Genomic DNA, 72,089 nt, shown 5'->3' with positions numbered 1-72,089 from the left:
GGTTGCTGTTGTTGCTATTCCTATTTCCGCATCTTACGGGAAAATCCACCGCGAAAAAAAGTTGTGTCGGCAGTCAGTCTGGCTGCGGTTTGTGTGTCTTCAGAGTTAGTTTAAAAAAAATACTCCAACGCGGCGCATAGGGTGGTGGGAGTAACTGTGGTCACTTCTTCCGAGAAGAAGTTTCACTTTGAGGGTGGATTCCTTGAACCGAGAAGCCAGAAGCTGCAAATCTGCTGCGCGCTGGAGGAGCGACGATCGTGAACGGTCAAGCGTGGAGGAATTCTAAGGATGTGTTTCAAAGTGCGTACATACAAACCACCGTGTCGATTGAGTCACCACGCGTCTCGTTACGAGCGTCATTTGATCATCTTCCATCTGGTATCGATTAAAATAAATAATGCCCCCCCCCATCCGTCCCCCCAACCCCCGTATAGCCTTCACAGACTGTTCGGGGCAATTTCTGTTATAGTGAGCACCTTTGATGGAGGGGGACGGTAAAGCCACAAGGAGAATGGGTGGGTGGGTGGCCTGCAATCACGCTCTGCCGCCATTGTCTCCCCAAAATTGTTATGTTTGCATGTATAGCACCGGGTAATTATATGAGGCTGAGTCGACCCTACGGGAGATCCAGGACCGACTCAAGACTTCGCCGTCACTGGCGTCGGCGGGCCGTCCGCTCGCCCCACGAGCGGAGTAAGCACGCGCGCGTGCACACTGCAGCGCGCGCGTGCTCTCTGCGTGTGCACACTGCAGTACGCACGTGCACACTGCAAGGCGAGCGTGCACACTGCAAGGCGCGCGTGCACACTCTGCGCGTGCACACTGCAGTGCGCACGTGCACACTGCAGTGCGCACGTGCACACTGCAAGGCGCGCGTGCACACTGCAAGGCGCGCGTGCACACTCTGCGCGTGCACACTGCAGTGCGCACGTGCACACTGCAAGGCGCGCGTGCACACTGCAAGGCGCGCGTGCACACTCTGCGCGTGCACACTGCAGTGCGCACGTGCACACTGCAGTACGCACGTGCACACTGCAAGGCGAGCGTGCTCTCTGCGCGTGCACTTTGCGCGCGCACTATTCAGCGCGCGCGTGCACTCTCTGCGCGTGCACACTGCAAGTCGCGCGTGCACTCTGCAGGGCGCGCGTGTACTGCATGCACTGTCGTGGCGGATTGCAGTGGGATATACCAGCAAGCAGAAACTCGTGCTCGCCGATCACATGTCTTCAATTCGGTAGCTGTTACGGAAGGCGACGGGTAGCGGCCAGGGCGAAACGCGTGTGCGTGTTTTGCAAACGATGCACCGGTCCGTGTCCTCCCATTACATTGGACAACCGTTCTGATTGGTCTATGCGGCCACGGTTTTCAAGAGGGCAAAAGGGTCCCTAAGATCAATTGCGCAACTCTACGCGACATTTCGCTCGGTTTGGCTCCACGTGTGCATGAGTCACCCGCTGTCCTCTTCATGACCGGCGGATGGCCGGACAGAGCTGATGTGCGTGCACGCGTTTAAGCACATGCAGTTGTAATGAAACACAGACGGGCGCTATCTCGCCACGTACTGACGCAACGTGTAGCATACTCAACTAAAAAACTAAAGTCTTTTGTTTTAGGGGCCGTCCATAAATGACGTCACGCGATTTTGGCCGATTTTGACCCCCCCCGCCCCCCCCCGTCATCACACGGCGTCACAAAAAGTCAGACCCCCCCCCCCTCAAATATGACGTCACAAAGATTTGCCCCCCCCCCCCCAAACCATATTTTGAACATAAAACATGCTTAAAATCGCGTTAAACTATTGTCATTATAGTGCGTATTTAATATGGCGCTGCACTCTGATGTTGTAGGAGAAACATTTATTAAAACGTCTATTTAATTAAGTAGAACGTGTTGTCTATATTTATTTAAAGTTTCGCATTTTTATGTGACGTCACATTTCTCAAACCCCCCACCCCCTCGTCACACATCGTCACAAATGTCTGACCACCCCCCTCCCCCCTAGGTGCGTGACGTCATTTATGGACGGCCCCTTACCAGGTAAGGTCCACTGAGCTGTCCGGCTCTTTTTCAGATGCGACCTGTCCATCACAAGCGATAGCTGAACGAAGTGGCTTAGCACGTGGACATTTATAGCAGCCAAACGTGGAGGGAGAAACCGGAGGCCCCGCAGAAAAATCCACGCGATCACGGGGAGCGAGAGACACGCAAACTCCGAATACACAGTAGGCGCCAGGGTCGAGCTCTTTCCCACGACCTGCTGTAAACCAGGCGAGGTAGTTAACATCTCCTCGCCACCGTGACGCCCACCTGTTTGACCTTTACCCCATAAGGCCCCACTCCTTCATCCCCCGCTCCCCCCGCCCCTCCACTAACCACCCACGCCCCATCATCCACGTCCCTCCAGTCAAGTTTCAACTTTGCTCTTCACGCGACGCGTCACGCGCGCGGCGACATTGGCTGCCGTGGACTTGAGGCCCAAGTGCCTCGGAGTGCTTTATCTTCTTTTGCTTCGACTGCGTAGAGGGACACCTTCCGAGTGGAAGGACGCGAAAGCCATAATTGGAACTTGCACAGACACATAGACATATACATACTCTTAGTTTTTTCGGTAAAGTCACGTGAGGCCTCACTTGATACAGCAAATCTGGCTGTGACGGTCCCACCTGATGACGGAGACTTGTGTTGCCTCCGAAACGTCGTGATTTTTATTATTTTATTTTTATTAATTTTAATTTCAGTTTTTTACCTACGTGACTTTACCGAAAAAACTAAGAGTATGAATCCTTGCAGTCACGAAAGCTTCAAATCTAGAAGACATATACATGTCAACCCCTTGTCAGTGCCTACCGTATTACAGACCAATTCAGACCTTATTGGTCACCCCGTGCCCCTTATGAATCTCAACGTTCATCCTACAAAGTCCCATCACGAGGGAGAAACACAAACAAATAGACAAACACAAATGTTTGCCCCTATTGAAACGGCTGTACAACGTATGGACCTGAAAACTCAATTTCCCCGTACAAGAATACATGGTAAACCGTATGGGTTGACAGCTATGCATAGAGACCCCACCCCATACAATCGAATCAAGATGCAAAGGCCATGCTTCGGGATACGCAATGATAGAGCAGATGCGTCTGTAAAGCGAAAACGGACTTCCGTTTCGTCTCGTTCAGAGTAAACGTTGCACGTGAAAGGAAATCCGCCCGTTGACGTCAATTGACGAAAGCTCCGATGCGGGTTGAGGGTTTAGAGATCGGGTTACGAACGCGGCCCGAATTGACATCAGTTCCTTCTCTCTCTCTCGTCAGACTGAATAATGAACACACACAAAAAAATGCAGATATGCCCCTCCTGGACATCTGTGAAAAATTGCTTCATAGCTCATCGGAATTCCTCCTGCAGTTTAAATAAATGTTCTGATTCTTTGAAATTTAAATTGTCTGAAGAAAAAGAGTCTTGAGGCGTAGTGAGGCTATTCTGAGTAAATAAATGGCATTTTACTTATATTTCCTTTTTGTTTTATATTATAGATATACCCAGGAAAGACAGACTGAGTCTCAAGAATTCTAGATTTGAAGCTTTCGTGACTGCAAGGATTCATACTTTTAGGTTGTTTCGGTAAAGTCACGTAGGTAAAAAAATAATAAAATAAAATAATAATACGTGAAAATAAATCAATTTAATTGATTTATTTTCACTTATTATTATTTTATTATTATAAAAAATGAAAATAAATCAATTTAATTGATTTCTTTTCACTTATTTTTTTTTACCTACGTGACTTTACCGAAAAAACCTGAGAGTATGAGTCTCAAGACTCTTTTTCAGGAGCGTCCTACGGTGGGATGTTTGGTCAATAACAAACGACGTTGCATGTGTTTAGCTATGTCAGTTAACCGCATGGATAATCCGGAGGAAACTCATGCAGACCAGCGGGAGAAACGCACACACTCCACACAGAAAGGTGCCTAAGTCGGGAATTGAACCTAGGCTTTTCTTGCTGGGAGGCACAAGTGTTCACTATCATCGCCATCATCAATCGCAACAGCAACCCCATCAGAACCATCACTGCCACAGCAATACCATTACCATCACAACAGTATAATCACATTGCCACCTGTACACCTGCACCAACACCACCATCATCATCACCACCCATACACCCGCACCACCACCATTTTAATTATCATAATCATCACACCATCACCATCTTAATTATCATCATCACACCATCACACTATCAAAGGGAGTGCTCGCATCGTTCATCAAAATATTCCCACTTAGTAAAGCAATTGCGCGATACAGTTCGAAAGCGCACTGCGCCACGAACCCAGCCTACCTGAGTTGGATTCCCAGCCAGGGCTATCATCAGAGGCGATTGACGTCTGAAAGCTGTCTCCATCCTGCACTAAGCAGCGATGACGAAGCATGATGGTCAAAGGACACTCCTGACCAAGGTGCGTGTGGGGAGGAGGCCTTCAACCAGCAGTGGATCAGCAACGGGGCTGTAATCTTTATTTACCACTATTATTATCCTTCCTTGAGCGCACGTGTTTGCATTTCTATCGGAGGCATCTTGCGTCAATCGGGGGGTGACTGGTATCGGACCGGTTTGGAACCTCTTGTAAGAATGAAGAATGAAGTCACCTTTAAAGGCCACATTCTTGACATCATTACGGCGGCATTCCACGCATCGACCTCAATATTAGAACACACAATCCTGCAGTCGCTGCTAGAGCGGTGCAGACTATAGTATGTGCACGTAACAGGAATCCCAGCATGCTTTGCAAGTCAACGTGACATCACATGTCTCGGGGCACATTTTTGTAACTGCCACTTGGCACAAGGCTTGAGTATCTCTTGGTGTGGAGTTGTCTCCAACCAGCAGCGCTGGGGGGGAGACAAAGGCGGCCGGGCGTTGTATTAACCAAAACCACAACCTTCGTGTACTTTGCCGGCCGTCGTAGGCGCTCGCTAACAGCATTTGTTCATCAACTCCCTGTGTATGGCGCCACGGTGGCGAGATGTTAACTACCTCGCCTGGTATACAGGAGGTCGTGGACTTGATCCCGAGCCTGCCGCCTGTATATTTGGAGTTTGCGTGTCTCTCTACCCATGGTCGTGTCGATTTTCCTCCGGATCCTCCGGCGTTTTCGTCCACATTTAGAATCAACGTCAAGCGTTTACCGTGTTTGGCTGCAACACATTTCCACGTGATGAAGCCACTTCATTGAGCTATCATTTGTGATAGCCAGGCCGCTTCTGAAGAAGAGCTGCATATATCTGAGCGGGCCTTACCTGGTAAAAATAAAAGTGTAGTTTTTAGTTAAATGCGCTTCACGAGGGGGCGTTTGCCTTTTGATTCGTACAGACGAGACGGTTCCACCTCTCTCTTGATTCTCATCTCAACTCCGAGATGACTGAGAGCTATATCATGCGTGCGTTGTCTTTGTACTATTCACCTTAGGGACTCGTAGACAGTTGGCTCATGCAGAGACCAGTAGACTTACATAGACACCTAGAGACCCAGCGATCTACATGCGAATTTTTTCACCGGCACATCTCAGCTAAGTCAGCGCGGGGCCATCCATGATACGGGTGGTTTTCCCATGGTAATTTGGCAAGCCGAGCCGGGACACAACCCGTGCTATTGCTTGCCTTACAAGACACGTGCATGTGGCCAAGCAGGGCCAGGCAGTTAGGGGGGGAGCGGAGCTAGTGTACGCATTGACTGGATGAGAACCGAGCGTCATAACGTCATCTACGGCGCGGCGCGGACTCGCTCGTCGCGTGTGACGTCGGTGGCACGGCTCGGCTTCTGCGGTGGAAAAAAAAATCAAACCAACCTGGAGCCTCCTGGGCTCCGTTCAGCATGGGGCCTCTGTGCGGCTCGGTGCACCGTTCATTGTGAGAGTTGCAAGCGAACAATTTCTTCTCACGAGATGACGCCAAAACAGTTGGGAAATATCTTGGGCAGAAGCATTGGTGGTGGTGGTGGGTGAGATTTATTTTTAAACTTACGATGTTGTTGCGACTACTAATGCTACTGCTGTTGTTCATGATGATGATGAGCCACCTCTTCATTCCACCTCCCTTCCCTTTGAGATCTCCGCAGCATCCCACCTTCATCAAAAGCCACCGACGCATTCGCCAACGGTGACACAACAACAACAACAGCAATACAAAAACGACGCGACTCCAAACAACCGAGCGTGTTGCCACGGCTCAATGCCGAAATCCGATCGTGGTCGTTTTGTGATGGGGGGTGAGGGGCTATTCAGGACGGGGCTCTCAGAGCGACGCACAAAGGCTGAGAGAGAGGATAGCAACACAGACGACGCTCCACTGCGAACGGAAACAGCGCGCTGTCACCACCCGGGGCACCTCCGACACAGCAAGGCAGCCTCTGGCTCAACACTTTGGCAAACACGCCGTACCCTCTCCCAACCAACCAATCAACAGCAGGCTCAAGCCATCACGATGTCGAGTACGTCCAGGGAGCTATTGATTATTCGGCTTGTTGAGCCCAGGAAAAGCCTCATGGGTGAGTCACAAGACTCGTTTGCAAGAGAGTGCTACTGTGTGTACTCACAAAGGAGTTCGTTTGCAGGGTTTCGTGGGGGGTTTTTTCAGCGTTGTCATGTTTGGCTTAAGTATCGGTTTACATTTTGTTTGCACTCGTTAATTATTATTCTTTTTACCGATGGGAGGAGAACGGAGAGCCAGGAGGAACCCTCCCTAGAGAACACACAAACTCCAGCACAGGAAGACGCCCAAGTCGAGGAATAGAACCCAGGCCACTTCTCTGTTGCGAGAAACGAGCGTTAACCATTGCACTGCCATCCTACCGCCCCAAACACAGCTAAGTAGAACCCCCTCCTAACGACGCTAATTGGTTCATCAAAACCGGTCGTTAATTGATTTTGGTCATTAAGCGAGTGTAGGAAATACACGTTAAAGGCTTAATTCGTTCCGGATACGTCAAAAGTTACCCTTTTTCACCTAAAAACGTACTTTGTAATATGTAAACAGTGGATATTAATAGATAAAGATACTAACAACATTATAAACACATAATATTAAAGTTAAACAATGCATTCATTAATATTTACTGTACCTAAAATAGCCCGTCATTAACAGGGGAATGGTCGGTAAGCGAACACATTGGGCTCTATGGAGGCACTGCACTATACACTACACTATACACTACACTATACACTACACTATACACTACTCTCTACACTATACACTACACTACTATACACTACACTACTATACTCTACACTATACACTACACTACACTCTACACTACACTCTACACTATACACTACACTCTACACTACATTATACACTACTATACACTACGCTCTACACTATACACTACACTATACACTACACTACATATTTGGCTCTATGGAGGCACTACACTACTCCACACTATACACTACCCTATACACTACGCTCTACACTATTCACTACACTGCACACTACTATACACTACACTATACACTACACTATACACTACACTATACATTACACTATACTCTACACTACACTATACACTACACTATACTCTACACTACTATACACTACACTATACACTACACTATACACTACCCTATACACTACGCTCTACACTATTCACTACACTACACTATACACTACTATACACTACGCTATACACTACACTATACACTACACTACACTCTACACTACTATACACTACACTATACACTACACTATACACTACACTATACACTACATTATACACTATACACTACTATACACTACACTATACACTACACTATACACTACACTACACTCTACACTACTATACACTACACTATACACTACACTATACACTACACTATACACTACACTATACACTATACACTACTATACACTACACTATACACTACACATTGGGCTCTATGGAGGCCCGTGGTTAACCGATTAGTTGTTAACAGGGGTGGTCGTTAAGAGGGGTTCTACCCCACTGCATTATTCTCGTGTGCGTGGCTGGAAGCGCCTGTTTACTGTTTTTATTCACCGTTGTCGATGTTTAATTCAGACTTGTCGTTTGTAGCGCTCGGTAGCTTGACGTGGCTGGCATGTGCCATGGTGGAAGCAATTAAATGACCACCCCGCCCGCCTGCCCCCCGCTGTCTAATTTCTCCAATCCCCCCCCCCCCCCGCTGCCCCTATTTGTATCCCAGAGCCTCTTCCCGTACATGAGTCCCGGTTGCATTTGCACCGCCTGTGCACTCGACAAACGGTGCACCCGTTGAATTATTCATTTAAAACGTGTTGCTCTCTAGAACCTGTTTGCCGTGACGCTGTATTTATTTCGAGCCTAGGCGTTCCGCGAAAACAGATATTTCTGGTATCGGCGGGAGTGGGGGGGGGGAGGCCCATCTGTTCGTGAATAAAACGAAATTAATGCCATAAAAAGAACACCGCGAGGCAAGCACTCGTGGGGTTTTTAGGAGAAGGTGGTGCAATACCCGGCGTTATTGAGCACCGCAGCCACTCCCTGGGCATGCAGCAATTACAATAATAAATGTGACAATTTAAATAATAGATCTGACGGTGAGATCAAGAACGTGAATTAAGGCCGTTGGTATTTGGCCTAAATATTTATCACTGGGGTTCGGTTACCGGAAGGACAAGGAGGGCCATTTTTGTTCTAATTTTGTAAAATAAAAAACTCTATTTCAAGAGCCGCAATGCACTGTGGGTGTCAGTTTCAGTTTCATTTATTTGGTATAACCCAGTGAGCCATTCAGGTCTTGAGTCGGATGCAACCGCAACAAAAAAAACCTAAAACATGAACAAGAAAACATCTTAAAGTGACTATGCGCAAACAGAAAAATCCAGGAAAAAACTGCAAAGTCTTCCAGAAAAAAGCACCGTACACCAACGCTGTGTGCAAAAATCCCAGTGGGATGCAAGTCAAACAAGAACAACAACTACAAGACAACTTAAATTAAAGCCATCATTCTAACTCCGTACTACAACAAACAAACATGGCCAAACCAAAAAAGCTTTTCGAAATCACCAAAATAAAGCCATAAGCAATGTAACACTGATCATAGGAACTGTGACCGACATTCACAATAATCAACATGTACCACCAAAGCTTGTAGCCATAGCTGGCTGCATGAGTCACTCCACAACAGCAGGAGCATCGGGGTGAACACGCGAGACGGTGGTAACTTAAAACAACGTCACGAAGCAACCCTTAGAGCCGCATGCAGCTCTAGATGAGCTGGTTGCCGACCTCCGACCTACCACAATGATACGGGAATTAATCCACAATAAATTAACCCGTAAAAACAAAGTTTTTCACTATAAATCCTCTATATGCGTGTTCAATGGGCCACAACCCAGCCCACATTGGTCTTTGAAACGGGCGGCTAGAGTCCTCTCGTCCTCTGGCTTGAGATGGCTGCCACCTATGGGTCAGATGATTGCCTGCCACCATTAAGCAATTGGTAATTAAATATAATAAAACATTTTTACCTAAAGAGTGTACAATTTTGGAAAAAAAAATTCACAAAAAGAAATTGTCACACACAACGAGTCTGTGTGCAAAATGTCAGCTCGATTGGATCACGGGAAGTGGGTTAAAAAACGACCGAAAGATTTGCACGGTCGTAAGCGCGCAAGCAAGCAAGTGAACTTAATATAAAGGATTTAAAAATGGCAACAGCCACAGCGGCAATTATTTATCAACTTTCAGTTCAGGGAGACCCTTTTCTGTTTGCCCTTCAGAAGGTCAAAGTGTGAAAGTGTCCCGTTGTGTATTAATCGTCTCTAAGGCAGCGGTGGAGATTCCACATTCCTATGGGAGGAGCAAAATAAAAATGACAATCATTCAATTACAAGTTGTGTGACAAGTCTCAAGCGATTCGAGGAATTGCCACGCTTTGAGGAGCTGCGATTCGAAGCATTTTTTTTCGTCTCTGTTGAAGTTGTTTTGTTCGTAGAGCTGCAATTCGAGTGTGCGGATCCGTGATTGGTCTAGACCAGGGGTCGGCAACCTACGGCTCCGGAGCCGCATGCGGCTCTTTACGGGCTGCTTCTTGACGATGAGTACGTATGTACTCAGATGCATTGCGGCTCTTGAAATACTGAATTTTGTACCGAATTGGAAAGAAATGGCTCTTCTTGTTATTTTGGTTGCCGACCCCTGGTCTAGACCGTTGGCCACGGCGCCTTCCGTTGGCTTCGACATCTGTGGAAAACTACTGGACATCTGTGAAGAGGAGTAGTATCGCTCATCGGTTTCCTCCAGTTTTAAATACTTATGCCGATTCGGATGCTCTCCTTCACAGTTTTAATGACGCCGTCAATCTGCGTAAACCGTCAACGTTTCCCCCTCTCTGTCTCAGTGGCAAAATAATGAATAAATATAATAATAGGCTTTACCCTGTCTGGCAATAAAATATATTCAAATCCAACATAGAAATCTTTATCAATGAGTCAAATTCGCATTAACCACACACGGTACTTGTGGTGAACATGCAAACAAACACACTCCGATAATATATGCATGGTCTTTGAAACTGATTGGCCAACGTCAGTTGAGCGTGGACAATTAGACCCAAGGCAGAATATAACATATAAAAAATAATGTTTAAAAATAATGTTTTTTATATATTTTTTATAGAATATAGTATTGTCATCAGAATTACATAAGTATCCTAAGTTTGCAGTCGACACCACATTGTGAAGTGGGTTAAAATTGAGTTACAATATTTGAGGATACGACAACAACAACAGACAGAGTGAGTTAAATAAAAGCGTATAAAGTTTTTTAAAATATATATTTTGGATTTTTTTATGATAGACTATAGTATTGTCATCAGTATGACATAAGTATACCAAGTTTGCAGTCGATACTACATTGGGAAGTGGGTTAAAATTGCGTTACAAGATTTGAGAATACAACAACAACAACAACAGACAGAGTGAGTTAAATAAAAGCGTGTAATAAAAAAGGCATTCTCTCTGTCTGTCATTGTAATTCCGAGCTCGCATCTCTCTCTGCGTGTTTCTTTGCACACTTTTCAAGGGCGGGAGAGTTAAGAAGCTCGTTCACAAACCGCACTTCGTAGCGGATTTGATGCGCGCTCGTTTTTTTTTTTAATACGCGATGATTGCAGCCGTATCGCATCGCGTTCCGCGGTGCCATGCTGTGTGCACAGTTCTCCGCGCGATGGAAAGTATGCGCAAGCCTCAGAGCTCAACGGAAACAAACTAAGAAGAGGGATCAAAAAAAAGAATGTCCCTGTTTACGCAAGCCATCCCTCGTTCGGGTTTTTTTTGTTGTTAAATAGTTTTCTTAACACTTCAACTTAAACTCACAAGCACAAGTACACCACACACACAGGCGCGCGCGCGCGCATACCTGAGCTGACTCATTCAAATTACAAAGACAAATACAAAGGTACCCCCGGATAGCCTTCGCCAAATTGTTGGTGCAAGTGGTGTCAGCGGAGCACCTACGAAGGCCGGCGCAGCACACGAGGGCTTGATTAGGCCCAACACCAAGCCAGGGACGCCTTTGTCTCTCCGCAGTACTGGCGTTTCACACCCCGCAACCAGGTACTCATTTAAGGCTGAGTCGACCTCGCGGAGTCGACCCAGGATAGATTCATTAATTTGCCACGATTATTCGTCGTGAGCGAGAATCGAACTCCGTGCGAGGCCTCTGTGCGTTATGACCCACTTGGGTATCCACGGTCGGTGAACTCGGGCACTCCTCATTTTCTGCTCGTACAAGACTCGATGTCAATTGTGTCCATGAGTTCCTTGGGCTCGGCAGAGCAGAAACTATTGCGCCATGGCAGGACACGTCACGTGACACGGAGCGAAAGAAGTTCAACATGCACACATAAACACATAAACACATGCACACATACATATTATAAACATCCCCCGTATAGCCTTAACAGACTGTAGGGGCAAGTGCTATAAAGGCCGAAACGGTACACGAGGGGGTGGGTGGCCAGCACCACGCCCGACCGCCTTTGTCTCCCCAGTCGCGATGTTTACACACCGCACCAGGTACTCATTTCAGGCTGAGTCGACCTAGGGGAAGCCCAGGACCGGTTCAGATAATCGTCACTGGTGTTGGCCGTGAGCAGGAATCGAACTCGGGTCGCCAGGTTCGTAGCGCAGCGTGCTAACCGCTACACTACCGCACCCCACACATAAACACATACACACATACACACCTGCACACACACATACATCCCTCACTCCTAGGGCGCCACGGTGGCGAGATGTTAACTCCCTCGCCTGGTAGACATGTGTTCGTGGGTTCGATCCCGACCCTGACGCCCGCTGTATATTTGGAGTTTGCACGTATCTCTCTCCGTGGTCGCTGGGATTTTTTTCCCGGGACCTCCGGGTTTTCCCTCCACATTTTAGAATCAAAGTGCGTTTAGAGCATTTGGCTGCTATACATTTCCCCACGATGATAAGCCACTTCGTTGAGCCATCGTTTGCGGTATCCAGGTCGCTTCTGAAAAAGAGCAATACAGCTCAGTGGACCTTACCTCGTAAAATAAAAACAAAATACTTAAATCGTTGATAGATACATAACAACAACCAACAACCGCCATTCGCCACTGTGTGGCGGTGACGTTACCACGACGCTTGTGCCAAGCCATGTGCACCTTGAGGCCACGTGAAGCGTCGAACGCCCACTGGCAGGAGGTCACGGGGGGGCAGACCCAGCAGGTGCCACAGGTCGACTGACTGAGATGACTGGCTGATGCACCACACACAAACAAACAGCCCTGTAGGCGTGTGAGCGATTGTGTTCAAGTTTCGATGCTTCCGTCTCGGTTTCCCTGCGGCTCGCTGCTCGTTGTGAATTGGGTGCGGTGGCGTCACACTTCAGTGATCCGGCGCCATGGCAGGTGATTGTGGGTGGTGGATCACACGGGAGGATTGCGATAGAGTGCCCTCTAAAAAAAACCCAGCCGAGGTGCAAAGTGGCTTCGGAAATTGCAGTACACGAAGTGGGTTTCGGTGACTTTCGTCGGTGCGATGCCTTTTTGCGTTTATCCTCCGGGCGCTCTCGTTTTTACGCTCGTACGAGACTCGGCGTCAACGTTGTCGAGAAGCGCCTCGCGCTCGGCGGAGCAGAACTCTTGCGCCATGACAGGATACGGCACGTGGCACGGAGCATCGTTACAATGTGAAACAACAACAACAAAATATGTGACAGTTCCGGTAGCCGCGAGGTATCTACGGAATTCTTCCACTAAAAAAAGAATACCCAACAGCTTAATACGAGGTCAAAGGTCAGATAAAGGTGCAGGGCTGTAATTGCTCGCTCACGCCACTGTTGGTGGATGGGGGCTCCATCTCCGTGGTGGTCGCTTGCTCGATTTGGCATTCTAAACTAAAAAAAAAAATTGCTTTTATTTTTCATTTTCATTTATTTGAATTTTAATTATATTTTACTTTTATTTTCTCTCTACGTGACTTTACCGAAAGAACCAAGAATATAAATTCCTGCAGTCACGAAAGTTTTAGGTCAATTTTTCTTTTTCTTTTACCAAGTAAGGCCCACAGAGTTGCATCGCTCTTTGTCAGAAGCGACCTCGCCACAACCGATAGCTCAACGAAGTAGCTCAACACGTGGAAATCCGTAGCAGCCAAATACTCCAAACGCATGTTTCTAAATGCGGATGAGAAAACCGGAGGACCCGAATCAAAATCCACGCGAGCACACAGCAGGAGTCTGAATCGAATTCGCGACCTCCTGTATTCGAGGCGAGGGAGTTAACATCACGCCACCAGTGTCGTACAATCGGCCATCCTCCATTCTAGCCACGACACGTCCTGCCGAAGCCGGCTCACAGTCCTTCACAGTCCTGTAACCTGCACGTGTTCCTCTTTCAGACTCTCAACGCGATTCCAAGATTTGCACAACATTGGCCGTTCTTGAGCCCTCGAGCAATCGATATGCACGTTGAACTTGTGTGGCACCGTACGTAGCCAACCGCGCTAATCGGAGGTGCGAGCGAAGGACAACAAACTAAACACAAACGCGGTTCTGAAGAAACGAGTTTTCAATCTCGATTCAAAAGTGCCGAGCGGCTTCATAATCTCGGAAGGAAGTGCGTTCCAGACAGCCGCAGAAGCGAATCTGAAAGTGCGCGATCCGGTCATCCTCTAATAGCACACAGCGTTGGTGTATGGTGCTTTTTAAATCCTTTATATTAAGTTCACTTGCTTGCTTCCTTGCACACTTACGACCGTGCAAATCTTTCGGTCGTTTTTTAACCCACTTCCCGTGATCCAAGCGAGCTGACATTTTGCACACAGACTCGTTGTGCGTGACAATTTATTTTCGTGAAAAAAAATTCCAAAATTTTACACTTTTTAGAAAAAAAGAAATTTCATATTTTATTTAAAATATTAACGTGATAAAAATGAAACTCTTACTCAAGAAAAACAGAAATGAATAATAAAATAAAACCGATGCCACTCATATAAAGGATTTATAGTGAAAAACTTTGTTTTTACGGGTTAATTTTTCTGCAATATTTTGCTGTCTTTTCTTGGATTTTCTGTTTGCACATAGTCACTTTAAAATGTTTTCTTGTTCACGTTTTTGTTTTTTATTTGTTGCGGTTGCACCCGATTCAAGAGCCGAATGGCTCACAGGGTTATACCTTATGGGGACCTCATTTGCCAGTAAAAATATGATAATTGGTTCTTTACCCTTCTATCTGGCAACAAAAAAGGCGTCAGTTTTGTTGCCAGATAGAAGGGTAAAGAACCAATTATCAGGGTTATACCTAATAAACGCCTCCACCGAGAGGATGACCGCCGGAGTTGGCGAGATGGTTCACGCTTCTTGACGAGATCAACGAGGTATCGTGGTTCATTTGTGGCAAGCACTTTGTCGTATGTAATGAGTGCGACGCTTACGACGGTGAGTTCGTTCGGCAGCCGGCAGCCAATGCAGCTCGGCGAACACCGGACAGACACGGGTCGGAAAGAAAGAAGGGGGGAGCATGGGACAATCTCCCCCCCCCCCCACCCCCCATCTATCACCCAGCCTCTTAAACCTGTCCACGGTGGGATCATCTTCGCGAGGCGTGCAAACGACGGCCTCGCGACGGGCCCGCACGTGACGCCTCCGTCGCCGCTCGCGTGCGTTCATTCACCCTGCACCTCCCCTCCCCCACCCACCCAGTCGCACCACCTCGCTCCTGTTCCGCCCTCTCTCTTTCTCTCAATGCCACGGCGCAATAACAACAACAGCAACAGCAGCAACAACAACAACACAAAGACGCCGCGTCTCTCCCGTCTGATGGCAGCGCGAGAGCCAAAGATTGACTCGAGCGTCGAGGACAAGGGCGACGTTCAACGTCGTCCACGAAATCGAGAGCGAAGAGCCACACGCAGAACGGGGAAGTAACCCCCCCACACGCAGAACAAGGAGAGAGAGGGGGGGCGTACAAACTCCGCCGCAGGAATGCGCCCGGGTTGGGGAATAAAACCCGGGGCCTTCTTTCTGTCGGGCACGAACGATACAACTGCGCTGCGTCACCCTTGTATTTGTGTGCGCGCGTGTGTGTGTGTGTTGAACTTCTTTAACAACTTACGTAGCCAACCGGGAAGAGGGGCGCGGTAGTGTAGCGGTCAGCGCGCTGCACTACGAACCTTTGCGAGCCGCGTTCGATTCCCGCTGACTGCAAACACCCGGTGATGATTATCTCCCCTAGGTCTACTCAGCCTCAAATGAGTACGTGGGTTTAAACATCGCCACTCGGGAGACAAAGGCAGCCCGGGCGTGGTGCTGGCCCACCCACCCCTCGTGTGCCGTGCTGGCCTTCACAAAATGTTCGTTAGCGGCACTTGCCCCAACAGTCTGTTCAGGCTATACGGGGCATCTTTGTCTAGTCTGACATTGGAATGTGAGGTTGCGTCTTGAAGCCTCCCCTCTTTAAACTGCCCTTCACCCCCCCATCGTTCCGGCCGTTTAACCTCGCCGTGTTCATCTCATGGCTTTACTACGCAGGGTGCATTAGGGGAATCTGTCGGATGAAATGCGCCGCTTTTACGAATGTAAATTCTTAGTATTATTGCTATCGTTATTGCTGTGCATGTTACGCTTCATGGCCACGGTGATTCACACAGCTAAACAAAACACAAGTGAAACAAGAACTGCAAGGGGGCCACATGCAAAGCATGGGGGGGGGGGGTGACGGCAGTTTTGTGGAGGGCTTCATCCAGCAGTGGATTGATTATCAGTGGGTGACAATGTTGGTGGCGATGATGATCATTGATGCACATTCGTGTGGCTGGTGCTGAGGTGCATGCTTCAACCATCAGCAAACAGGACGCGTTATTCCTTGCTCTTATCTAAACCAAACAGTTTTTTAAATCCTTTATATTAAGTTCGCTTGCTTGCGTGCTTGCTTGCTTAGGACCGTGCAAATCTTTCGGTCGTTTTTTAACCCACTTCCCGTGATCCAATCGAGCTGACATTTTGCACACAGACTCGTTGTGCGAGACAATTAATGTTCGTGAAATTTTTTTTCAAAAATGTTACACTGTTTAGGGAAAACAAATTAAATATTTAATTACCAATTGCTTAATACTGGCAGACAATCATTTGACCCATAGGTGACAGCCATCTCAAGCCAGAGAACGAGATGACTCTAGTCGCCACGCATATAAAGGATTTATAGTGAAAAATTTAGTTTTTACGGGTTATACTTATTTATTTAACCAGATAAAGCCCACGGAGCTAAATAGCTCTTTGTTCAGAAACGACCTGGCCACAAATCATAGCTCAACCAAGCGGCTTACCGTGTTGAAATTTATATTGCGGCCAAATATTCTAAACGCGTGATGTTGATTCTAAATGTGGAGGGAAAAACCGGAAGACCCGGAAAAAAATACCACGCGACCACGGGGAAAACACGCAAACTCCGAATATACAGCAGCAGGCGTCATGGTCGGGATCGAACCCACGACCTCGTGTATACCAGGCGAGGTAGTTATCTAAACGGGCCACATGACACTTTGTTCATCCGCTTCCAAAGATGTTTCCGATTCTGATGTTCGATTCCTCTAGCCATTGAAACTCGTGACCATGGCTGGAAAACATTGTTTACAAACAAACACACGAAGACAAAGATCCCCACCCCCCTTCTGTATAGCCTTTAAACAGACTATCGAGGCATGTGCTGTCAGCGAGTAGCAACCAACCTAAAAAGGTCGCACGGCACACGCGAACGCACCCCACTCCACGCACTGTAAAAACGTTGGATTTTCCCCCCTCTTCCCCAGGTGCTCTTTTATTGCAGCTTGGGGCTGAGTCACGTCTTGTGCAATCCCTAGAAACGTCCTCCACTCTCGCGATACAACAGAACAAACACTCTCCACACACACACACTCACCGACTCTCCAGGTCAACTGCCGCCAGTTGCCCAGAGGCTGCCTGCCGATCTCCATGGGGGGTATCGGTGCAGCATCAACCACCTTCAGCACTTCTTTCGGAGTAGAGGGGGGGGGGGGAATAAAACTTTTTTTATAGAGCACCAAAAAAATATATATAGAACACCAAAAGGTGCTTAACATCGTTTAAAAGCGGTGAGAAGAATCGAGTGATTCAGATGGGCAAGGGGCGCAGTCGCAAAGGCCGAGGAATGAGTGACCGTGACAGAGGGCACACGGAGGTCACGAAAGGGCAGCAGAGGAGGGACGGGTCGGAGGGGCGAGGGGAGGGAAGAGGATGGGAACGGGCGATGGAGAAGAAGGTGGTGAGGTATTCTTAGGTTTTTTCGGTAAAGTCACGTAGGTAAAAAATTTAAATTCATTAACATTTTTTACCTACGTGACTTTACCGAAAAAATTAAAATTAATTTAAATTTTTTATCTACGTGACTTTACCGAAAAAACCTAAGAATATGAATCCTTGCAGTCACGAATGTCCTCTCGGGCGCGTTCTATTCTTCAAAGAGAACTAACGTGTATCAATTTGTAAATGCTAAACATTTTTTTCATAACCGTTTAAACCGGTCCATTTCAGTGAATTTCAGAAGTGGCTTGGAACGCATCGAAAACACGAGTTGCCTCGTGGCACCGACAACCACGAGATGCGACATTTCAGCTTCTCTCGTTGGTCGATTCAACGAAGCACTGACATTGAGCCAGAGAAAAAGATTTGGCCCAATTCCTTTCGTAAAATTAGATGCGTAAAAATAATATATTACGACAATGTGACCAGGATACGTAGAATGAATTATGACGCTTTTTCACAGATGTCCAGTAAGGGCCGGTCACTCTGAGCGGCTGTCACATCAGTGGCACCCAGGCCACCGCGAGATGACACCGCGAGATGGCGTGACCCCGGGTCAAAGTTGTCCCCACCGCCGATCGATAGGAACCCCCCCCCCCCTCTAGGGTGCGGCACTCAACCCTCAATTAGCAGCCACCGCGCCACAGCAGAGCAACGCGTTTTCGTTTTGAAGACATCGATGTTGCGCAAGAGTGAAACCGTGGGCGACAGACCAAGCGGGTGTCGAGTCGAACCGGCGATATTTTTAGATGGGGTGTTGTTGTTTTTTTTGGTTTTGTTTGTTGTGGAACCGGTAGGGCGCTGCAATGCCGCGGCACAGATGAAAAAGAGGGCCCATTTGCGTTTGCGGTTTAAATGTCAGGTCCTCAAACCACGTCATTGCGTGCCGCACGTCTTTGCGCACACGTACGCGCGCACACGCGGCACGCGCACTCGCGCACGCACGACACGCGCATGTCTGTATGTTGAACTTCTTTCGCACCATACGTAGCCGACCGCGCAAATCGGAGGTGCGGGGGAAGGTCAACAAACTAAACACAAAAAGGACTTCTAAAGAAATGAGTTTTCAATCGAGATTATTTAAAAGTGCATATCTCCAATGGCTGCATAACTCACGCACAACACAGATACACACCCCTTGCACGCACGTGCGCTCGCTCGCTCGCACGCGCGCGCGCGAGCGAGCGGGGTGCGTCTGTGTGGGCGGCTGCTTCGCGTCGCCGGTGCGCCGGCAGGTGCAGAGGTGTGTGCGTTACGCCCTGTCTGGAGCGATTTTCCTGGGCGACGGGCGGAGGGGTTGTCGATGACACGGGGGATGAGCTCAGGCGCGTGGGAACGAATGTTGAAGTTGCCTCTCGAGCCGGAGGGAAGTGTGGGGGGGACAGTGACGAACTGGGACTTAACATCGGCCCAGGCATGTGTAAACAGACCGGTCGAAAAATCGAGAAATGGGCACTTTTTTTATTTAAATGTTTAATTAGTTGTGCGACAAGCTGTATGCGAGCAGCAAGATTTTGCCACGTGACGTATGAGGGTGATTTTAGCCGTGCGATCTCATTGGCCCATTTGGACTGGGTCCAAAAAAAATGGTCCGATGAGAAAGAATCTTTGGGGCTGCCTAAAGCGACGAAGCGTACACATTAGAGTTAATTAAATACTTTAATCGAAAAAATTACTCTGACCACATTTGAAATTTCCTCCACACAAACCGGCCCACTGGCCCTCGGAACGGACCGGCCCACCAGGCAATTGCCTGGACTGCTGCCCTAAGGTCAGCCCGGGCCTGGTGGGGGGGAGGGGGGTCAATGTTAGGTATCGATGCCGGGGGGCGCTGCACGTGGTCTGGAATCCAACGCTGTGGAGGTAGCAGCGAGCGTTGGTGGATCACCGCACACAAATTTCGTGCCACTCCCTACCAGTGGGCGTCGAGGAGGCGCCTTCACCTGACATCGGGAGAAGACGGCGGCATGGGGGGGGGGGGAACGTGAATTCCAACCTGTTCCATCTGTATGGGATACAGTGTTGCCCCCTTGCACGCGTCTATTTTCTCCAGGCACTACGATTTGAATGGCTGATTTTACCTTAAAATGTAGAGGACCGCAGAGCTTGGGAAATTGTTGGCGCCTGGCTGCTGCGACGAGTTACGAGTATAAATCATTATTTTTATTATATTTTTACTGTACAAACCCATCAATCAATACATCGATATGTGTAACAGCACACAGACAGCGCGAGATGGCGTTCGTGACGTGCGCCTCAGAGGTGCACCTGGCCTGGCACAGGCGCCGTGGTGTGACGTCACCGCCACTTAGTGGCGAACGGCGGATGCTGGAGCACAGTCGTGAGTAATGTCCGCAGAAGCGGCGGCCCCCATTACCTGCCCGACCGCACGTGACGTCAGCCGCAGCAGTGGCTTTGAGGACAAGGGCCCTTTGACGTGACGCGAGAGGATGGCGGTTGTCTGGCTATGTGTGTGTGTGGTTGTGTGTGGTTGTGTGTGTGTATGTCAAGACTGTCTGGGGAGCGGTAGTGTAGCGGTTAGCACGCTGCGCTACGAACCCGCTCACGGCCAACACCACTGACGATTATCTGAACCAGTCCCGGGCCTCCCCTAGGTCGACTCAGCCTCAAAGGAGTACCCGGTTTGGTGTGTAAACATTGCCACCAGGGAGACAAAGGCGGTCGGGCGTTGTGCTGGCCACCCACCCCCTCGTGTACCGTTCTGGCCTTCATAGGTGCTCGCTAACAGCACTTGCCCCGACAGTCTGTTAAGGCTATATGGGGGATCTTTATCTTTGTGTCAAGGCTGTAGCCATGGAGTCAACATTGGGGGGGACCAAATTTTCCAGGGTGTCTGGGGGTCCCAACTCATAAAAATATCTAAATTTGAAAACTAATTTCCTGCCTAAAATACTAAAAAATTCCCTAACGCAAGGGATGGACTTTTTATTTATTTTTTACAATAATGTCTAAGAGTGTATTGTATTACATTGCTCTGTTTTTACTTTTTTTTTACCATTTCTTGTTTCATTGTCTGTAATGGCAGAGATTAGGGATTCAATAAAGTGGATTATTATTCGTGCTTTCGGAGGCCCTGACCCTCTGCTCACGCTCATTAAGGACCTTCATGATGGTGGTAACTACGTCGCCGGGAGTCGGAGCCATTCTCTGTTCACCTTGGAGTGCGACAGGGATGTCCTCTGCGTCCCACATTATTTAACATATTTTTCCACCACGTAGTTCGTAAAGCATTCGATGGCTGTACTGGAGGAATTTCCATCTGGTACAGATCAGAGGTGTGGACTCGAATCATGTGACTTGGACTCGAGTCAGACTCGGGTCATGAATTTGATGACTTCAGACTCGACTTGGACTTGCATAACAATGACTTTGTCCCACCTCTGAGGTGTGGACTCGAGTCATGTGACTTGGACTCGAGTCAGACTCGAGTCATGAATTTGATGACTTCAGACTCGACTTGGACTTGCATAACAATGACTTTGTCCCACCTCTGAGGTGTGGACTCGAGTCATGTGACTTGGACTCGAGTCAGACTCGAGTCATGAATTTGATGACTTCAGACTCGACTTGGACTTGCATAACAATGACTTTGTCCCACCTCTGGTACAGATACAATGGGAGGCTGATCGATGCTCGGGTGCGGTCAACGATATTATGTATGCCGATGATCTGGAAATTGCTGCTCACTCAGAGGAGGAGTTGGAGGCGCTACTGCTGAACCTGGAGCTTGCCACTAAGAGGTGGGGCCTTACCATCAACCCCACCAAAACTAAGCACCTGCCTGGGTATTTTGTACCATCGGACACTCCACCCCCACAACTCCCAATTGGTGATCGGGCAGTTGTGGAGAGAGTGGATAGTTTTCCATACCTGGGCAGTGTGCTCATGACCGGCTCCGGTTTAACAGCAAAGGTCTCACTCCAAATCAGTCGACATGAATAATTTTTTCATCAGTTGCGTAACGCTGTGTGGAAGCTACCTGGTCTGTCGCTCCGCACGAAGCTTCACGTCTCCTCGTCCACGGTCATTCCCTCCCTTCTCTATGCTTGCGAAACGTGGACCCCCCTAATGGAACATCTTCGCCGGTTAGAAACATTTAGGCCGGTCTGACTACGATCCATCCTGGGTTTAACCAGGCTGGAGTGTGTGAGGAGCTCATAAATACTTGAAAGATCTTGACAAAGTCCCATCGGTGAGCTCCTCCGGCAGGCAAGGCTGCGTTGGCTGGGTCATGTAGCCAGTATGCCCAACCACCGCATGCCTAAACAGCTTTTGTTCGGACGGATAGAGGGGGCTAAACGGGCGCGGCACGGGCTAGAGAAGAGATGGAGTGATGTGGTACAGGAGTACGTGGAGCTGAGTGGACTTGCCGATGACCGGTACCATGCGGTTTCAAGATCAGCCTCTGTGGAGGAGGCTCGTGAAGGACGCTACTGAGCAATTGGAAGCAGTCGCCCTCCAACAACAACGGAGGGCGGAGGAGCAACGCTTACAACAACTCGCGGAGCGCCGGGTGGCTAAAGCACAGCAAGTTGGCACAGTAGGGGGCACAGGTGGTGCATCAACCAGTCATCTCAGTCAGTCGACCCGTGGCACCTGGGTCTGTCCCGTGACCTCCTGCCAGCGGTTATTCGACACTTCACGTGGCCTCAACGTGCACGTATCCTGGCACAAGTGTCGTTGTAACGTCTGCGCCACTTAGTAGCGAATGGCGGTTGTGGGGAGCGGTAGTGTAGCGGTTAGCCTGCTGCACTACGAACCCGTGGACCCGAGTTCGATTCCCACTCACAGCCAACACTCGTGACGATTATTTGAACCCATCCTGGACCTCTCCAAGGTCGACGCAGCCTCAAATGAGTACCTGGTGCAATATGTAAACATCGCCACTAGGGAGACAAAAGCGGCCGGGCGTGGTGCTGGCCACCCCTACCCCTCTTGTGCCTTTATTTGTGCTCGCTAACAACGCTTGCCCATACAGTCTATTAAAGCTATACGGAGGATTTTGTCTGGCTGTTTCTGGGTGTTTTTGTGTGTTTGGCTGTGTATATCTGTCTGGCTGTGTGTGTGTCAATTTGCATACGTGTGTACGTGTAGGGCTGATTGCATACCTGTCTATGTGTGTTTCTATCTGGCTGTGTGTGTGTGTCGACGTGCATAACTGTATGTGTGTATCTGCTTGAATACCTATCTGCGACCAGGCTGTGTATTTTGTACGTATGTGAATCTACCAACCTCATATCTGTGTGTTCCTTTCTTCCTACTACATACCTATGTGAGTGTGTCTACTTACCTGCATGTGTCGTTGTGCCTAAATGCCTGCCTCTGTGTGTGGGTTTGTGTTTCTGTCTGTCTGTTTTTGGCTGCCCACCTGCGTGCCGATCCGCCAGTCCATCCGCCTGCATCTACCAGTCTCTCACTCTCTGGCTATCGTCTCCCATCAAATTATTACCGCACGTCATTCAGATTTTGTTTTTTTGTTACTGCTTTTGCTGTCATGGCCAGTGTGACGGAGACAAATGAACACGAGCAGTCCCGCTGAAGCACCCGGCGTTGACTCAGCAAGAATGTGGACTCTGGTGGTGAGACGCTCTCTGCTTCAGCCTGATCTTAAAGGTGCATTGAAAAATGTAATACTCCGACTGATGCTCCTGATATTGTAGAGGCACTCATGCAGCCAGCTATGGCTGCAGGGTTTGGTGGTACATGTTGTTAATGTTTACCAGTATTGCTTACTTTTATGCTTATTATCAGCTAACACCGGCCACAATCATGAGCCGATGTGCACTATTGTTCTCTTTTAGCCCCGCTCCCAAGGACCATCAGGCCATCCCCTGGCTACCACATTCAGACAAGCCCCCCCCCCTTCCCCCCTTAACTTGTATTTAAGGGCTTGTCTCTTGCATTTTTCCTCACTTGATACAGTAAATTCAGCGGCGACGGTCCCACCTGATGACAGAGACTTGTGTTGCCTCCGAAACGTCGTGATTTATTATTTTATTTTTAAAAAAAAATTTTTATTTACTTATTTTAAAAAAATTCCCCTACGTGACTTTACCGAAAAAACCTAAGAGTATAGTTGTTTATGTCGTTTATTGTTAAATTCGGTCACAGTTCTTCTGATCACTGTTACATTGCTTTTATGGCTTTATTTTGGTGATTTCTAAAAGTTTTTTGGTTTGGCCATGTTTGTTTGTTGTAATACGGATTTAGACTGATGGCCTTAATCTAAGTTGTCTTGTGGTTGTTGTTTGACTTGCATCCTACTGGGATTTTTGCACACAGCGTTGGTGTACGGTGCTTTTTTCTGGAATTTTTGCTGGTTTTTTTCTGGATTTTCAGTTTGCACATAGTCACATAGTCACTTTAAGATGTTTTTTGTTCATGTTTTTGTTTTTTGTTTGTTGCGGTTGCACCCGTTTCACGAGCCAAATGGCTCACAGGGCTGTACCTAATAAATGAAACTTAAAAATTGGAAACTTGGTACTCAGGAAGGGGGTGGTAGGTTCGATCCCAGGCCCACTGACGATGATACTTGGAGTCCGCGCGTTCTCGCTCTCTCTCCCCCCGTGGTACTCGCGTGGATTTCTTTATTTCTCTGGACACCTCCGGTTTTGCCCCCCAAACGCCCCCCCCCCCTTCCAACACATAGAAGCAACGCGCGTTTAGATTATCTGTCTGCTGATGCTGCTATACATTTGCACGTGTGGTGATGATCATGATGATATCAGCCACTTCGATGATGGGCTATCATCACGCGTGGCCAGATCGCCTCTGAGTAACAGCTCATAGCTCGGTTTTATCTGATGTAAAAAAGAAATTCAAAACTATTCTAACCAGCTCTTATTTTTCTAAGAAATAATCAGCACTGGGGGTCACTCTGGCAATAACACCACCCCATCGTGCGATGTGCCAACTTGAATAGGCGCTCGCTAACAACATTTACCCCGGCTGTCTGAAATGCTTCTAACACAGCTGGCCTTTATGAAATTATGGCCGTGCAATAATGAATCTGTGACAGCCTAGAGCAGTGAGTGTGGCGGAGCGGGGTGGGAGTCTTCTCCCTGACTCTGGTCCCAATTGGAATATTCAAATTCCTCTGGTAGGTGGCCACGCATCGCCACGCACGCCTCAGTCTGCGAAAAGCCCTCGTGATGACAGAAGTGGCTGAGCGTGGCACAAAATAGAGACGATCCTGTTGCCAGATTATTTTACAACGAAAAAAAATAATCCTCTCTCTCTCTCTCTTGCTGTAATGGTCACCACCGAAGGTATAACAACACCGACGGCATGACAACTGAACTCCGCTGTGGTGAGATGTTAACTCCCTCGCCTGGTGTGCAGGAGGTCGCGGGTTTGATCCCGACCCTGACGCCTGTAAATTTCGAGTTTGTGCATTCTCTCCGTGGTCGCTTGGATTTTTCTCCGGGTCCTTCGGTTTTTTTTCCATCCACATTTAGAATCAGCGTCACGCGTTCAGAGTATTTGGCTGCTGTACATGTCCACGTGATGATGAGCCACTTCGTTGAGCGATCATTTGTGGCCACCGGGTCTCTTCTGAAAAACAACTATGTAGCTCAGTGGGCCCTACCTGATCAAATAAATAAATAAAAAACACGTTTAGTTTCGTATCCGTATCCACTCATTTGATAACCCCACTGATTTCAATTGGACACGTACAAAAAAATTGAAACCACTGAAGTAAAACATCTACTCTGGGCCCATGGGCTCCAGGACCCCATGAGTGCTCCAGTCACAGGTGGCATTGATGTGTGTGGGTAGAGAGTGCATGGCTCAGTATCTTCACTCCAGTGCAGCGTCGCAGATTTGCATGAAGCTTCCTAGGGTGCCTTGCCACGGAGGGATATGCGATCGGAAAGATTTGGCGATATACCTTGAGGTGAGTAAACGTGTTTGACAAGAATCCTCACCCAAATGGTATCAACGCTCTCTCTATATAAGACAAAAGCAAAGATGTCCCATATAGCCTCTAGCAGACTGTGAGGGCAAGTGCTGTTAGTGAGCACATAGGAAGACCGGAAGGGCGCACGAGAGAGCGGGTGGCCAGCACCACGCCCGACCGCCTTTGTCTCCCTCGTGGCGATGTTTACACACCGCACCGGGTACTCATTTGGAGTCGACCCAGGTAAGGCCCGGCACCGGTTGGGATAATCGTCACGAGTGTAGGTTTGGCCGCCGAGAGCGGGAATCGAACTCGGTTCGCCGTGTTGCTAGTGCGACAGGCTAACCGATGCACCACATAAAGAGAGATGGAGCGACCGAGACGATTCTGGAACAACGTTTCGCTGGTAGTTGCGACCGACGAAATGCGGCGGAGAGGTTATACGACAAACAATGTTAGGAGTCGTAATATTGATCGCAAAAGCCTGGCGCGTTAACACAACTTTATTTTGGATAATCATCGATGACCATCATGAAAGCAGCGGCTCTCCAAAGAACATTCACTGTTGCACGGTTTAATAAATAATGGTTACGGATCAAGCACAAGCGACTGGTGGCTTAGCAACATTCATTTATTGACACGTCTGTCAATTCACAATCGCTCTTGGCTGGCGAGATGAATGCGTTCCTCCCGCTAGGACATACTGTCACGGGATACAAGACGAATATCTAAACTAAAATTTTACTATAAACAATGTTTACTTTACTAGATAAGGCCCACTGAACTATGTGGCTCCTTTTACTGGTAGGAACCTCCTGGTTACACCAGCCCACAGGGGATTATTGTGTCCATCCGTCGTGCAGGGAGGGGCTGGGTGGGGAGGGGAGGGTGGGGAGGGGCTGGGTGGGGAGGGTGGGTGGGGCTGGGTGGGGAGTGGAGGGTGGGGAGGGGCTGGGTGGGGAGGGTGGGGAGGGGCTGGATGGGGATGGTGGGGCTGGGTGTGGGGTGGGAGGGGTGGGGCTGGGTGGGGAGGGGCTGCTCACCCCGTGGTGCCCTTATAAAACTCAACGTTTAACCTACTCACGCCGGCTTGTGCCCGCCCTCACAGTCGGGCATATTTGCGGAATACACCACGCCGCCGTTGACCCTGGCCATTGACCGAGCAACCCAACGTTCCTACCAGCTCCCTCCGCAGGAATGTGTTCAGAAGCGAGCTGGCCACAAATGATTGCGCAACGGCGTAGCTTGTCACGTGGGAATGTTTAGCAGCCAAATACCGTAAAAGGCGTGATGTAGATTCGTAATGTGTTTGGGAAAATCGGGGGACTCGAAGACAAATCCTCGCGATTACGGGGAGAAGGACATGCAAACGCCAAATATACAGCAGCAGGCATCAGGGTCGGGATCGAACTCACAACCTCCTGCATACCAGGCGAGGTAGTTAACATCTCGCCAAAGAGAGTGGGGGGGGGGGATCTACGTGTGAATTCATGGTCTTGAGCGAGTTGTTCGTCGTATAGTGTTGCAACAACAACCGCCATTCGCCGGTGACCTGTGTACGTTGACTTTCTTTCGCACCATACGTAGGCAACCGTGCTAATCGGATATGCGGGGAGGGGGGGAGGACGGCAGACTAAATACGGCGTCACAACGGCGCTTGAGCCAGACTATGTGCACTTTGGCGGCCACGTGAAATGTCGAAGGCTCGGTGCAGGTCACGCGGGACAGACGCCGATGGTGGCACCCACTGCTCATGCAAAGCCGCGGTGTCACGGAGACAAACATCAGGCGAGACGGATGCATGCCGGGTGTCAAAATAAATTCCTGAAACAGCGGTGGTCCGGACTGTTCCGGCTGAAATCAGGCACTGTCGATGGCCTGGTGGTGTTCGTGGTGGTGGTGGTCGTGGTGGTGGTGGTCGTGGCGGTGGTGGTGGTGGTGGTCGTGGTGGTGGTCGTGGTGGTCGTGGTGGTGGTGGTTGTGGTGGTGGTCGTGGTGGTCGTGGTGGTGGTGGTCGTGGTGGTCGTGGTGGTGGTGGTCGTGGTGGTGGTCGTGGCGGTGGTGGTGATGGTTGTGGTCGCGGTGGTGGTCGTGGTGGTCGTGGTGGTGGTGGTCGTGGTGGTTGTGGTGGTGGTGGTCGTGGCGGTGGTGGTGGTGTGGGGTAGAGGCGGTGCAGTGGTTAGCGCACTGCGCTTCTGAAACCGGACGACCCGAGTTCGATTCACGGCCACGACCACTGGCAGTGTGGGATATTGGAAACGATACTGGGCCTCCTCTAGGTCGACCCGGTGTGGTGTGTAAACATCAGCACTGGGGGAGACAAAGGCGGACGGGCGTGGTGCTGGCCACCCACCCCTCGTGTGCCGTGCCAGCCTTCATAGGTGCTCACTCACAGAACTTTCCACAACAGTCTGTTTAAGGTTGGGGGGAGTGGATCTGTGTTTTTGGCTTTGGCAGTGGTGGTTGTGGCCGGGTGTTTGTTGTAGTTTAGGTCGATGGCATCAATGTCCCATTGATGCCATGATCCACGTGTTTAACTCGCACAGCATTGCTTGGGGTGAGCGAGTCATGTGGCCGGTAGCAGAGTGAGCGAGGGGTGAAGTTAGCGAGACGCTATTCACGTTCATCGCCCGACGTCCAGGAATTCAGAGATTAAGAAAAATGTACAAACCCGGGGCATTTAAATTTACTCATGCGTAAAAGTCGCCTACCCCGGCATGATGGTTCGGCCACATTTGCATACTTCGCACGATGTCTATATTTATCCAAAACTCGTCGTCGTCTTCTTTAGTATATCTTTACACACACACACAAAATAAAACCTTCAAACCGCAATGATCTAAGGCTACGTTTCGGGAAGTGGGACTTCTTCATAGCACACACAATAGCACAGGTGCGGAGAAGAAGGGCTATTGTCCGAAACTTCGCCTCTGATTTATTATCCTTCGAATGCAGTTGACTCGTAACCTGTACTGCAGCATTGCACCCATTTAGGTCTCAATCGTAAAACAAATGTACACTGTTAATAAGGGGCCGTCCATAAATGACGTCACGCACCTATTGGGGGGGGGGGGGTCAGACATTTGTGACGATGCGTGACGAGGGGGGGGGGGGGTTGAGAAATGTGACGTCACATAAAAATGCGCAACTTTCAATAAATATAGACAACACGTTCTACTTAATTAAATAGACTTTTAATTAAATGTTTTCTCCTACAACATCGGAGTGCAGCGCCACATTAAATACGCACTACAATGACAATAGTTTAAAGCGATTTGAAGCATGGTTTTATTTTTTTTTGGGGGGGGCAGAGCTTTGTGACATCATATTTGAAGGGGGGGTCTGACTTTTTGTGAAGCCGTGTGACGAAGGGGGGGGGGGTCAAAAATCGTCCAACATCGCGTGACGTCATTTATGGACGGCCCCTAAATACATCGGTTTGTTTTGATGAAACAAAGTCGTAACTTACGTGCCAGCGCTTAATTTGTGTTTTCGATTATTTTACATTCGACAAAAAAAAAGATCTGGTCATTTCTCGCACCCCCCATAGAAAGGGCATCTTGCACCCCCAGGGTTCAGAGGAAACCACTGCTTCGATGCCACACCGCTCTGTTGGTTGTTTGACTTGCATCCCACTGGGATTTTTGCACACAGCGTTGGTGTACGGTGTTTTTTCTGCAATATTTTGCTGTCTTTTCTTGGATTTTCAGTTTGCACTCAGTTACATATTCACTTTAAGATGTTTTTGTTCATGTTTTTTGTTTGTTGCGGTTGCACCCGATTCAAGAGCCGAATGGCTCACAGGGCTATACCTAATACATGAACTTGAACTTGATGTGAGTAAGGAGGAACTCCCACAGACTTCGCCTTACGACGGGGTGGACGTTGTCAGCTGTGACCAAGGCAGCAACATCACTGTTGCGATGCGCCATGCCCCAGCGTCGTGAAGCAACGAAGGGGACCGAGCTATTCGACCACGAGTCTCTCCTGCGCCCGATGCAGCAGTAGCAGTCGTAGTAGATGCAGCAGTCGTAGTAGATGCAGCAGTCGTAGTAGATGCAGCAGTAGCAGTCGTAGTAGATGCAGCAGTAGCAGTCGTAGTAGATGCAGCAGTAGTAGCAGTCGTAGCAGATGCAGCAGTAGTAGCAGATGCAGCAGCAGTAGCAGTCGTAGTAGATGCAGCAGTCGTAGTAGATGCAGCAGTAGCAGTCGTAGTAGATGCAGCAGTAGCAGTAGTAGCAGTCGTAGCAGATGCAGCAGCAGCAGTCGTAGCAGATGCAGTAGCAGCAGTAGCAGTCGTAGTAGATGCAGCAGTAGTAGTAGATGCAGCAGTAGCAGTCGTAGTAGATGCAGCAGTAGCAGTCGTAGCAGTCGTAGCAGATGCAGCAGAAATCGTAGTAGATGCAGCAGTAGCAGTCGTAGTAGATGCAGCAGTAGCAGTAGTAGCAGATGCAGCAGCAGTAGCAGTCGTAGCAGATGCAGCAGTAGCAGTAGCAGTCGTAGCAGATGCAGCAGCAGCAGCAGTCGTAGTAGATGCAGCAGTAGCAGTCGTAGCAGATGCAGCAGTAGCAGTCGTAGCAGATGCAGCAGTAGCAGTAGTAGCAGTCGTAGCAGATGCAGCAGCAGTCGTAGCAGATGCAGCAGTAGCAGTAGTAGCAGATGCAGCAGCAGCAGTAGCAGTCGTAGCAGATGCAGCAGTAGCAGTCGTAGTAGATGCAGATGCAGCAGTAGCAGTAGTAGCAGATGCATATGCAGTAGCAGTCGTAGTAGATGCAGTAGCAGCAGTAGCAGTCGTAATAGATGCAGCAGTAGCAGTCGTAGTAGATGCAGCAGTAGCAGTGGTAGCAGATACAGCGACAGCAGTAGCAGTCGTAGCAGATGCAGCAGTAGCAGTAGTAGCAGATGCAGGGGCAGCAGAAGCAGTCCGATATTCGGCAGCAGTGGCAGCTTCCGATATTCGGAAGCCACTGGAGTTATGCACTTTTACATCTCTATTGAAAACGAATTTCTTTAAAAATGCTTTTTGTATTTCGTTTGTTGTCCTTCCCCCGCACCTCAGATTAGCACGGTTGGCTTACGTAGGGTGCGAAAGAAGTTCCACATCAATACAATGTCAACCCGACCGTGTCTCGTGAGGATATGTGCTGTGGAGAGAAATGGGTAGGCGATTGGTTTTATACTGGCGGCTAGAGTCTTCTCGTCCTCTGGCTTGAGATGGCTGCCACCTATGGGTCAGATGATTGCCTGCCACCATTAAGCAATTGGTAATTAAATATTTTTTAAAAAATGTCCTTAAAAGTGTAAAGTTATGGGGAAAAAATTCACGAAAATAAATTGTCACGCGCAACGAGTCTGTGTGCAAAATGTCAGCTCGATTGGATCACGGGAAGTGGGTTAAAAAACGACCGAAAGATTTGCACGGTCGTAAGCGCACAAGCAAGCAAGTGAACTTAATATAAAGGATTTTTAAATAAGTATAACCCGTAAAAACTAAGTTTTTCACTAAAAATCCTTTATATGCGTGGCGGCTAGAGTCCTCTCGTCCTCTGGCTTGAGATGGCTGCCACCTATGGGTCAGATGATTGTCTGCCAGTATTAAGCAATCGGTAATTAAATATTTAATTTGTTTTCCTTAAACAGTGTAAAATTTTGGGAAAAAAAATTCACGAACATTAATTGTCTCGCACAACGAGTCTGTGTCTAAAATGTCAGCTCGATTGGATCACGGGAAGTGGGTTAAAAAACGACCGAAAGATTTGCACGGTCGTAAGCGCGCAAGCAAGCAAGCAAGTGAACTTAATATAAAGGATTTTTAAAAAAGCCATACTTCTATCGTTCATGTGGAGAAACGGAGATATATCTATAATATATGTGCAGATATGAAAGTTACGCATTGTCTGCTCGTATCTTGTTACTCGCATTCTCCACAATTTTAATCGGCACTGCCCGTCACGTGTTTAGCAATCATCCGGCGCGTGCCGCGTGTAACGACTTGATTTAGCGTTTGGATGGGGGGAGGTGTAAATTAGTAAATCTTGGAAAAGACGGAGTATCTTCTTGGTTCTTTCGGTAAAGTCACGTAGAATGGAAATAATAAATTAATAAAAATAAAACAAGAAAAATAATTCTCACGACGTTTCGGCCACAACGCAAGCAGCCGTCCTCAGGTGAAGAACAGGTCTGTCGAGACGACTCTGTCGTCTTCGGTGGAAAGAAAATAAATTAAATAATAAAGTACGACGTTTCGATTGCAACACAAGCAAGCGTCATCAGGTCAGAACTAAATCTGAGAGACAAAACACAGACGCGGAGACACGTCTGTCTGTGTGTGTCTCCGTGTCTGTGTTTTGTCTCTCTCTGTGTGTGTCTCTGTGTTGTCTCTCTCTGTGTGTATCTGTGTGTCTCTCTTTGTGTGTGTCTGTGTGTGTCTCTCTCTCTCTGCTTGTGTGTCTGTCTGTGTGTCTCCGTGTCTGTGTTTTGTCTCTCTCTGTGTGTGTCTCTGTGTTGTCTCTCTGTGTGTATCTGTGTGTGTCTCTCTCTCTCTCTGCTTGTGTGTCTGTCTGTGTGTCTCCGTGTCTGTGTTTTGTCTCTGTCTGTGTGTGTCTCTGTGTTGTCTCTCTCTGTGTGTATCTGTGTGTCTCTCTCTCTGTGTGTATCTGTGTGTCTCTCTCTCTCTCTGCTTGTGTGTCTGTCTGTGTGTCTCCGTGTCTGTGTTTTATCACTCTCTCTGTAGTTCTGCCTGATGACGGTTGCTTGTGTTGCAATCGAAACGTCCTACTCTATTATTTGATTTATTTTCTTTAAATTAATTTTCTTTCTACGCGACTTTACCGAAAGAACCAAAGAGTAAAACCTGCAGTCACGAACGCTTCTAATGTAGTTTAAAGACGCAGTGGCTTGCGAGGGCTGGGATTGTGGGAAGCCCTGGCCTGCAGTGTAGCAATCACTTTGATTGTGTAATTGCGTGAAGCCATCTTTTGATTATTGAATGGTATTTGAGTTACTCAATAGCTACGATTAGTGTGACTATTCAGGAAACATTTAAAATGTTAGGGTCTCCAACTCTGAGCATTGTCCACTATCTCCCTTGCATTTCTATTTATGTGCTATGAAGAAGGTCTGTTGCCCGAAGCGTCACCTATATTTTTTGTTCAAGGTCACACGGTACTATTAGCGCATCTGTTGAGTTTTTGGTGTAATTGTGTACCAATGATATGAATAACGGCAGGTGTTCCCCACGAGCCAATTGCATCTGTGATTGACGAGAAAACCCCACTCATAAGAGAACCCGTGCAGATTAAGAGACCCAATAATGTCCTTGTTTAGGAAATGTCCGTAACAGAGTTTTGTTGGGGGGTTTGATCGCGTAAATTAAGTGTCGTTCAGCCCCGCCACCACCCGACACGGCCAATGAGTAAGGTTTGTCACGTAAGCAAAATATGCCGATGAGTTACTAGTTCGGCACACCGGTGGGTGTTGGAGAGTAAACCCACGAAATTGTTGTTTTAATTTCCGACGTTTCGCTAGTAATTACAACGAGCCTCATCAGGCGATGGCCAGAATGTAAACGCTGATGGTGTTTCCGTAAACTCTCACCCACACTGGCCCCGACAGTCTATGTAAGGGTGCGTGTGCGTTGTGAGAGAGTAGAGAAAGCGAGCGAGTGGTAGGATACTAAACAAATACTTGTCGAAACGATCAAAATATAAAAACAGGACTTTTGGTAATTGTGTGTTTATGTGTGCGGGGAGCGGTGGTGGAGCGGCCGGCGACCCGAGTTCGATTCCCGCTCACGGCCAACACCAGTGACGATTATCTGAACCGATCCTGGGCCTCCCCTAGGTCTACTCAGCCTCAAATGAATACCTGGTGCGGTGTAAACATCGCCACTGGGGAGACAAAGGCGGCCGGGCGTGGTGCTGGCCACCCACCCCCTCGTGTGCGTCCGTTTATGAACTCGCGTGCAACTTAAACAACCAAAAAATCAACCGAGACAACTCTGTTTAGAGAATATATACACATTTGTATAAAAGCTTTAATAAATAATCTAAAACTTGAGATAGGTGCACCAGCGGGGAAAGCGACTTTTAAACGAGTAGGCGGAGTTAAGTTGGATGCACTTTAGTTTCGAGTCAATTAATGAAAGTCGTGAGTTCGTGGCGCGTCACTGGGCATGCCACGGGACAATATTCGTTGCGCAGTGGAGGCTCGTCTCAATTTACAACATTAATTTAAAAATATAGTTATTTTAAATTAGAAAAACAAAAAAAACCTTACGAACATAAAAAAACACTTTATATATGTATGTAAAAACCACGTTTTTCTCATTTACGTCACTTGCTTTGAAAATAAATGAATTGTTGAATGTTGAGTCATCCCATTGAGGTGGAAGACACCTCATCACCTTATTGGCTGATTGAAACCCCTCCCACCGAGTGCTGCCCAATAACAAGTCACGGTTTCAAGTTAATTTGTATATGGACAGCCCCCCCCCCCACCGATCCCTGCCCCCCTACCCCCGCATAGACATCACTGCCGAATAAATGACAAACGTGTTTCTGTTATTTACAATCATATATAAGCTAAAGACAAACGCAACATTGAGCTACTTACTGCCTGAAAATTAATTGAGACCCATACGCGACAGCCCAAGGCAACGCGTCGATAGGTAGGGTGGTGGTGGGGGGGGGGGTGGAAGATCTGTTTAACTTTTCCTGAAAACTCTTTACAAGCCACAACGAAACAAAGCAGTTTGACCCGAATTTCTGGAGCGATTTCCACCCGACCGTGACCTTGCAACAAAAGCAATCATCTTGGAGCGTAACGAGAAACAGAAAGAGAGGGGGATTGGTGATGGGGGGGGGGGGTAATGCCAACTGCGAAACGGCGTGGCGACAGTGATCACGTTGGACCGCGAAACGAATTTCGATGAGCCCAACCGAGTTCACCGGACTAATTTACTGGCCCACAAAAAATGTGGCGAAGTATGGTCAAACAACACTCTAGTCGAGGCCTCCTTCTTCGCACCCCCCCCCCCCCAACAATAGTGGACTAACAAGCTGGGGGTGCGGGGGAGGATGGTCTGTGAATGTACGACCGCAGTTGAAGCCAGGAGTTTAGCGCGCCTGATGTGAACACAGCTCGCTCACATTGCACTGGCGATACCTTCAGGATGCCATGGAATGGCTCACGACGTTACACATTTGACCGTATTAAGGAAGACCCATGAGAAACGGCATCTTCAGATGGAAGCAGACTTTAGATTTAAAAAAATAAAAGCACAGTTGGTCTTATTACTCTAAGCGGTGTACTTCTATCCAGCTTCTACAGCAAGAATAGTGTTACACAACACAGCGTGTACATCGATAATAAACTCGCAGTGCCGATAACACAATAAGGCATCCTGTATAACTCAACGTTGGCCATAATCATTTTAAACCGCGAGACTCAGCTTCATTTCAACGACCCGCAAACAGATGTGTACGCTGTCGATCTTTGGCAAATGAAGGTGTGTGTGTGTGCTCACGTGTGGCTATGTATGTACATCTAAAACGCTGTACATTTGGGGAGAGAATCCACTCCGTCAGATCGTTTTCGCTGAGCAAGAGAAGCGCCGGGGACTAGCTGGGACAAACTGAGATATCAATTTGGAACAAAAAAGCACAAGTCATAAATACGTTTAGATGCACATTGCGTTTTATCCTCTATTAACGGGCGTTTTTTTTGGGTGGCATTCCTGCAAACTTGAATGGGAGGGGGTTATTTTTTATGATTATAACTAGCAATACCCACACACATGCCTGGGTTCACGAATGGGGTGGAGGGTGGCTGGGACGGATGGATTGTCCGGGGGGGGGGGGGGGGCGAGACATCAGCGCTACCCGCGGACACGGCTTAACGATGCCATCGTGCAGACATGCGCCAGCCAGCAAAACTTTTTTTTTTCTCATATAGTACGATAATATTATACGACGTATGTTTATAGAAGCGTGAACAATAATTTACCGATATAGTCACCATCAACACTGTTCCACGAAACGACACAAAAATACTGCCTAATTTGTACTTTCTAGCGCCACACTCAGAGGGGTTATAAGGCTTCACAAAATCGTGAAACCATCAAAAAATCGATTTGCTCTAAAGCTACATCCGCCGCCTGACCGAGTTGGTTGCGCAAGCAAGAAAGCTCTCGAAATCGCTCGCGCAAGCTCAATCGATCGCCTCCCGACTGCTTTGTCCGCACCTGAGCGAGCAGTTGAGCGAGGGGGAAATCGAACGGCTGATTGGGGATTGTAACGGCCAATTGTTACACATTCGCAAGTGCGTCACGTGACGAAACGCATCGCTACAAATCGCGGAGCAGATCGCTGCTCGAGATTCTTGTCTATAATCTGCCGTGAGCAACGGGGGGGGGGGGGGGTTGTACAACTGGTCGCAGAAACGTCCGCACGTAAGCAATTCGGTTGCAGGCAACCCGGTTGCACGCAACTGATTTGCTCAGATGTGGACCCGGCTTAGCAGATGCTGCGCGATCAACACGCGACATTCAACGACCGACTCGCATCAAATCATCGCCACCATCTGTTTGGTTTTAGGTCTTCCCCTTGTTTCACAGGTCACACGTTCTTCAAGAACTGTAGTCGTGATCTTATCACCACCACCACCTCCACCTCCACCATCACGGTCTTAGATCTTCATCTAGGTCACCAACATGTGGGTGCCACTCCAATGCCCGTCTCTGTCACCTGCCCTTCTCCACCCTGGAAAACGTATCCCGCCCATCGCAAACCCTCACAAACACATTGTTGCCAAAGTAGAATGGTGACGTTGAAAAGTGAATGTTGTTGTTGTTGCTGTTGTTGCTGTGCCGATAAGACTAGAGTTTGTGGTCTTCAGGGTGGAGAGGGGGTTCATGCATGAGACGACGTTTCCTCCGGACGAAGTTTCAGCTTCTCCTTCTCCGTCCCCACGTCGTAGGTGGAAGTCTTTTTCCGTCGGCACCTGAAACGAGCGGAGATATTTCAGGGGTCATGGTTTGTTTTCACCGAACAGGGCCCCACGGGCAAAGACGGCACTCCCACGGGGGGGGCAGTCGGTGTCAAAGAGGGGGTTGAAATCTCCCCACAGGACACCCACTGTCGCCTTCCCCACAAAGCGATGCTCCGCTTGACGACAAATAGGAGACATCTTCTTGGTTCTTTCGGTAAAGTCACGTAGAAGGGAAGTAATAAAATAATAAATAAAAAACATAATATTATATTATTATATTATATTATTATGTTTTATTTTTAGTATTTTATTACTTCCCTTCTACGTGACTTTACCGAAAGAACCAAGAAGATGAATCCCGGCAGTCACGAAAGCTTTAAATCGAAATAGGAGACATTTGAGAGATGCATTTGCTTGCTCGCGCGAAATGGACCTCTTATGGTCATCAGGATCTGATATTTATTCGTGTGGGCCCATCAATAATTTTGCGTCACCAATCCCGACGCCCAGCGGACTACTTGGGGCGCTCAGCTTTTGCTCGGCTTGGTTATTGCTTAGCGCTGTCACTGGAGGACACGGAGAGCCGGGGTGGGTGGTGGAGGAGGAGAGAGGGGGGTGGGGGAGCAGGAGAGGTGGCGAAGGGCGTGAGTGAGTGGAGCCTACGGTGAGAGACGGGAATCAGGGCGGGGGAGCGGGGAGGCAGGTGAGGCAGGTGTTGCTGGGAGAGGCGTTGTGAGCTCACCTGCCGAAACTCTTTGATGTGGACTTGTTCTGGCAGCGTTTGCGTGAGAGAGGGACTTGGGCGTGTGTTGTGTGCGTATTGTGTGTGTACTGTACATGTGTGTTTTGTGTGTGGTGTGTGTTGTGTGTGTACTGTATATGTGTGCTGTATGTGTTGTGTGTGTGTGTGTGTGTTGTGTGTGTACTGTATATGTGTGCTGTGTGTGTTGTGTGTGTTGTGTATGTGTTTTGTGTGTGTGTTGTGTGTGTGTTGTGTGTGTCATGTGTGTGTGTTGTGTGTTGTGTCTGTGTTGTGTATGTGTTGTGTGTGTGTTGTGTGTGTCCTGTGTATGTGTTGTGTGTGTGTGTGTCCTGTGTGTGTGTGTGTGTCCTGTGTGTGTTGTGTGTGTCCTGTGTGTGTGTTATGTGTGTGTATGTGTTGTGTATGTGTTGTGTGCGTGTTATGCACCGCAGCGGTCGCGTCGGGATTATTAGCGCACTGCGCTACGAACACCCGGTGAGCCGAGTTCAACTCCCACTGACAACCAATAACAGTGGCAAATATTAGAACGGGTCCGTGGCCCCTGCTAGGTCGACTCAGCCTTAAATGAGTGGTGTATATAAACATCGTGCCGGCCTTTTCAGGCGCTCGCTAACAGCACCTCCCCCAGCGGGAACGAGAGCAGGCAGCGTTTGGTTGGTGGTGGTGGCTGTGGTGAGTGGTGGATTGGGTTCGTGAAAGACACGACTGGTCAGTTGGAGGCAGTCGCCCTCCAACAACCACGGAGGGTAGAGAAGCGACGCTCACAACAACGAGCGGAGCGCCGGGCGGCTAAAATACATAGAGTTGGCACAGTAGGGGGCAAAGCTGGGTGCATCTGCCAGTCATTTTGGTCTGTCCCGTGACCTGCTGCCAGCGAACGTTCGACACTTACGTGGCCTCAAAGTCCACGTGGCCTGGCACAGGCACCGTGGTGACGTCACCGTCACTTAGTGGCGAATGGCGGGTATCGGTGAGTGGTGGTTCTGGTGATGGTTGCGGTAATGAAGATGTAAGAGCAGTCATCGAAGGACAGCACGGAGCGCACAGACAGGAGGGCGAGACCAATTTAATTCTCGTGAGATGTAATGAAGAGAGAACGACCGAACGGAAGGAAACGAAACGAGCGGGACAGCCCACTTACCGTATGGTGGCGATGAGCACCAGCGTGGCGATGAGGCTCACGGAGGCGGTGGCAAGCGCCGCCACGGCCAGGACCATGGAGTCGGGCACGCGGGGCGCCTGCAGCGTGGACACGTTCAGAATCCTCTTCTCGCACCGCTCGCCCTCGTAGTCCTTCTCGCACCTGCGCGTGAAACATTGACGGAGGTGAGGATCTCAATAAGGGCACTGCGATGGGTTGGCACCACAGCTGCTGCCGCTGCTGCTCCCGCTGCTGCTTTGTGCAATAAACTATTAAACGCTACGAACGGTTTTTATTTCACCGGCTAAGGCCCACCGAGCTGAATAGCGCTTCTTCATAAGCGGCCTGGATATCACAAATGATGGCTCAACGAAGTGGCTTATTATCACGTTGACATTCGTAGCAGTGAAATACGAGTCTTAATGCACGTTCATTTCTAAATGTGGAGGAGAAAAAACGAAAAACCCAAACGACCACGGAGAGAATGTGCAAGCTCCAAATATACAGCAGCAGGCGTCAGGGTCGAAATCGAACCCGTGACTTCCTGCATACCAGGCGAGGGAGTTAACATCTCCGAGCCACTGTGATGATGATGAGAGAGAGACACCGCAAACTCAAAATATACAACAGGCGTCAGGGTCGGGATCAAACCCGTGACTTCCTGTATACCAGGCGAGGGGAGTTAACAACATCTCCGAGTAACCGTGATGATGATGAGAGAGAGAGAGACACGCAAACTCCAAATATACAGCAGGCGTCAAGGTCGGGATCGAACCCGTGACCTCCTGCATACCAGGCGAGGGAGTTAACATCTCCTAGCCATCGAGGTGCCCCTGGCGTGGTGTTCACGCTGTAACGCGTTTTCACTCTAGCGCTTTTTCTGCCATTTGGGAACAATTTTCGCACGACGTTATAACGCGGCTTGTGAGCGGTAAACGACGCACTACTTTCTGGAGCTGCGTGGCTGAGCGGAGTGGCGTACCCTAAGTTACTTGTCCCTCCATCTCACTGCGTGTGCGTGGTAGTAGGACATCGTATCTCGCCAAAGTCTAGCGTCACATCATTTACGGGTAAATTGTTCGTCGCTTTACGCGTTTTCCGCTTAGCGCGACAAATTGTTCATGAAGGCATCAACTGCCGCGTTGAACGAGGACTATCTTGGAACGTGCTTGCGGCTGCGCTGCACAGCTCTCCCAAGGTGTTTCCGAGCTGTGCCACGTGTTTTTTTTTCTTTACATATATACGGTACGATGTCCGACGTTTCGCTCGCGGTGGAAGCTTCTTCTCCGGGAAGTCGACGATGATCTCCGTTCCCCAAGAATCGAAACGGCGCGCAAAAAAATCCGGAACGGGTCCGCCCGCCGGTGTTTGACGGAGGCCAGCCGCTATTATTTATTGATTTGCTTCGGCAAATGTTGTGCTGCCAGAGCGAGGCCGGGGGCAAAGCTCACCCACCGCCGTGCCATGCAGGCGTGAGAGAACACAATGTCAAAAGGTCACCGACTGTCCTGCACAAATTCACGAGCCCACGCGCTGTGTACCACTGCGTGCAGTACACCACGTCTTGGGTGAGTTTGTGTGTTCCTTTGTGTAGACAAAGGCGGACGGGCGAGCATGGTGCTGGCCACCCACCCCCTCCGTGTGCCGTACCAGCCTACATAGGTGCTACTCGCCAACAGCACATGCACTATAATAATACAGTGGTGCCTCTATCAACCCCCCACAGCCGAGGCGTGGTGAAGTATGGTCAACCAACCCCCTACCCACCACCACCACCACTTCCCCGCACAGTGTGGGGAGGCGGTCATCCAGCAGCGGAGTGACTAAAAGGGGCTGTGTGCGTGTAGTAGGTATAGGCACGTGTGTGTACGCACGTGTGCACGTGCCGGCCGTCGTGGGTGCCCCAAAAGTCAGTGAAGGCTACGCGGGGCAATCTTTGTCACGATGCTCACATGGCATCAGTCGCGAGCAAGCCACGCCCACGTGGCGCTCTCGTCACGGGCGGTCACGTGACGCTGGTTTCGTCACGTGCCGCGACTTCACAATGCGCGTGACTCGCACGTGGCTCAATCCCCCCATCATTAGGGCACGCTCGCCTCCTATTGTTGTACAGGCTCTGTGCGCGCGCGTGTGTTTGTGTGTAGAGTGAGTGTGATTCCTCGCGTGTGTGTGTGGAGTGAGTGTGATTCCTCGCACGTGTGTGTGTAGAGTGAGTGTGATTCCTCGCACGTGTGTGTGTGTGGAGTGAGTGTGATTCCTGGCTGGCCATCCACCCCCTCACATGCCGTGCCGGCCTTCATCGGTGCTTCCTAACAGCACTTGCCCCAAGAGTCTGGAAAGGCTATACGTGGGGATGGATCTTTGTCAACAAGTATACTGAGTGCCTTCAATGGGGAGCGGTGGCGCAACGGATAGCGCACTGCGCTTACAAACCCGGCGAACCGAGTTCAATTCCCGCTCATGGTCAACACCAGTGACAATTATCTGAATCGATCATGGGCCTCCCTTTAGGTTGACTCAGCCTCAAAATGAATACCTGCTGCGGTGTGTAAACATCACCTGCGGCGGAGACGCGGTGTTGGCTACCCTCCCCCTCGTGTGCCGTGCCGGCCTTTATAGGTGCTCGCTAACAGCACTTGCCCCATAAATATCTTAAGGCTCTACGGCGGGGCGGGGGAGGAATCGTTGTCTTTGTGACCCCCAACACATTTACGTGCGATCGAGCGTGATTCCTTAAGTGTGCACGTAAACACGTGTGCACACACAAACGGGACGTCATCGGTGGTGTAGCGGTTCAACTCACCGCACTTTACACGACAGTACGCAAGATCAGTGGCGACTTCTACGCGAACGCAAAGCTGTGTTCATTTCCTTCTCTTGGTCATCGTCTTAGGCAATGCGCTCGTAACCTCGTGCCGCTGTGCGAACATCGGCACCGACGGAGACAGAACGGTGGCCCCAAATTGCCCTCCCTCGGTGCTAGTCACGCCCTTGCCGACACAGCCACTCGCCAACAGCAAGATCGACGCTGCAATGTTACGCAGCTAAACGTGCGCGTGTGTGCGTGGCGTGAAGGAGGCCACTGGGCAGTTGTTGGAGGCAGTCGCCCTCCAGCAACAACTGAGGGCAGAGGAGCGACGCTCACAACAACGGGCGGAACGCCGGGCGGTTAAAATGCAGCAAGTTGGCACAGTAGGGGGGTACAGCTGGTGGTGCATCTACCGGTCATCTCAGTCAGCCAGCGCACGGCACCTGCTGCGTCTGTCCCGTAACCTCCTGTCAGCAGCGAGCCTTTGACACTTCACGTGGCCTCAAAGTGCACGTGGCCTGGCACGGGCGTCGTCGTGACGTCACCGTCACTTAGTGACGAATGGCGGTTGTATTGGAGGAGGGGGGGTGATCTTTGCGTGCGTGCTAAGAATCGTCCTCGACATCTCTGAAGCCCTGGCGAAGTATTTTTTCTCTTTTTAGATTCTCCAAAAAAAAAGCGGTGACGTCATTGAAAAAAATGTTTGCGCTCGTGAAAGGCAACGAAAATGATGACGAGGTTTTCTGGCTGGCCCCTTGCGTGACGAGGAACGTCAGTGACATTTAAAACCACGCATTGTCTCTACTGGCCCGTGCGTCCCTCGCCACAGAATGCGCTGCAGCTGTAAAGATACGGACCCGCATGCATTCACAGTAGTAACGTGGAGAAAGCACACACACACAATATATATAGCGAGTTCTATATATAGTGTGCGTGGAATGGTGACGCAGTGGTTGAAACTCCCGCACTATGGACCTTGTGAAACAGAGCGTGGACGTGTGGTCCTTACCCCCCACCTCCGATTCGCATGGTTGGCTACGTATTGAGCGAAAGAGGTTCAACATACGTACACTCCCGGCCACAAGTGAAAATCATCAACGCTCCTTAGGCCATAACTTCACTAGGATGGTGAAGTTATGGCCAAACAACCCCCATGGGGTGGCCTTCATCAAGGGACTGTGAACTACTGCTGTTGTTCTTGAGTGTGTGTGTGTTGTTGTTGTGTGTGTGTGTTGTGGTGTGTGTGTGTTATGTTGTGTGTGTGTTATGTTGTGTGTGTGTTGGTGTGTGTGTGTTGTTGTGTGTGTGTTGTGGTGTGTGTGTGTTGTGGTGTGTGTTGGTGTGTGTGTGTTGTTGTGTGTGTGTTGTGGTGTGTGTGTGTTTTTGGTGTGTGTTGTGTTTGTGTGTCGTTGTTGTGTGTGTGTGTTATGTTGTGTGTGTGTTATGTTGTGTGCGTGTGTTGTGTGTGTGTGTTGGTGTGTGTGTGTTGTTGTGTGTGTGTGTTGTGGTGTGTGTGTGTGTTGTTGTGTGTGTGTGTTGTGGTGTGTGTATGTTGTGGTGTGTGTGTTGTTGTGTGTGTATGTTGTGGTGTGTGTGTTGTGGTGTGTGTGTGTTGTGTGTGTGTGTGTTGGTGTGTGTGTGTTGTTGTGTGTGTATGTTGTGGTGTGTGTGTGTGTTGTTGTGTGTGTGTTATGTTGTGTGTGTGTGTGTTGTTGTGTATGTGTTGTGGTGTGTGTGTGTTGTTGTGGTGTGTGTGTGTTGTTGTGGTGTGTGTGTGTTGTGGTGTGTGTGTGTGTGTTGTTGTGTGTGTGCGTGCATAATTAACGAAGGCCTTCCCAAGCCACCGCTATATCCCGCAATCCTACAGCGCAACCATCCAACCCGGCGCTTGCCGCACACGGGGCTCACTGCATCACTCCTTCATCCAGCAGAGGATGGACCATGGCTAATGATGATGTTGACTGTGTAGAGTCATACGCTGACGAACAACAAAAGGTCTCGCAAAAGTTGAGATGTTGAAAATCTGTTGGGAAATTTGAATTTTGCTCCTTTCCAGATCCCCAGATGTAACCTTTGCTTACAAGCACAGGCCCGAATACATTTCTGGTTACTAGCACAGGTCCCGAATGCGTTCGAGCCAAATGTCAGCTCTCTATTCCTTTTAGAACATCATTAGAACATACGTCCATCACTCACTCAATTACCCCCAAACTGGTTCTATATATACGTATACTTTACGTGTGTATTGGGTAATGTTCGATGCCTACGGGCAAATGAGAACCCCATTTGCAAAATCTGTCGTTGTTCATTTTTTTAGACGACACCAAAGCAACAGTAGCCGAACCCGTGAGGTCCTTGGCTATCAACGTGGGTCTGAGCCGCCCCGTGACTTCAGGAGCGTTGTCCGTTGGTGGCCACAGCTCCGTCACCGATCGACCGCACAGTGGCCGCGAAAGCGAACTTAACCTGTGAACCTAATTTGGCTGCATTCCAGCTCCCTCGGTTGTCACTAACACGGCCTTGCAGGGCAGGGGTGTCCCCTGAACCTTGGCAAGTGACAAGTCAGAGGTGGTTCCGTAACGCCAACTTCCAGAGCCGTGCTCTGTAACAAAGGGTAGTTCGATTGCTCACCACAGAGGGCCCGTAATCTCTTTTTTCTCAGGTCACAATGCCAATAGCACGATTTGGAAAAGAATTGCACGGGGCTGGGTGGGGGAAGTAAAGCAAATGAAGGCAAAATAATTGACCCCAACATCCCATGGCATGACCCTCCTGACAAGGAGTCTTGAGACTCGCAGAGGCTTTCCTGGATGAATTATCGAGTGCTCTCCTCATCGTTCTAGTGTGGACCTTGAGAGCGCTTGTCGCGTGCAAAGCGCAAGCGTCAAACAAAAAAAGATTATCGCCTCGGGAATTCGAGAGTGAAAGTATCGTCACCCTGCAACACACAAAGACGCCCAGGTTTGTCCTTGAGATTAACTGAGTCAAGATTGACTCTTGGCTCAGATTGCTTCTTGGGTAAAAATGCCAATGTGCGTTTAACACGCGGGCTTTCGCGTAAATATAAATGCGTCGAAACCCCGACGAATTTAGTAACAAATTGGTCACGTGACAACGTTATTCATGCTAGATGTTGTTGCAGTGGTCAGCACAACTGCTGTTGCATTGCAGAGGTCGCAGGTTCGATTCCATCTCCCGGCGCGACAGTTCAAATAATGGGGCACATTGCTTACATCCCCTCCCCCATCACCGCCTCTGTCCACCCAGCAGAGTTGGTGAAACATGCAAATATAGGACCACAGAGCTTGGGAAATGGTTGGTGCCTGTTCTAGCTGCTCGTCCGTGGTTTCCCTAATCTCTGAAACATTCTCTCTCTCTCTCGTTCTGAGGGTGAACGAAAAATTCGGTGCATTAAACATTCTAAACCATTACTATAAACGAGCAGACCACGCCAGTTACTTGACCCGGCACGTTGTGGGGGTACGCTGAAGTGCAGCTACTCCTACCTCTTCCAAGACGTCTCGTCAAGCGTGGAAGAGTAGGCCAAATACCCTCGACTCGAGGGTCTCTCAAGAGCACGCACTAGCGATACCCTTCCACCAGCGGTAGCTCGAGCAGAAAATTGCAGGGCTGCACCTTGACAAACCGTTGTGAGACAATGTGTGCCCGCGTGCGTGTACGTGCGCGTGCGTGTGTGTGCTGTGCGATTCTTACACGCAGCTCGCTTTCTTGATTGGCTCGATGTACTTGCACTTCCCGTTCATGCAGTAGTTGCGCATCGACTTGGGGCACTTATTCCTCCCCTTCTTCCCTCCCTTGCCCCCCTTCTTGCCACCCTTGCCGCCACCCTTGCCGCCACCCTTGCCGCCACCTTTGCCCGTGCCCTCACCTTTCTTGTCCCCGTCACTTTTCTTCGCTCCTTCGCGGGGCTCTGGCGATTTGAAGTAAACGAGAAGAAAAAGAAAGAAAGAATTAAAAGTTGAATTTAACAAACGCGACTCCAAGTCATTACGATGCACGCAATCTCGATGTTTCCTACAGCCGCGGTTCTGAAACGGCGCAGTCGCCGGCAGCGACGTTGCGAGCAACGCGCGCTCCAACGGCGGGGCAAAGCATCGTTGGGTGTGGTGGTCCCTGTTGGTGAAATCTGGGCGACTTAACCCCTACGGCCCTGCGCGGTGTGGAAAGGACCTCGTCCAGCAGTGGATTGATGCAGGAGCTGTGTACGTACATGTGGCTGTGTGACCGGTAGCAACTTTGCTTATGTGCCCCTTTAAAATCCGTTTTTTACACGCTTTCATTTAACTCACTCGGTCTGTTGTTGTTGTATCCTCAAATCTCAATTTTAACTCACTTCCCAATGTGGTATCGACTGCAAACTTGGTATACTTATGTCATCCTGATGACAATACTATATTCTATGTTTCGTCTTGGCTCTAATTGTCCAAGGTCAACTGACGTTGCCTGTAATTGACCATGGTCCCTCACGTTATGGCAAGCTTCGGGGCCACTTCCTGGAGTCGTGGAGTTCTTCCATTACTAGTACATTTCATAAAAAACGTGTTTATAAAAAAGTTTTTTTTTAAATATTACTTATTTCACTTGCCTTTGCAACGCCTACTGTGATGGCACGTGGTAGACATAGTAACACCAAACCCAATATGGCGTATGTTTATGTATTTATTGTGTATAATCAGAAGCCTGGATTACTATTCCTTTAGTTAATTTACTACTACTATCTTCATTTTACCTGTATTACTTCTCTCGTATGCCTGGTCAGTTTGCTTTAGACATAGGCCAAGAAAGATGCCTTTCCTTGTCTAGATTCCCTGCCCTGCTGTTTGGGCCAGGCTGCCCGGGGAAAAATGGGAGGGTGTGGTCAGACCTCCCAGCCTCTACTATATCACACAGAGACATGGGCCCTGACTGAGTTTAATGGCCCAGTAAGGTGCAACTGAGATACAAAACAGAAGCAACAAAACCGTTTTTTTTGTGTTTAGCTTGTTGTCCTTCCTCCACACCTCTGATTAGCACGGTTGGCTACGTACGGTGCGAAAGAAGTTCAACACACGTACGTACGTGCGTGACATTGCACAACGTTCGAGGAATGTTACAAAAGTTACGCGTCGGCGATATCTGACCGAGCAAATTCGGCTTCATAGTCAGGACCTTAGATAAATGTGAACTCAGGGCCAAAGTTTATTGTCAAACAACTGCTGCTGGAGGCAGGCACAGTCACGTCTCAGTGAACATGGCAAGAGCCAGGGCGACATTTCGGCATCTCTGAACTTGGAACACCACATTTTCCAGACTATAAAGTAAGATGTACCCTGAAAGGTTTGTCCGGTGTCAATAATGTTACAATGGCACTGGCGCACAAAGATCCCAACCCCCCCCCCCCCCCCCCCCCTTTAGCCTGTTTGGGCAAACGCTCTTTGCGAGCATTTACTAAGACCGGCAAGGCACACTAAGAGGGTGGGTGGACAACACCATGGCAAGCCACTTTTGTCACTCCACAATGCTGATGTTTACACATCGTACCAAAGCACTTATTTCGTAGCGAGTCGGTATCATTCCATAACCGCGAATTAATCTCAGGATGGCAGCATCGTAGTGCAGTGCGCTAACCACAGCACCAGCGCTCCAAAGACACAGATCCGCCATATAGCCTTAACAGACCGTTAGGGCAAGTGCTATTAGCAAGCAGCACCTATGAAGGCTGGCACAGCACACGGGGGGTGGGTGGCCAACACCACCTGTCTCCCCAGCCGCGATGTTTACACACCGCACCAGGAACTCATTTGAGGATGAGTCGACCTAGAGGAGGCCCAGGACCGGTTGAAATAATTGTCACCGGTGTTGGCCGTGAGCGAGAATCGAACCCGGGTTGCCAGGTTCGATGCGCAGCGCGCTAACCTCTACGACACTGCTCCCTGCACGCGCACACACACGTACACAACACGCACGTGCGCACACACACGTACACACACAACACGCACGTGCGCACGCACAAATTCACAGTCGGGCCCCGTACGTACTTTTTGGAGGGGTCGCCTCTCCCGTGCCGGTTTCCTTTAGTCCCACCACGGGCAGAACGCGCGGCCCAACCACAGGTCCATCAAAATCGGCCGAGCCGATATCATCATCCCCATCGCCGCTCATCTCCAAATCACTCAGCATTGGGACTGGAGTGCTGGTGCAGCAGGAGAGGACTGCGGGTGTGGGGGGGTGGGAGAAGGAGTAGAACACAAATCAAATCATTAGCCAGAGTCAAAATATGATGTCCTGCTCAAATGAGCATTGAGGATGTTGGTGCTCATCTTCCCGTTTACAGGGGCTCATTTTCCCGTTTACAGCCCTGGGGCAGTGGTGGAAATTCCACATGACTATGACGGGGCCGAGTCATTCCATAGGGGGGAGCGCTGTCCACTTCGCCGCGAAATGGCACTAATTTTTGTTCGACCTCGAAGGGATGATGAGCTGAGTCACCCCCCCCGCAACCCTCCGCCCAACTAAGATTTGAACTCAGCGACCTGACGATTGCGAGCCCTGAACAAGGCTATCACGAAGGCGTTATGTTTCACGGACATTTAGCCTGCCAGCAGTTTCACGGTAGGGGGGGTGGGCGATGTCGCTATGCGGATGTACACAATTTGGTCATCCGAGAGCAATTTTCTAAATTTGGCACATGCTGGCACACGTGGCCTGTTTCTGGGGTTTTTTTCCAAATTGCATTATGGGACATTTACTGTATCCGAATCTGAATATGTATTTACCAAAGAAGGAATCCTATGAGCTATGAAGCTCTTTTTCCCAGACGTCCCAGTAATTTAACATTGACTGGGAAACAGGCGGCGTAGTTTTTAGGTCATCATCACACCTGCAGCATTAACTAGGGCGGGCAGCTGGACACGAACCGTTAACCTCTGCAAGGAGCGGCCAAGTCCAACTCTCCAATCCGCTCTCGCGAAGGGGGAGAGCGAGGGAGAGAGAGGGAGCGTGTGTGAGAGTGTGCGAGAGAGTTGGAGAGAGAGAGAGAGTTGGAGAGAGAGAATTTAGAATTTCGCAATTGCATCTGGGAGTGAGCAATGGTAGCGTTGTTGGTTTTTTTGTCTCCATGGCGACACACAAAATGCTATGGCTGCCGTATTCACCGGATTATAAGACGCGGTGGGAAAATAAGACGTGCCACCAGGACTCGTAAGAACACGGGTATCAATAGAGTAAAGGGACGTAAATCTGGTCGCACCTGATAATAAACGAAACACATTTTTTTTTATTTTACCAGGTAGAGCCTACTGAGCTCCAAAGCTCGTTCTCGGAAGCGACAGGCCACAGACGATAGCTCAACGAAGTGGCCCATCGTCACGTGGACATTTATAGCAGCCAGATTCTCGAAACGCCGTGGTGTTGTTGTTGTTGATTCTAAATGTGGAGGAGGTGGGGGGGGGGTGGAATCGGAGGACCCGGAGAAAAATCCACGGGGAGAGAGGAGACACAGCAAACCTACAAACATGCAGACGTCCTGTATACCAGGCGAGGTAGTTCACATCTAGCCACCATCTTATTAATATAACATGCCCTCCAAATGTTGATTTTCAATAGACAGGACAACATGCGTCGAACAAGGTACAGTTTCTTTTGTCCATAATACAGGTGTTTGTTTTTGGGTTAGATCGCGTGAATATGAATATGTCGTAAATATGAACGTGTCGTTAGATGTTTTTGGGGTTATTTGGCTTTGTCACGGACAATTGGCCGTGTCGGGTGGTGGCGGGTTTAACGACACATTTATATATTTACGCGATCTAACCCAAAAAAAAAACGCAATTATGCATGATATTGGTCGCGAAAGCCGACTGCGTGTTGAGTTTCTTTCGTCGCAAATATTTAACAGACCACCCCTGGACAACAGCGATAAAAGGTATGCAGTGAAGAATGCGTGCATGTCACTTTGGCGTCAGTGAAATAGTGAAACGAAAAAAAAACGCGTTACTATGCGCGAGTGTGTGGGGGGGGGGAGCGGTGGTGCAGTGGTTAGCGCTCTGCGCTCCTAAGCCGGCGACCCAAGTTCGATTCCCGCTCACGGCCAACACCAGTGATTATTATCTGAACTGGTTCTGGGCCTCCTCTAGGTCGACTCAGCCTTAAATGAGTACCTGGTGTGGTGTGTAAACATCCTCCGTGTGCCGCGTCGGCCTTAATAGGTGCTCGCTAACAGCACAGTATGTTAAAGGTTAGGTTGTGAATGCGTGTGCACATGTACCGCGTTTGTGTGTGTATATATATATGAAGTGTTCGTGGTTAGTCATTTACACGTGGAATAAGTAACTTATAACGTCAAAAAAAGAGAGATCGGAATGCTTGTACTCTGAAGTAATGCGAAACCCCGATTATTTGACCCGTTATTTATTTATTTACTTTCATCAAGGTTCACGTTTCCTCGTACGCGAAGCGCAACTCATGATTGGAATTTCCCAAACGCCCCAAATGTAGCGGCAGGACCCTCCTGATGAACACTCTTGAGACTCGGTGAGCCTTTCCCGGCCAAATGAAAGGAATTTAGAATCCCGGCCAAATGAAATGAATTGGCATTTCGCCACACTCAACTATAATCATACATTACAGGCCCTTCTGTGAATCCATCCACTGCTAGATGAAGTCCTCCTCCACACCGTGTTGGCCCCGGGGTGGAGGGACGTGGAGGGTGAGTGGTTGTTTGACCATACTTCACCACGCTGGTCAACCCACTCCAGGTTGACGCTATCATTTTGCCAACCGTTGTCGTTATCCATAGCCGGGAATCGAACTCGTGTTATCCGACGCCCAAATCACAGCGTCATTGGCTCACCACAATCAAGCCACACGTGGCGATGTCGCAAGCGTCGTAAAGGTTATTTTCTCTCTCCCTCTTCTTCCTCTGCTGCTGCTGCTGAATGAGTGGATTATTTTTTTATTTAGTTGTCTTTCCTACGACCAGAAGAACAAGTCGACTTGCTACGAAAAAAACTTTTTTTTTTTTACGTGGCCACATGATGCGTCGTAACAACTCCAACCTTAACCCGTGGGGCTACCACGGTGGTAAACATGCGTCCGGTACAATGGGAATGGGAGGAAGAGGTGGGGAAAGCACACACACAGGTAACACAACACGTCCGGTCAAGTGTCGGGCAGACCCTGGGGCGCCACGGTGGCTAGGAGATGTTAACTACCTCGCCTGGTATGCAGGAGGCCGTGGGTTCGATTCCGACCCTGACGCCTGCTGCTGTATATTGGGAGTTTGCGGTCTCTCTCTCTCTCTCTTCCCGTGTGTCGCGTGGATTTTCCTCCGGTCCTCTTGTTTTTCCCTCCACATTTAGAATCAACATCACGCGTTTAGAGTGTTTGGCTGCAATACATATCCACATGATAAGCCGATTCATTGAACTATCATTTGTGACCATGTCGCTTCTGAAAAAGAACTATATGGCTCAGTGGGCCTTACCTGGTAAAATAAATACGTAATTTTTTGTTCTATGGGGTTCACAACATCGATTGACAGAGAATTCACCTTCCTGCGAATATATTTTCCTTTAAAATTGTGGACGAATCTCATCGAGCGAACGGCCCTTCCGCGGGAGTCCATCACGTACCAAAAGCATTGGTTTAATGCGAGCACGCTCTGGGTCCTCTTCCTGACATTCAACGTCTTCATCGGCAGAGTCGGCCTCGCTTCAGGCCACTGCTGCCCAATTGCCCGATGTTGATAGACAAGGACGTTCGTTTGTGTTCTGTGGGCTCGTTGGGTCGAAAGGAAGCGTTTGCCGTTGTTGAGTCTATCGCGGGTGCGGAGTCTATCCGACCCAGCACGGATTGCGTCCCCAAATCGATGTCAGCGTGTGCCCATTATTTATTCATTTTAACTCTCGCGACGAATGTAGCGGCCACTAGTGGCTGGCTCGGTCGGATCAAATGAACCCATTGCATGCAAGCGGTGTTGCTGTCCAATCTACTGCCGTGCGGGCCTACTTTATACCTCATCGGATTCCTCCAGTAAAAATACATATTCTTCTTCTTGGTTCTTTCGGTAAAGTCACGTAGAAGGGAAATAATAAAATAATACAAATAAAACATAATAAAATAATTCTCACGACGTTTCGGCCACAACGCAAGCAGCCGTCCTCAGGTGAAGAACAGGTCTGTCGGAAAGACAGCGTCTTTCTACGTGACTTTACCGAAAGAACCAAGAAGATTAATCCCTGCAGTCACGAAAGCTTTAAATAGAAAATTAAATATTCTGTTTCTGAGTGGGGGGGGGGGGGTGTTATTAGTTGACCATATTTCTCAACGCTGGTGAGTATGGTATGATGGAGGTCTGGGCACCCTTGTCAACAAGACGTTCCATTGCAAAGGGATTGATTATCAAGGTTTAAAAACACATTTAAAGTAAGACGAGACCATAGATGTACAGCACAACGATGGGTTTTGCTCCACCGCCCGTTTTCTGCAGACGGTCGCCCGCCTAAGCAATTCTCCAGGGTCAGAGCAGCTGAGCACGATGCATTATCTTGACCATGTCGGGAGCTTTCGAGGAGAAGAAAAAACTGGCCATGGACAAATATCTATATTGTAATACCTGTAATTACGATGTGTAACATACTCTCCGAGATGTGAGGATATCGTATGTATTGCGAGTGGTTTGGTCACAGGTTGTCAAACAAAATATAAGACATTTAAAAAAAAGTATTTTTTTATCACGCACGTTATTCGATTAATGTATCGTGAACAGTATAATCGATTGTAATCGATTAATTGTTTCATTACACCCGAGCTGGTTAAGATGCAACTACAGAGCAGCGTGGACAATTCATTCGTGGGCTCATTCCACAGTCGTGACGTACAAAAGTGTATATGGGTGTGTATACAGCCCTGTGTGTGTGTAGGTGTGGGTCGTTGCCGATGTGGGAGTGTGTGGCTGGGTGCGCGTGTGCGTGTCCGTGTCTCTCTGTGTGTCTGTATATGTGTTGAGTGTCTGTCTATGTGTGTCCGTGAGTCTGTGTGTGTGTATGTGGGCAGCGGTAGTGTAGCGGTTAGCGCGCTGCGCTATGAACCCGGCGACCCGAGTTCGATCTCTGCTCACGGCCAACGCCAGTTACGATTATTATAACCGGTCCTGGGCCTCCCCTAGGTCGGCTCAGCCTTAAATGATTACCTGGTACGGTGTGTAAACATCGCCACGAGGGAGACAAAGGCGGTGAAGCGTGGTGCTGGCCACCCACCCCCTCGTGTACCGCTCCGGCCTTAATAGGTGATCGCTAACAGCACTTGCCCCAACAGGCTGTTAAGGCTATACGGGGGATCTTTGTCTTTTTTTAGGTGTGTATGTACATAAATGGATGTGTGTGTGTGTGTATATATGGAGGTTGTGTGTGTCTCTGTACGGGTGTGTGTACGTGAGTCTTTTGTGTGTGTGTGTGTGTTCGTTGCTACGATCCCGGCCACCTGAGTTTGATTCTGGGCAATGACGTACATGATTACCGTGTGTTAACCTGGAATGCGTCTACCACTAAGTCTTCTCAGCCTAAAATACACTGCCTGTTGATTTATATTTCACCAAGAGTGGTCGTGTTAGGCACTGCTCCGGCCACACCGCAAAAATCACACGTCCGCCGTTCCGACCTTAATAGGTGCTCGCTAACAGAACTTCCTTGAAAAAAGAAAGTATGTCGATGCTATAGGGATGATCTTTGTCTTTGTAAGTGTGCGTGTATGTATGGGGAGCGGTGGTGTAGCAGTGAGCACGCTGCCCTACACACCCGGCACGACACGAGCTCGATTCCGGCTCACGGCCGAACACCAGTGACGATTATCTGAACCGATCCTGGGCCTCCCCTAGGTCGACTCAGCCTCAAATAAGTACCTGGCGCGACGTGTAAAATCCAACGGCGTGGTTGCTGGGCCACCCACCCAAACTCGTGCCCCGCGCCGGCCTTCATAGGTGCCACTCGCTAACAGCACATGCCCCCGAATGGATTTTTGTTTGTTTGTGTAAGTATCTGTGTGTGTGTGCGTGTACACGCGAGTCCGAGCGCGCGCGTGTCCCGTGTCCTCTGTGCCTCTGTGTCGGTGTTAACACATCGGTCGCGCTCATCTCACCTGTCACCACCGCAACCAGTATCCACACCGACGTCTTCATGGCCCCCCTGCCTTCTCGCGCTCGCGGTCGGTCGGTCGGTCGGTCGCCGGGTGAAGCGAGCAATTCGCCACTCCGCAGAGGAACTGCTCGGACAATCTGGACGACGGAGGAGTGTGTGTGTGAGGGGGGTATGTTGCGGGGTGGGTGGGGGGCACGTGGGAGTCTTGCTGGGACGGCGGCGAGGAGCGGGAGGTGCAGCAGCGTCTCACACGCGCAGCCGGTGACTTGCGCGCGCGCAACCGCTCAACTCGCAAGCACGCACGGCACTCACTTTCCCGTGCGACTCACGCGACTGGCCACCTAACATCGTTGCTTTATCCCCCCGACCTGTCCCCCCCCCCTCCACCGTCCCACCCACGTCTTCCGGCACCCCATAGCGAGCGAGAAAAGGGCGGTGCCGATCCGCGCCTGCTGCGGTGAGAGGGCCCCTTGCGCTGCTGCGAAGCACGGCTGAGCCGAGTTCCATTCCCGTTGCAGGTGCCATTATATTTCCTCGGCCAATTTCGCTTTTTGAATCCGCTCGTGGTGCTCCCCTAGGTCGGACTCAACGAAAAAATGTCGGCGATGGAGGGAGACAAAGGCGGACGTGGTTTTTGGCCGACGACCACCTTTCCCTCGTGTGCCGTTCCGGCCTTCATATGGGTGCTCGTTAACAGCACTTGCCCCAAACAGTCTGTCGAAAGGCTATACGGGGGATCTTTGTCTTTGCGGGAGCGGTGGCGCGATGGTTTTCGCGCTCCGCGTTACGAACCCGCCAGTCCTGCTACGTTCGATTCGTGGCCACGGCTAACGTGGACGTCGACCGATACACGCGAACAACGATCCCGTCTCCCCCATCCCCCCCTGGTCTGTCTCAGCCTCGAATGATCACCTATTACGATTCACCTTGCATTAGCACCTGGCGCAAAGGGGAGATAAAAGCGGCTGGGTGTGGCTGCGGCCACACCACGACCTTCGCGCGCAGTGACGGCCTTAATAGGTGCTCGCTAACAGCACTGACTCCAACAGTCTATTGAAGGCTACACATGGCATTTAGTCTTGGTAATTTCTGCATATACACCATAGACTGGGATAATTGCTAAAAATGTTGTATTGTAGTGCAGTGTTAAGTACTAAACTCACCCACAGCTCACTAGCAGCACTACTGCACTCACCCCACAGCTCACCACCACCACCACGACTGAACTCACCCACAACTCACCAGCACCACCACTGAACTCAGCCACAACTCACCACCACCACTACTGCACTCACCCCACAGCTCACCACCAGCACTACTGAACTCACCCACAGCTCACCACCACCACTACTGAACTCACCCCACAACTCACCACCACCACTGCACTCACCCACAACTCACCAGCACCACCACTGAACTCACCCACAACTCACCACCACCACCACTCCACTCACCCACAACTCACCAGCACCACCACTGAACTCACCCACAACTCACCAGCACCACCACTGCACTCACCCACAACTCACCACCAGCACTATTGCACTCACCCCACAACCCACCTTAGTTTATTTATAAAGGTTATAATTCCTTGTTCATCACGACGTCCTTTTTACTTCGATGTCTCAACAGCGTCACGGAGATCACGTGACGTGAGGGTTTTGCCTTTGTAGTGAGGGTTGTGAGTTGACGCCGAGGAGGGGGGAGGAGGCGCCTCGCCCCCCCCCCCCCCCATGTGGAGTGACGTCACCCGCTAATTATTATTAATGGAGGGGATTATTCATTTGGAAGACGTCACCTCTTCATGATTATTAATGAGGGGGGCTGTTCGATGTGGAGTGACGTCACCTGCTCATGATTTTTAATGATGAGGGGAGGGGATCCATGTGGAGGACGTCACCTGTTCATGATTATTAATGAGGGGGGCTGGCCGACGTTGAGTGACGTCACACGCGGGACACACAGACATTATTGGCTCATTATCGTCGTGAATGTTGATAAATACACAGGTTTGATGAAACAAAGTAAGTTTTAACTTACGTGCCCGTACTCTTTGGTTCTTTCAGTAAAGTCACGTAGGTAGAAATAAAATAAAATCAAACAAATCTCGACGTTTCGATCGCAACACAAGCGATCTTCATCAGATGGAACAACCACAGCATTCTAAAACAAATCTGGCCGTCAAATTTGATTTAAAGCTTTCGTGACTGCAGGGATTCATCTTATTGGTTCTTTCGGTAAAGCCACGTAGAAGGGAAGTAATAAAAATAATAAAAATAAAACATAATAAAATACAATTCTCATGACGTTTCGGCCACAACGCAAGCAGCCGTCCTCAGGTGAAGAACAGGTCTGTCGGAATGACAGCGTCTGAATGAACACCACCAAGCTTGGAGCGTATATTTAAGCTGGGTTAGAGGAGGAAGGGCGCCTTGACAAGGAATTTGCATACCCAGGAAGGGCATCTCGCACCCCCGGGGGGCGAGGCATGAACCCCCAGGATTACGAACCACTGGCATAGAGAGAGAGAGAGAGGCGTGGAAAGCGCGCGTGCGCGTTCGGATTAAACTCAGAACCCAATTTTCTCTGCTTAGAAAATAATGAGGTTAGCTTGGTAGATTGCTTTTTAAATCCTTTATATTAAGTTGACTTGCTTGCTTGCTTGCGTGCTTGCGTGCTTGCTTGCTTGCTTACGACCGTGCAAATCTTTCGATCGTTTTTTAACCCACTTCCCGTGATCCAATCGAGCTGACATTTTGCACACAGACTCGTTGTGCGTGACAATTAATTTTCGTGAAAAAAATATTCCAAAATTTTACACTGTTTAGGGAAAATATATATATATTTAATTACCAATTGCTTAATGGTGGCAGACAATCATCTGACCCATAGGTGGCAGCCATCTCAAGCCAGAGGACGAGAGGACTCTAGCCGCCACACATATTAAGGATTTATAGTGAAACACTTTGTTTTTACGGGTTAATTTTTTGCAGGCTAGTTTATATGTTTTTCCCCCCTTTAATAAAGAGATTCGAAAGCACTTCTCCGCGTGCTGAAATTAGAAACACGGTGTTTCCTGGTTCAAATATAGATTTGTGTTTGCCCTCTCCTCTCTAGAACCCGATGAGTGCTGCTGCTGTGCGGACGGGTGATTGAACCTTATGGCGGGACCCCGGGGTCCCGAATAAACGGAAGTGAAAATCGTAAAAAAAAAGAAATGTATGTTTGGCCACTCCGTCTCACCGTGCACATGACTGCCGCGAGCCACGTGGCGCGGATCATTCTGTTGTCACGTCGTGTCCAAGCGCAGCAGCGAGGACGAATGCGCAGAAGAAACAAAACTTTGAAACTTTTATTCACGCATCGTGTAGAGCTCGTCGAGATGAACAGATCTCCGTGTCGTTCGCCTTCAACAGACATAAAAAAATGAACCCGTAAAAACTAAGTTTTTCACTATAAATCCTTTATATGCGTGGCATCGGTTTTATTTTATTATTCATTTCTGTTTTTCTTGAGTAAGAGTTTCATTTTCATCACATTGGTATTTTAAATTAAATATGAAAAAAAATCCTAAAAAGTGGAAAATTTTGGGGGGAAAATTTTTCACGAAAATAAATTGTCACGCACAACGAGTCTGTGTGCAAAATGTCAGCTCGATTGGATCACGGGAAGTGGGTTAAAAAAACGACCGAAAGATGTGCACGGTCGTAAGCGCGCAAGCAAGCAAGCAAGTGAACTTAATATAAAGGATTTAAAATAACGTCGCAACGCAGTTTATGCGAGAGCCGGGGTCCCGCCATGAGGTTCAAATGTCATTCTGTGAGACGTTTCGCGGTGTCACGCCTCGTGTGGCCCCCGCGGGGAGCACGGAATGAAATCGATTAGCCTCTCGCAGCCCACGAGTCGTAAGCTCCCACTCCCTATTGTATCGGAAGCTTGTCATCATTAGTTCGGCTTCAATTGCGATCATTGCTTGTGACAAGTGGTGATGCCGCTGTACGATTATGCGCCGATTAAACTGAGTTCGACTCCTCAAGTAAAAACATTCCTGCGGAAGGAGCTGGTAGGAACGTTGGGTTGCTCGGTCAATGGCCTGCAGGGTCAACGGCGGCGTTGTGTATTCCGCAAATATGCCCGACTGTGAGGGCGGGCACAAGTCGGCGTGAGTAGGTTAAACGTTGAGTTTTATAAGGGCACCACGGGGTGAGCAGCCCCTCCCCACCCAGCCCCACCCCTCCCACCCCCCACCCAGCCCCACCCTCCCCACCCAGCCCCTTCCCACCCTCCCCACCCAGCCCCTCTCCACCTTCCCCTCCCCACCCAGCCCCTCCCTCCCCACCCAGCCCCTCCCTGTACGACGGACGGACGGAGACAATAATCCCCTATGGGCTGGTGTAACCAGGAGGTTCCTACCAGTAAGAGGTCCAGCTCACAGTGGAATGTGTGTCATTCTCATCACGAGTGGCGTTTGACATCTGAATCTGAACGAAGTTTCTCGGGTCAAGGTGTCTGCCATCTCCATTGGCAGTTCTTAGCGAGTAAAGGAAATTCCAGATTACTATGGCGAGAAACGTATACCGTAGGACTCTCACTGTTGGCTTCCCACGACATTATCATTAGTTTAATTGGCCACGGAGGGATATGATTGATCATGCTTGATGATGCAATGATGGTGGTGGTTACTCTTGGGGGGAACGATGGCGTAGCGGTTAGCGCTACCCTGTGCTCCGAACCTGGCGACCCGGGTTCGATTCCCACTCACGGCCAACACCCAGTGACGATTATCTGAACCGGTCCTTGGGCCTCCCCTAGGTCGACTCTGCATCAAATGAGTACCTGGTGCGGTGTGTAAACATCGCCACTCGGGAGACAAAGGCGACCGGGCGTGGTGCTGGCCAATCACCGACTCGTGTGCTGTTCCGGCCTACATAGATGCTCGCCCCACAGTGGATATTTGTCTTTGGTTAGTGTTGTGGGTGGTATTGTTGGTGGTGTTGGTGGTGTTGTGAGTGGTGTTGTGAGTGGTGTTGGTGTTGTTGTTGTTGGTGGTGGTGTTGGTGGTGTTGTTGGTGGTGTTGGTGTTATGGGTGTTGTGGGTGTTGTTAGTGTTGTTGGTGTTGGTGTTGTTGTTGGTGTTGTTGGTGCTGGTGGTGTTGTTGGTGGTGGTGTTGTTGGTGTTGTTGCTGCTGTTGTTGTTGGTGTTGTTGTTGTTGGTGTTGTTGGTGTTGTTGTTGGTGTTGTTGGTGTTGTTGGTGCTGGTGGTGGTGGTGTTGGTGGTGGTGGTGTTGGTGGTGTTGGTGGTGTTGGTGGTAGTGTTGGTGGTGTTGGTGGTGGTGTTGTTGGTGGTGGTGTTGTTGTGTGTTGTTGTTGGTGTTGGTGGTGTTGTTGGTGGTGTTGGTGGTGTTGTTGGTGTTGTTGGTGTTGGTGGTGTTGGTGGTGGTTGGTGGTGGTTGTGATGATGATGATAATAGTTGGGATGCTGACGTTGGTGAAGATGGCAATGATGGTGGTGGTGGTGAAGATGACATCGATGATAATGATCAACATGGTAGCAATGGTGGTGACGATAGCCATTAGGATGATGATGTCAGTGGCAATGATGATCGGATTGATAATGATTATCTTGATGATGATGATATGCTGAATCGACGTCCATCCAGGAATTGAACTCATAACCTCTAGTTTGTAAGTCTAGAGTTCGAACCACAGTATATCAAGAGAAGATATACATGAAGAAGGTGCATTACCCGAAACGTCGCCTATATATTTTGTTTCCTCTTTAGGGCAGTGTTGTGAACGAATTAGTTTTATTTTATTTTATCTTCCGATCCAGTTCTGGTTTTCGTGTCGTTCCGTAGATTGACGCGTTCAATTGTTGCGATGGAAAATACGTGTTGCGTAATGCCCGGGCGCATTGAGAAAACCGGCCGTGGGTAGGAAGAAAAACGCGGCCTGGAGTTCCCTGGACTGGAGTTTCTGGTTTTGTAAATAAATGCGCGGACTTTGTCACGCTTTAGCTACGCAAGAAACGTGTGTTCTTATTGCTTTTTTTTGTTTCACTGCCGCGCCCGGAGATCGAACTATTACACAACAGAAGCATGAATATGCTCGCGTTACGATGAAGTGACCTGTTAAAACGTTAACTCGGTACATTAACTCGATTTCGTTTGCATCCGTTCAAATGTTCTCCCGGCCAAAACAACCACTTCATCACTGTCCTTCCGACTCGGTTTCCCGAATAAGCTCCCAGCACTTGGAGCAAAACGTCGGACATCGTGCCGAGAGGAGGTGTACGGCGTAACCGCGAGGACATCCCAGCAGCAACCTGCTGTTTATTGTTGATGTAATAACATCATCCTATTACGTAGAGAGAAAAAAAAGCGTGCGCTGACGTCTGTCCGGCAAAAACTTCAATCGACCAAATCCGGGCACCTTGAGCGTAGCGAGGGCAGAGCAGCGCTCAATGGGTGGTGAGTTAGGGCTCGTCTGACACACTCATGTAACTTTCTCTTGCATTTTCGTCTGTGTCGGGTTTGTTTTCCCTAATTAGTTTTAGCGACAAGGGGTTAATCCCACTGGGATTGTCCAGTGAAGCGCTGTAGGGGAGGCTTCGTGCGAATGACGCTGTATACAAAACGGAGTTTTACTTGGTTTCACATGTCGGCTTTCGCGATCAATATTGTCCATAATGTGGGTTTTTGTAAATGTTTCTAAATGGCGTGGGTTTACTCTCCAACACACCGGTGTGCTGCTGTACTCGTAACGAATTGGCCACGTTTTGTTTCCGTGACAAACCTTGCAAATTGGCTGCGTTGGGTAGTGCCAGGTTGAACGACACGTTCATATTTACGCGATCTACCCCCAAAAAACCTCGATTATGAGTGGTACTTTCTGAGCTGATGTTAACCACGTGGCCAAAAGAAAAACAGTCGAAGTGAATTTCCGCTCAAAATGAGAATTGCTGCAATACCCGAAACGTCACACATTGTTAATATATTGTTTTAACACTTGTTTCCCTTTCGATTTAAAGCTTTCGTGACTGCAGGAATTCATCTTCTTGGTTCTTTCGGTGAAGTCACGTAGAAGGGAAATAATAAAATTAAACATAATAAAATAAAATAATAAAATAAAATAATAAAATAATATAATAATATTTTATTTTATTATTTTTATTATTTCCCTTCTAGGTGACTTTACCGAAAGAACCAAAAAGTTGTTTCCCTTTGTAAGGCCACGGTGTGGTTGACAAATGCGTGCTCTCTTTGGCTGTGCGTGCGCGACCACTAGCAACGCAGCAGCAGCAGCATTAAAGTCACCAAATGATGTTTAATTCGTAAGAATGTTTCTACCCTTTCTGGCAATAAAACAGTTGTGTTAAGATACTCATTTGGTTCTGTCGGTAAAGTCACGTAGGTAGAAAAACAATAGATCACGACGTTTCGATCGCAACACAAGCGATCGTCATCAGGTGGGACAACTGCAGCAAGAAAAAAAAACTGCTGCTTCTTTTTTGTTGTTGCGATAGAAACGTCGTGATCTATTGTTTTTCTACCTACGTGACTTTTACCGAAAGAACCAAAGAGTATGGATTCCTGCAGTCACGAAAGCTTCAAATCAAGTGTGTTAAGATGTTAAAACACCAAACAGAAACCTTTTGCAAGGAATCATCTCTGCATTAACCACGCACATACTTGTGGTGAACATGCAAACACAAGACTATGCAAACACTACCAGAGCAAGTCCGTGCGTGGTTAATTCAGACAAGATTCCTCGCAAAAGGTTTCTCTTTGGTGTTTTTTTACATCTTAACACACCCGTGTTATTGCCAGAAAGGGCGAAATCAATTCTTGTACAGATAGTCCCCGAGTTACGATGGTCCGATCTTACGATATTATCGATCTTACGATGGCGATAGCGATACGACAAAATGTATGTCAAATATTTTTTATAGCAGATAGGATTGTTTCCTGAAAAAACGTTCTATTCAATTGGAGTTCATATGGGTAGGTAAGAATTTACCCTTTTTTTACTTTACATTTTACTGTGCAATACAGTATTGTAATTCATAAATACAGTATATAGTTTATACAGTACGGTACTATAAATTGCTCTCTTTTGCTAAATTATCACTATTCTTTAAGACTCCTGGGTAGGCTAGGCCATCTTCGACTTACGATATTTTTGACTTACGATGGGGTCGTCATAACGCATCTCCATCGTAATGAGAGGACTGCCTGTATTTTGATACTGGAAAGAAAGGTCCAATAGTGTTTACTTTTGAGCCAGAGGAAGTCGAAATTCTACATTGCTATGGCGGGGAGGCGGTGGGGGGAGTCAAACCCATCGGACAACCACTGTTGACTTCCCCCAAAGAGTTATGCGACTTCATTGTATCGACCCCGGAGGGATGATGGATTTGAACTCGTGCAACCTTGCCGCCCAGCCACGTGACCATTTCGCGTGACGATCTCGATTCGACGAGCGCATTTGGTTATGTACGGTGCGAAAGAAGTTCAACACACATACTGCACACATACATACATTCAGACACACATACATACATTCAGACATACATACATACATTCAGACATACATACATTCAGACATACATACATACATTCAGACATACATACATACATTCAGACATACATACATATGGCTGGCATTTCTGCATCTTCATCTTCAATCCGAACCGGATGCAATAACTTCATTCAACTTTTAATTGCATCATCGTCTTCATCATACATCAACAAGATTATCCATAAATAATCAATAAATCCACTGCTGGATGAAAGAGTCCACTTGACATTTTTTTTGTACAAAGATATTATTTAATCCATCATCAGCACATTTAATTTACAAAAATAACTCAAAAGCTTTGAGCATAACATAAATTACCACTGCTTTCTCTTAAATACGTTACTTAAACTCACGTGTATTGTGTATTTTTAAAAAATTCTCCCACTGGCAGTGTTTGTTATACAGCTAAATATTATAATACTGGTGACTGCGTAAATTGCATGTAACAGCCTCCATACCGCACCCGTTCCAACACTTGCTTGCAAACGAGAGTCCTATACTCAGACTTTAGTCCCCAACACTCTGATTCAGCAGTAGCAACACTGAGATGCCTTGCTTGTGCCCCTTATTACCGCATTCTCAGGACTAGAAGACGCACCGTTTGTTTTAAATAAACGGAGTGGTGGCGCAACGGTAGCACGCGTCCCTCTGAACCCGGTGAGCCGAGTTTGATTGCCGCTCACGGCCAACACCGGTGGCGATTATCTGAACCTGTCCTGGGCCTCCCCTAGGTCGACTCAGCCTCAAATTAGTACCTGGTGCGATGTGTCAACATCGCCACTAGGGAAACAAAGGCGGCCGGGCGTGGTGCTGGCCACCCATCGGCCTTCATAGGTGCTTGCTAACAGCACTTGCCCCAATAGCCTGTTAAGGCTATACGGGGACTCGTTATCTTTGTGTTTCTTTTGAAAATTGGCCTCTACCACAAAGGTCAGGGTGTCAAAGTGCGTTTGTTCCGATTGAACAATGAACAACGCCACGCAATAATTTGTCTTCTCAACCATTGTCTCAATCGTGGACTCTCGTTATGAGCATTGACCTTATACTTTGACCAACACTAGGCTGTTGTCATCTTGTGTGTGTGGCAGATGGGTGTGTGTGTGTGGGGGGGGGGGAGCGGCAGTGCAGAGGTGATTAAGTGGTGAGCGCGCTGCGCTATGAACCCGGCCTCCCGAGTTCGATTCCCGCTCAGGGCTAACAAACGCCGACGAATATCTGAACCGGTTCGACTCAGCCTCAAACGAGTACCTGGTACGGTGTTTAAACATCGCCACGAGAGAGACAAAGGCGGCCGGGCGTGGTGCTGGCCACCCACCCCCTCGTGTGTCGGACCGGCATTCATAGGTGCCGCTCGCTAACAGCACTTGCCCCAATAGTCTGTTAAGGCTACACGGGGTGTCTTTGTCTGTGCTATTTATGTGTATGTCAGCGTGTCCCTGTGTGTGTACCCTTGCGTGTCTGTGCGAGCATGTATGTGTTTCCTTCAGAGGTGTGCTCGCTAACAGCACTTGCCCTGATATTCTGTAGAGCTATACGGGAGATCTTTGTGTTTGTCCAGTGTGTGTATGAGACAAATATACACAGATGTCACGAAGGAACTCAATAATCCAAACCTACATAACGGTTTATGTGTTCACACATATATATACAATATATATAAATAACAGTATTTAACATAACGTGGTGTGTGTCTATCTATGTTCATATGTGGTGGCTATCATCTCCCTCCACTTATCTCCCTAAAAGATAACGGCTGAAAAGGCGACATTCCTATGAGAGCCACCGATGTTTGTCCACGCACACACACACGTACACACGTGCACGCACACACACACGTGTGCACACGCGTGCTTGCGTACACACACACGCACACACACACATACACACGCGCACGCACGCACACACACGCACACACACGTGTGCACAAGCGTGCTTGCGTGCACACACGCACACACACACATACACACGCGCACGCACACACACATACACACGCGCGCGCACGCACACACACGCACACACACGTGTGCACAAGCGTGCTTGCGTGCACACACGCACACACACACATACACACGCGCACGCACACACACATACACACGCGCACGCACTCACACACGTGTACACACGCGTGCTTGCGTACACACACACGCACACACATTGAAATGCGGTTGACCCTAAGATATGGCTCCTGGTTGCATACTGGGGATCGCGTGAATCGCCGACATGGACCGGGGCTTGTTTGGCTGAGCGTCTTCAGTAGGAGTCGTGAATTGCACTTGGGCAGTGTTTTTGTCTCTCTTCCTCTCTCTCTCTTCACACGGCGTCTCGAGATCTTCGTCTGTCTCTCTCTCTCCTCTTTAGTTGCGACCATCGCGGTATTTCCCAGTCAGCGACTCCAGGTCCATGTCTCTCCTCCTTTTCGACCGCCTGCTGGAAAGAACACAGTGAAGGAAATTCATTAGGAAGAAGAAGAATACGAAGAAGAATAATAATACTAAGAAGTAGAATACGAAGATGAATACTAAGAAGAAGAATACGAAGATGAAGAATTCGAATAAAAATAAAGAAGAAGAAATAAGAGAATACGAAGACAAAAAAGACGAAAAAGAAAAAAGGATGAAAAGAAGAAGTAGAAAAAATCTTTCCGTAAATAGATTAACCGGGTTATGAACCGCGTGAACACTCACGAAACCAGCATAGAGTCAAATTTACAAGAGCAATCTGGCAGTGGTTGAAAGCAACGGTGACCGCCGCTGCTGCTGTGCATGTGGATAGGTGCTCGCTAACAGCACTTGCCCCAGCAGTCTGTGAAGGCTATAATGGGGGGGAGGACCTTTATCTTTGTGTGTGTGTGTAATATCCCAGTGGAGCAATTTGCGGTGTACAGTAATTTTGTAATTTGGCAAAACTTTGAGTCTGATGTTGTCACGCGATGGACTACTTTTGCGAATGACGTCATGGGGGTTGGTGGGGAGGGGGTGGAGGTCTTTAACGTCCCTCTGTGAAGCAGAGTAGGCACGCTGTCATATAACGGCGATGACGCCCGCGATGACAACAAGTGTGTTCGCGTGATTCGAGCCGTTATGGTGTGCCTCTGCGCCACTGCCAACGCAATATCGACAAAGAGCGAGTCGTGAAACCAGACTCTCAAGTGCGCCATATTCAATGCTTTAAAAACATTAAACAAGGTCCCGCATTATATTTGGCTAAATGATAAAAGTCTATTTCGTCGAAGCGTGTTGAACGCTATTTGCGGGAGCATGTAAGAAAGTCGTTCTGCGACGTCATCTTCCCCCACCCCACCCCCCCGGGCCGGTTTCTCCAACGCACAGAGCGATGGACTGCGAGCTGCGGTGATGATGACCGGATATTTGGGGAATCGCCATCGTCATCGCCGTGGTCTATGCGGGCGGGGGCTCTTATCGCGTGAACAACGGGGTCGGCTTCAAAAGCCATCACTGCCGCACTCACTCCCCACCCATCCCCACTCGCCACCCACCCACCCACTTCGATAGCCATCAACCCTTGGACTCGACGCAACGCCTTGTTTCCATTGCTCACCGTGACCACGTAAAGGGGTTTTTTTTGTTCGTTAGTTACTTACGTCACGGGTGATAAACGAGATAACTTTTTTTGCCTTTTACCCGAAAGATGTTTACTTTGTGGGACGTGCATCTGAGTGAATCTACGGCCCTTGCGTGACGCGCGCTCTCCCCTGGCCAACGCCGAACGACCGAACGACCGATCGAATTTATTCCTTGCAACCTGGTCGTGACAAGTCACGTTCCACCAGTCGATTGCATCTCCCACAGCCCTCGAATCCGCCCGTCCACGCCGCCGCTGACGGAAAGGACCCTGGGTAGCTCTGGAGAGGCTTTCTCAAGGCTGCTTTGGGCCTACTCCCGGAAGAATCGGGAGTAACCCACACTCTAACCCACACCGCACTTGACCGGCCGATCAACTAACTGCAGTGCGTTCCTTTGCACTGGCGTGGTGAAAAGACACGGCGATTTCAAGAAACTTGCCCCGTTCTTTCAACTGGAATCGTACCGATACCATCCGGGGGTGCTGCTAACCCGCGACGCCGCTGTAGCAGCACCAACACGGTAGTTTGAATGACTTTGCCACGAGATGTTGTTGTTCGCGGTTCCTCGTTGCAATGCCACGCGCTCTGTGCATTGCGCGTCGTCGCTGCGCAAGGCACCAGGTCCACATTCCGATCAGCTGTCACCACGGGACGGTGAACAAAGGCTGCGGACCCCCTGTGCGTACAGATTGTGACGCACAGGGGACACCTGCTACTCGGTTTGGAAGGGGGGGGGGTGCGACGGTGGGGGGGGGGGGCGTCAGCTGGTGGGGGAGGGGGTCCCCTTTGCAGGCTCTTTTTTTAAGGGCCGCAGTCTGATTTACGCGCGTGTGGGTGGCTATTGCCTTTGTTGTCATTAGTGCTGTGGCTTTCATTCTGAGATTCACGACCGATATTCCTCCGTCTCGTCCCGTTTTGCGGGATGCTCACCTAAAGAGGATGGAGGTGACGGCGCAGACGATGAGGGCCAGGCACGAGATGACCAGGGCAGCCAGAGCGATGGTCCTCGTGTGGAGGTTATTCTCCTCCTTTGTGACGGGCAGAATCACCGACTCGCACCTCATGCCCATGTAACCTGAGTCACATCTGTACGCATGAGAGGGGGGGCGGCAAGGGACAGAGAGGGCTGTTAGGTGTCGGTCACGCACAGTTATACAGGGTGCTTTAAAAAATTGTGAAACTTATAGGGGACTACCGTTTTGAATTGAAAAAGAACGGATAATACGCCGTGACATGATAACAAGTGTAATGTTGATAGCTTCAAAAAGTCAAAGTCTCCACTTGTTGGCCATCATTGTCAACGCGCGCCTCGAATCTTCTCCAGGTGGTCTCCAGAGCAAATTCTCAGAAGTGTTAAAAACAATTTAAGCGCCCCAAAACACGTGGGACTTTGGTCCAACGGTTGTACACACGTACCAACGTTATAGGCTAACGTTGGGCAAACGTTGAGCCAACAACGTTCAGCCAGAAACTGCAATGGCGTGAGCCAGAAATTGCACGGGACCCACCCTTCCCCATCTACCCACATACACACACAATCGTGAATGATACACAAAATAATACCACGTTCATAACACAGAGCCATTGGGCAAGCCACCGCTGGCTGAACCCCTGTCCGCGCCACGTGGCACGCGATTGTACTTTGACAATCCGCCGGTCAGTGCGCGTGGGTATAGGCTAAGGGAGCATAGATGCGGTCGAACCAGGGGGTATGCAAGTAGAGTACAACAACGACGGATCTCGCTGCGCCTCCAATCGCGCCCCTGTTTGTGCGAGGTGGACAAAGCCATCCGAGTGCCGCACCAAGCCAGGCTCGAGGCCTTCCGAGATTACACGAGATCACGTGGCGTATTCCCCGTCGTGTACGTATGTTGAACTTCTTTCGCGCCGTACGTAGCCGACTGTGCCAATCAGAGGCTTTGCAGAGCGCTACTTGTATACGCAGGCCGATTTCCAATAATGCCGTGCATATTCGATTGTGCGTTGCTGGATGATTTCCTCACCACCGAAACTGCATGCATGCATGGAGCCAATGTTTGTCCCGTTTATCAATCACGTCGTCCCATTTACCAATTTGACATTGATGATAAATCATCGACATTGATGATAACTCGTCAATATCATCAACATGGTCATTACGATTACGCACCAGGAGCACGGTCATCATCAAGCAGCAGTAATATCAACAGCCGCAAAATCATATCCAACAATAACCACCAACATCATCAACAGGAGCAGCGACACCACCATCACCACTACGACCACCACCGCCGTCAAGCCTCATCCTCAAATCACGTGACCCGAGCGCCTTTGTCTCTCCCCTCTACTTACATGCATTGGGGCTCCTGCAGCGCATCGGCGAAGCGGCACGTGCCGCGCACGCAGTAGTTCGGCTCGGGGCATTCCGAGAAGTGGCCACGCGTCTGGCTCTCGCCCTTCGGCTGATCCTTCTTCTTCTTCCCGTCGTTCGACTTCTTCTTCCCCTTGCCCTTCTTATTCCCCTTGCCCTTCTTCTTGCCCTCGCCCGTCTTCTTGCCCTTCTTGCCCTTCGCGACGGGAGGCTTGCTCGGCAGCGTGGGACCCGCGCGCACGGCCGCCATCAGGTGCTCCGTTTCAAAACGCCCTTCGGACGCGCCGCTCATCTCGTAGTCAACGTCCTCCGCGTCGCTGAAGTTTTCATCGTCGTAGTCGCTGTAGTGTTCTTCGTCGTCGTCGCTGTAGTCTTCGTCGTCTTCGGGGAGAGGGCGCGGAGATAATTCGTGGCCAGGGGGCGGCGAGGAGACGGCGGGAGGACTCTCCTCTGGTCGGGTCGCGACGGTGCCGGCTCTCGGGGGAAGATCATTGTCGGTTCTGCTCAGCACAACTGGAAGACAGGGGTGGGGGTGGGGGGGGGGAGATTCGTCATTTTGAGTATAAGCAGCAGCAGCCAGCGCCTCCAACAATTGCCCGAGCTCCGCGATCCTCTCCATGTCCCGAAGCTTTTCGGGCAATGTTCTAAGCGTTTACCATCAGCAGCAGCAGTGCCCCTCATTTCGTGATCTCTGCATCTTAGCGGTGGTAAAAAAAAATCGTGCAGACGCAAAGCTTTGAAGCGTCCCCCCCCCCCCCCCGTTCTCTTATCGTCAACGCTTTGTCGCAGCCCTCGCCGGAGTTTCTGAACGCACACTCGCGGGTGTCCCATTTCATGCCCACGATCGTGCCGGTGCTTGTAACGAAGCACAACGCTCACACGAAACTGGTTTGTGTCTCGGTGCGCGCGCGCGCGCGTCTGTGTCTTTGTGCGGCTGCATCTGCCCGCGGGTGTCTCGTGCGAGCGCGCGCGAGCAAATGCGTTACGAGCACTCGCGAAACAGCGCTAGCCCCCAACAGTCTGTTGAGGCTATACGGGGGATCTTTGTCTATGCCGTACGTATGTGTCGTCCGTGTGTAACGTGTGTGTGTGTCGTTCCGTGTGTACCGTGGGGAGCGGTAGTGTAGCGGTGAATGCTACGCTGCGCTATAAACCCGGCGACCCGAGTTCGATTCCCGCTCACGGCCAACACCAACAGTGACGATTATTTGAACCGGTCCTGTACCTCCCTTAGGTCGACTCAGCCTCAAATGAGTACCTGGTGCGGTGTGTAAACATCGCCACTGGGGAGACAAAGGCGACCGGGCGTGGTGCTGGCCACCCACCCCGTCGTGTTCCGTTCCGGCCTTTATAGGTGCTACTCGCTAACAGCACTTGCCCCTGCAGTCTGTTAAGGCTACACGGGGGATCTTTGTCTTTTTTGTGTAATTGGAGCGGCGGCGCAGCAGTTGACGCACCGCGCCGCGTGCATACATCCGGTGGTCTCGATCCAATTCCCGATCACGACTAACGCCGAAACACCGATCACTTCTGAAGCCGTTCTGTGCCTCCCTTAGGTCCACTCAGCCTTAAGCGACAACTCCATACTCTGCATAGACATCGGCACCAGCGAGGCCAGCGCTGCCCGCACCGCACCGTCGCCCGGGTCCGACCTTAATTGGTGCTCGCTAACAGCACTTGCCCCCCCAACAGCATGTTTGTCCGCGCGTAGTTGAAAACTCACCCGCAACGGAGAGAATCCAGAGGAGAAGAACGAGCGAAGTTTGCGTCTTCATCGTGAGTCTGAGCGTCAGTGAGAAGTGGAACTGCGAGCGATCGGTCTCCGCGTGCGCACCGACTTTGCTCTTGCGCTCGACACTGGCGAATAGAGGGAATGCACCCTGGGCCCTCCTTATATACACACACATCGGCCGCCGCCGCCTTTGTGTGGCGCGATCCGTGAGTAAGCTTCCCCCCTCCCACTCATCCTCTCTCCTCCTCCCCCCTCTTATTTTTTTTTCATTATTCCGCCTACGCCCCACCACCAGCAGCAGCACCGGTACTCCCTCTCCTCCCGTATCGGTGATGCTGTTGGTGCTGTTCGTACAGCTGTTGCTAAAGTACAAGCGCAGTAGTAAGTAGTACCATGATCCCGTCAACACACGTGCAGTTAACAAGGGCTGCATTGATATCTGTGCAATTATGTATAAAGGTATTTATTCGACATCCGTGTACAACCAAAAGTAGTCAGAAGTATGATCAACACCAGAACGAGGACATTAATAGTCAACAATTAGCTGACTCCGCTATGAAACGTGACCCCCCCCCCCGCCCCGCCACCACCAGCTGGCCCGGTTCGCTGCCACGATCGATGTATAACGCACAGGTAACGGCGGTGCGTCGCCTTGCGTAGACTTAATAGGCGACGTTTCGGGCTATGGGCCCCCTTTCACAACACAGAGATTGCCAGAGAGAGGCCACTCGAAACATGATAAGCGACACCATTGGAACCTCATTTGCCAGTAAAAAATATGATAATTATTTTTTTTACCCTACTATCTGGCAACTCATTGTAAAAAGGTGTCAGTTTTGTTGCCAGATAGAAGGGTAAAAAACAATTATGATAGGCGACGTTTCAGGCAATGGCCCTTCCCAGTACATAGAAAAACCCCGCTACCCCCCCCCCCCCACCATGGCATGTCTCCTGTAAAAAAGGGCCATTGGCTGAAACGTCGAAAATTATATATTCTAAAGAAGTATTGTATAGAGCATTGGTGATGAATGCCTTGATGAGTTTATTTAACCTCTTGTTGTAACAGCTCTCTCGCTGCTTCAACAGTTCTACTGCTGGAATATTTTTTCCGCCTGAGGTCGACCGCTTGTGTTGCGATCGAAACGTCGTTATATATTATTTTATATTTTATTTTTATACCTACGTACCGAAAGAACCAAGGAGTATGGATTCCTGCAGTCACGATAGCTTCAAATCAAGATTGCTGAGTTTTGTTGGAGTTGTCAGCTGTGATTGTGCCACAACCGCAAACGCAGCATCATCATCACGATGCAATCGGTTTGACGCGTGTACAAGGTGTAGTCCTCCTGTCCGTGTACACGGAGGGTCTCAGCCGAGATTGCGAGTATGGCCGGCCCTCTGCGCCAATCCACTGCTGGATGACAGCGTGTTTTTTTTTTCCCCACGCCGAGCGGGTCATGGAAGGTAATGAACTGCACGTTACTACTCTGGTCAGTGCGATGTTGTTGAAGGCGGGGGGAGCATAGACGTACAGTACAACAGTGGATTTTTTTTTAATTTCCTGCATTACCTACTGTTTACTACCTATGGCACATTGGCATGCGCAGTGGTCGGACTGCGCTCAACGTGAACGTGATCCAGGCTCAGGTGCCTGCTTAGCTCTCGAGATCCGACAGCGTCGGCCGTATTCCAGGTGATTTGGTCATAACAAGATTGCGAATATTGTGACAACTGTGGGTTAGTCAGTGCCAGTGGTTCACAGAGCGAACGCGGATATTTATCTTGATCGCAGTGAGTTGGGGTGGGGTGGGTGGGGGGAGCGGTGGCACGAGCGGTTTTACGCAACGCATCGTGAATCCGGCGGCCCGCGTTCGATTCCCGGAAAAGGGGGTTTTAGTAAATCCTGGGCCCCAACCCGTGTTAACCAACTCGCATCTACGTGGGTGCTCAAGACTGGTCAAATAACTCCCATGACCCACACGGCGTGGGGAAGAGGGGGGTGGAGTGGCTCATCCAGCAATGTCAAGTGGAAGTAAACGACATTATACAACGCGTTAAACTCCGTTTACAGATACGCGGATGGTCACGATCAGTGCGATGAGATGACACACGAACGAGCGGGTGGGATGGTCATGCAGAGGCACGTAGAGATTTGATTTGAGATATCTCTTGAAGCCAGCTGATCTGCGAGATGGCAGTACGGCAAGTGGGTTCGCCTACGTACCCAGGCGTTGTGTGT

At 49.3% G+C, this 72,089-nt stretch overlaps 2 protein-coding genes across 2 annotated transcripts; both read right to left on the bottom strand.

Moving 5' to 3' along the window:
* Positions 1-33,701: 33,701 nt before the first annotated feature.
* Positions 33,702-53,922, bottom strand: LOC133354386 (amphiregulin-like). The gene is made up of 5 exons (XM_061571190.1): positions 53,607-53,922; positions 47,510-47,683; positions 45,186-45,402; positions 38,663-38,824; positions 33,702-36,770 (listed from the first exon to the last, which is right to left on the bottom strand). Exons 1-5 carry the CDS (start codon positions 53,644-53,646, stop codon positions 36,680-36,682), a joined length of 684 nt encoding a protein of 227 aa, XP_061427174.1. The 5' UTR covers positions 53,647-53,922; the 3' UTR covers positions 33,702-36,679.
* An 8,628-nt stretch (positions 53,923-62,550) lies between these two features.
* Positions 62,551-70,025, bottom strand: LOC133354374 (amphiregulin-like). Its single transcript, XM_061571169.1, has 4 exons — positions 69,842-70,025; positions 68,100-68,631; positions 66,699-66,854; positions 62,551-64,609 (listed from the first exon to the last, which is right to left on the bottom strand). The coding sequence occupies exons 1-4, from the start codon at positions 70,023-70,025 to the stop codon at positions 64,540-64,542; spliced, it is 942 nt and encodes a 313-aa protein (XP_061427153.1). The 3' UTR covers positions 62,551-64,539.
* Positions 70,026-72,089: the final 2,064 nt, after the last annotated feature.

This window comes from Lethenteron reissneri, chromosome 47 (assembly GCF_015708825.2).
Source record: "Lethenteron reissneri isolate LAM-NWPU_2019-01 chromosome 47, ASM1570882v1, whole genome shotgun sequence".
NCBI classification, from domain to species: domain Eukaryota; kingdom Metazoa; phylum Chordata; class Hyperoartia; order Petromyzontiformes; family Petromyzontidae; genus Lethenteron; species Lethenteron reissneri.
This window is presented reverse-complemented; position numbering and strand designations above follow the sequence as displayed.

Excerpts from the sequence above, each read along its gene's own strand:
- LOC133354386 (XM_061571190.1), bottom strand. The coding sequence starts at position 53,646 with ATGAAGACGTCGGTGTGGATACTGGTTGCGGTGGTGACAG. Across the intron at positions 47,684-53,606 it reads ACTGGTTGCGGTGGTGACAG|TCCTCTCCTGCTGCACCAGC; the intron begins GTGAGATGAGCG and ends CCACACCCGCAG. Across the intron at positions 38,825-45,185 it reads ATCAAGAAAGCGAGCTGCGT|GTGCGAGAAGGACTACGAGG; the intron begins GTAAGAATCGCA and ends TTTCACGCGCAG.
- LOC133354374 (XM_061571169.1), bottom strand. The coding sequence starts at position 70,025 with ATGTGTGTGTATATAAGGAGGGCCCAGGGTGCATTCCCTCTATTCGCC. Across the intron at positions 68,632-69,841 it reads CTGGATTCTCTCCGTTGCGG|TTGTGCTGAGCAGAACCGAC; the intron begins GTGAGTTTTCAA and ends CCTGTCTTCCAG. Across the intron at positions 64,610-66,698 it reads GTCACCTCCATCCTCTTTAG|GCGGTCGAAAAGGAGGAGAG; the intron begins GTGAGCATCCCG and ends TCTTTCCAGCAG.